The 67991-nt window shown below is 37.6% G+C and overlaps 4 protein-coding genes, 2 long non-coding RNA genes and 1 pseudogene across 9 annotated transcripts; 3 read left to right on the plus strand and 4 right to left on the minus strand.

Moving 5' to 3' along the window:
* Window positions 1–6194: 6194 nt before the first annotated feature.
* LOC131025290 (uncharacterized) lies at window positions 6195–9505 on the minus strand. The gene is made up of 3 exons (XR_009102125.1): window positions 8943–9505; window positions 7023–7089; window positions 6195–6420 (listed from the first exon to the last, which is right to left on the minus strand). It is a non-coding gene; the product is annotated as an uncharacterized LOC131025290 (long non-coding RNA).
* Window positions 9506–15958: 6453 nt separating this feature from the next.
* Window positions 15959–19266, minus strand: LOC131025296 (uncharacterized). Its single transcript, XR_009102126.1, has 3 exons — window positions 18707–19266; window positions 16787–16853; window positions 15959–16184 (listed from the first exon to the last, which is right to left on the minus strand). It is a non-coding gene; the product is annotated as an uncharacterized LOC131025296 (long non-coding RNA).
* A 12099-nt stretch (window positions 19267–31365) lies between these two features.
* LOC131025301 (flavin-containing monooxygenase FMO GS-OX-like 4) lies at window positions 31366–33785 on the plus strand. Of its 3 annotated transcripts, none has more exons than XM_057955016.1 (6): window positions 31366–31977; window positions 32124–32194; window positions 32702–32845; window positions 32909–32991; window positions 33062–33377; window positions 33443–33785. In XM_057955016.1, exons 1-6 carry the CDS (start codon window positions 31371–31373, stop codon window positions 33632–33634), a joined length of 1413 nt encoding a protein of 470 aa, XP_057810999.1. In that variant the 5' UTR covers window positions 31366–31370; the 3' UTR covers window positions 33635–33785. The 3 variants fall into 3 exon arrangements, with proteins under 3 accessions (XP_057810999.1, XP_057811020.1, XP_057811010.1); XM_057955037.1 differs by having other exon boundaries at window positions 31368–32011; window positions 32122–32194; XM_057955027.1 differs by having other exon boundaries at window positions 31368–31977; window positions 33423–33645.
* An 11139-nt stretch (window positions 33786–44924) lies between these two features.
* On the plus strand, window positions 44925–45551 carry LOC131008241 (E3 ubiquitin-protein ligase ATL59-like; annotated as a pseudogene).
* Window positions 45552–46713: 1162 nt separating this feature from the next.
* Window positions 46714–50740, plus strand: LOC131025327 (flavin-containing monooxygenase FMO GS-OX-like 4). The gene is made up of 7 exons (XM_057955055.1): window positions 46714–47343; window positions 48147–48217; window positions 49529–49681; window positions 49760–49842; window positions 49999–50134; window positions 50222–50392; window positions 50470–50740. Exons 1-7 carry the CDS (start codon window positions 46758–46760, stop codon window positions 50680–50682), a joined length of 1413 nt encoding a protein of 470 aa, XP_057811038.1. The 5' UTR covers window positions 46714–46757; the 3' UTR covers window positions 50683–50740.
* Window positions 50741–50926: 186 nt separating this feature from the next.
* Window positions 50927–56114, minus strand: LOC131025315 (pentatricopeptide repeat-containing protein At4g39952, mitochondrial). Of its 2 annotated transcripts, XM_057955048.1 has the most exons (5): window positions 55856–56114; window positions 55490–55631; window positions 52534–55328; window positions 51340–51497; window positions 50927–51243 (listed from the first exon to the last, which is right to left on the minus strand). In XM_057955048.1, the coding sequence occupies exon 3, from the start codon at window positions 54987–54989 to the stop codon at window positions 52659–52661; it is 2331 nt and encodes a 776-aa protein (XP_057811031.1). In that variant the 5' UTR covers window positions 54990–55328; window positions 55490–55631; window positions 55856–56114; the 3' UTR covers window positions 50927–51243; window positions 51340–51497; window positions 52534–52658. The 2 variants fall into 2 exon arrangements, with proteins under 2 accessions (XP_057811031.1, XP_057811032.1); XM_057955049.1 differs by lacking the exon at window positions 55490–55631.
* A 2574-nt stretch (window positions 56115–58688) lies between these two features.
* On the minus strand, window positions 58689–60527 carry LOC131025334 (probable xyloglucan galactosyltransferase GT19). Its single transcript, XM_057955065.1, has one exon. The coding sequence runs from the start codon at window positions 60171–60173 to the stop codon at window positions 58839–58841; it is 1335 nt and encodes a 444-aa protein (XP_057811048.1). The 5' UTR covers window positions 60174–60527; the 3' UTR covers window positions 58689–58838.
* Between the last annotated feature and the right edge of the window lie 7464 nt (window positions 60528–67991).

A 67991-nucleotide genomic window follows, 5' to 3' on the forward strand; every position in this document is an offset into this window, starting at 1 on the left:
ATGTTTCAAGAATTGCAAAGCCACCATATTTTTGGGTCGCGGTGGATGGAGCATGCAAATTTGATGAGAAATGGCCACCGCCTAAGCCTCCACCTCGTTTGTGAGTACGAGACAAGTAACAATTTTCTCCTTCATCCAAACTTATTTCTCCTTTGTGTGAAATAAGTTTGGGGGGAGGGTGAAGATGGGTTACTTATCTCGTTTATCCGTTGTTTATTTATTTAGTTAGTTTAGTTTTCGAATAATGAGATTTTGTCTCTGTTTTTGAGCTTTTCCTTGTCTTTTGTTTTTGAGCTTGATTGTTGAAAAACATGAGTTGGATGAAATGTGTGTTGGGCTTATGATATGAATGTTGCTTTTGAAAAGAAATTGTGTGTATCACTTGTGGATTATGCATGAAAAGTTTGAACTTGTGACAAGTGAGTTAAATGTTTTGCCTCCAAGAACTTGATAATGAGCTTGTAAGATTTGAGCCATTGATTGTCATATTATCACAATCTCATTTTGTTCTTGAGTGTAAATCGATTGAGCATGTATGTTGGTCTCTAGAACTTGCCATGAGTCCTCTCTTGAAAACAAAAGTAGATGTGTTGTTAATATTGAAGTGATTTAAGGCCATCTTTGTTAGCCACTTGACCCCAATTGTGCCAAATTCTCATATGATCCTAGTTTACCCCTTTTGTGCCTTGTAGCCTTTCTTTGAATGAACCAATGATAAAGGGGTAGAACTTAGAGTGTTAGTGGTTGCTTTGATGAAGAAAAAAGTTTGGGAAATGATTGAAATTGCTTATCAAGCTTTGATTGTGTGAAAATCACTAATCCCCTATGAGCTCAAAAAGAAAAAGAAATGAAAATGAATGTGAATAAAAGAGCATAAAGGGGAGTGATTTGCCTTTTGAATCATAGCCATGATAGATATCACTAAGGATGAAAATATGAAATGTAGGGATTTTGGTTTTTGATTGATAAGATAAATGGTGAAGTTGATTTGTTCATTGTGATTGATAGATTGTGGGATGAGTCACTTTGCCTAAAAAACTACTCACCTTACCAAAGAGCCCTCATTACAACCCAAGAAAAGCCCTTGTTGATCATTATTTATAACACATTGAAGTATAGAGAGTTAGGATAAATGGCAAGCTTATGGTAGATTGCATACATTGTTTCAATTTGAGTGCAAACACGTCCAATCTAAACACTTGAGAGTTGAGTGCATCATTGAAACATCCACCTTTGTGAGGATTCAAGCTTGGAAGGCTATAATGTTGAACTCATTATCACTTGCGAGTTCTTGAAATGCATTTCTACTTGTGATACTCATTTGAAAAAAAAAATTGAAGCCCTTGAAATGACACCAATTCATGCTTACATGTTTGTTTACTTTTATTTCTCTTCTCTTCGTCGTTTGGGGACAAACAACACTTTAAGTTTGGGGGGGTTGACAAACATGGTTTTCGTACCTCAATTCCACATGTTTTGTTGTCATTTCCCTTCATGTTTTGCTTGTGAATGCTTGTTTGTGCCCGAATATTTAGTTTTATGAAGATTTGATATCTTTGTGTAGTTTTGGAGTAATTTCAGGAAAAATCAAGGATTAATTGGAGGATTTTGAAGATATGAGATTGAAGTACGTCTCGAGAGGAATCCGTGAGCGCAAACGGCGATCAAATCCGAGTCCGGACGAGAGAGAACGGAGCAAAACGAGCGGCCTGCGCAATACGCCCAGTAGCCCGCGGTCACCACCCGCGGCCGCGGGGTGGGACCGCGGGTCAGCTGCCCCCAACTCAGGAGACACCCGCGGTCACCACCCGCGGCCGCGGGGTGGGACCGCGGGTCCCCTGACTCTCCCCCACGTTTGAAGGCCGCGGACGCGGGCCGTGACCGCGGGAAAAGAGCGGAGCATCCCCAAGTGGGCCCCAGTCGCGTTTTTCAGCCCTTAACCCCCATTTTTCCCCTTTTCCTCACATTATTCATCATCCCCAACATCACACACCCACTCCATCTTCCCCAATTCTCTCCAATTCCAAACCCTAGCCTCCATTCTCTACCATTTTTTCTCTCTTCCACACACAAAAACAACACCAAAATCAAATAAAGAATGGGAAGACTTGGAAAGGAGCTCATCAAGACTACATGATTGAAGATCAAGATTATAGGATTTGTCTATGAATCTCTATCTCTCTATATCTTTATTTATGTTTTCTTATGACTTGAGATTTGCTTTTATTATGAATATGCTTGGCTAAAATCTCTTATCTTAGGGATTAGATTAGATGGATTTGTAATGGATTGATTTCTTTGTTCAATATATATCTTGATTGTGCTTATTGTTATCTTTTCAAGTCCTAGATTTATCTCTTGTATGATTGGTTGGCCACCTTTTGTGCATTTCTAATTTGTGATTTGAATCGGGAGAGGATAATTACAATAGATTAGGAGTTTGATACATATCATCTCAATAAACCGGGAGGTTGAGAGGTGGGTGAGGGCTTGTTGATCTTTTGTGCTCTTGGGAGTTATAGGTTAGAAATTGACCGGGGACGGCAATTATGACCCGTAATCTACTGTTTTAGTCGTCCGGGAGGGGGCTAAAACTAGTGGGGAGATCGCCCTAGATAAGTAGGCCATATCAAGATTAATATTGCTTTAGATTGAAGTTCATTACGATCCATCGAAATCTAGTCCCTAGGATAACTTTCCTTCGAGTCATTCCCCAATTTATTAACTAAGTTTATCTTGTTGTTATTTTATTTATTTGCTTATTTAGCTTTGTTTTAGTTCTCAATATCTCTTCATCTTTGGTTGTCTAAATAGATTGAAAACAACTTATTAATAGTATTTAGAAGTTTAAATTCACCAATCCTTGTGGAATACGACCTTGCTTCCCTTATATTGCAACTACACCGTATACTTGCGGCGTGGTGAAAATAATAGCGAACAGGGAGACGCGGCGAAGTAAGGGCCTTGTCGTCGCTCTGAGCTGCGTTTGGGGTAGTTAGGTAGAAATAGGGGCGACAGTCTTTGTTGTCATTCACCGGAGGTTAGAGAGAGGAGCAGATGGGGGGTGTGGTGAAGGAGGGTGTGGTGAGAGAGGGAAGGTGACACAGCGGACAGAGGCAGCGGCGGCTCCTCCTAGGCCGTCCGCCGCCAGAGACGCGAGAGAAGGATGAGAGAAGGCGGCGGCGGTGGCGCTCCTTCATTGGCCATCTGCAGTCGGTTACGCGAGAGAGAGATGACGTTGGAGCTGGTTCTCGGTGATGATTTCGCCGAAAAAAGGGGTGGCGTGGCTGGCTTGCTGTGAGAGAGGGAGAGATGGGCGGTGAGAAAACCGATGAGAGAAGAGAGAGAGAGTGAGGAGAGATGCTTTCATTTAAGGTTTTCATTTATGAGAGAAGAGAGAGAGAGTAAAGAGAGAGAACCGAGTAAATTAAAATCAAGAATCTGAAATGAGAGATTTACGGGAACAACATTGATTCGTTGAATGCAGAATTTACATATTTAACCTTTTCGATTAAATAATTATAAATCGCTAATATCTAATTACATAAAAAAAACTAATTCATATACGATCTAGTTCGTTGATTGGAGTGAGATGAATGACCTTGATTTGGTCTTTATTCTTTATCTAAGAGAGTGGTTGTCATAGAATGCAACCTATATATATATATATATATATATAGGGGGAGGATCCATAGAGAATTATATTTTCCGAGAGAATGAAGAATAATGAATAAATCCATAAATTTTATGAACAAATCAGCAAAATTAATGAACAGATGTATTCAGTAAATATAGTGAAAATCTCGCCCCTCTCAGGATTCGAACCCAGGCCAAAATCTTATTCACACGCTACATTGATTTATTCATCGAAATTATAGACTTATTCGTTATTTTTTCACACATTCTCTATTTCTCAAAATATTTAGTATTGTCTATGGATCTTCTCCCTATATATATATACATATATATAGGGGCGGGTTAGAATAAAAATATATTTTTTTGTATAAACTATAAACGTATTATAATGTATGAATTCTATGTAGAACGTATGAATTGGTTGTGTAACTGTATGAATTGCGAAAAATAAATTTTTCGCTACCTTTGGGATTCGAACTCAGGACCTGAATTCATCCAACAAGATGATGAATCAACCGTAGATCTTGATGATCTAAGGGCTGAAAATTATTCCTATTTTATACAAAAAAAGAGTTTTTATTCTAGTCCTCCCCTATATATATATATATATATATATAGGGTGCGGTTATAGTGAGAACCACAATTATCGTGAGAACATAAGAACCAATAAAATTACTGCATCTGCTATACAAATTAATGCATCCGCTATTAAATTTAATGAATCCAAAAAAAATAATTTTTTTGCTCCCTTCAGGATTCGAACCCAGCACCTGCATCCATCCACCAAGATGATGCATCCACCGTAGATCTTGATGATCGAATGGCTTAAAATAGTTCTCCGTTCTTATTTTATTAGTGGTTCTTATTTGAACCTCTCCCTATATATATATATAGGGTCGCATTCAATGGAGACCACTCCCTTAGATAAAGAATAAAGACCAAATCAAGGCCATTCATCTCACTCCAATCAACGGTTCATATAATTTCCTGATTTGATTTTACATGTAATTAAATATTGGTTAATTACATTTATTTAATCCAAAAAGGGCAAATAAGTCCACTCAAATCTACTGAAATATGGGATCCCGTTGAACAAATCCCGAAAATTCCTCTTTTCCCATTCTGGGACCTGATCCGTCAATGAACATAATGGATGAACATTAGTATGTTCATTGTTTTCCTACGAACATTTCAACGAACATCAGTATGTTCATTGGTTTTGCTACGAACATATCGACGAATATTAGTATGTTCATTGGTTTTTCTACGAACATCAGTATGTTCATTGGTTTTCTACGAACATATTAACGAACATCAGTATGTTCATTGATATTTTCTACGAACACTTCATTGACGATATGCAGATCTGCAAATCCGGCGCGGCGCGGCGGTCGCCACCACGAGCGTTCTACCATCGTCGTCTTCATCTACTTCACCCTGACGACGCCGGGGCAGCACAACCTCGAGAATCCCTCCGCCTGCGACGCCGGCGGAGCAGCAGGAGGAGGAAGAGGAGATGGAGGCGATAGGGGAGGGAGGCGGTGGAAGGGAGAATGGAGGGGATGGCGGTGGAGCAGAAGCGGCGACGGCGATGTCAGTTCTGGAAAAGGGAGGCGGCGGCTGTGTGGGAGAAAAAGAGAGCGTGAGTTTGGGAGAGAGAGAGAGAGAGAGAGAGAGAGAGAGAGAGAGAGAGAGAGAAAGAACGTGAGTAATGGGAAAGAGAGAGATATACCGTGACTTGGAAGAGAGAGAGAGAAAGAAAATACAAATGACAAACCTAACCTTTATTATATAAAATAAATAAAATAAAATCATAATTAAGGGTTAAATTATCACCCTTAGATTAAGCAAGATCAACCCACATGATTTGGTCTTTATTCTTTATCTAAGGGAGTGGTCTCCATTGAACTCTCCCCTATAGGGTGCGGTTATAGTGAGAACCATAATTATCGTGAGAATATAAGAACAATTAAAATTAATGCATCTGCTATATAAATTAATGCATTCATTGTTAAATTTAATGCATCCGAAAAAAATAAATTTTTTGCTCCCTTCAGGATTCGAACCCAGGATCTGCATTCATCCACCAAGATGATGCATTCACCGTAGATCTTGATGATCGAATGGCTTAAAATGGTTCTCCGTTCTAATTTTAATTAGTGGTTCTTATTTGAACCTCTCCCCTCTCCTATATATATATATATATATATATATATATATAGTGTGTGTGTGTGTGTGTGTGATAGAGCATTAATGAGAACTGCGTTTTCGTGAAAATTTGGGAACAATACATATTTGTTAAAATTAATGTACTAAATTTTTTTTGCTCCCTCCAAAATTTGAACATAGATATAGAGGTTCAAATAAGAATTATTGTATAAAATGAGAACATGTCACAGCCCGCCCTAACTATGGATAGTTAGGCCGAGTGATCCACGACTAGGGATGGGGTTAAAGAAGAAGGGGAAGAAAAGGGGCGTCATTTATAGCCGTAAAACTTACTCATCTTAATAAAACTCGTCATTTTTATTCATTAATACTCAATTGAAAACAGTCTATGAAAGACAGCATAAAACTTAATTAATATCATTAATCAAGTTATACATCGTATGAAACCATTCTCTTAAGACTCAAAGTATGACATAACATACTATAACATCAACAACATCTTGCAGCGGAAAGTAGCTAGACATATGTATGAAGACATATTCTAGACAGGTTAACTATTTATTAACAACCCTGGAGACTCCGCTCATTGCAGCACCATCATCACATCAGCTCAACCTGCACATTTAGAAAACATATGCAGGGCTGAGTACAAAAGCACTCAGTGGGCACGTATGCCTAGGTATAAAAATACATGCTTCAAAACTATAAATTGTCATGCCATCATAATCAGTACAGCAAGGGAGTTTTTCGCTAAAAAGGCCCAAGCTTACTAAGTTCATTTGTGATTCTTAAAGTTCGTCTGATCAGACTAAGTTCTTTTGTAATCTATCATATCTGAAACTGTGTGCCGGAGAGGTGGCCACCTCTCACGGTCACTTGACCGGCCAACCCGCTAGATGACTCACGGTCATTGGTGTACACTAGCCCTGGCAGGATAGCTATCAACTGCTCAGGACCCGAATTCGATTGCATCATTGGCAAAGCCAAAGCAGATAGATATCATACTAAAATTGAAACATTTTATGGCAAGACAATAGTTGAAATAACTTTAACTCAAAGATTTTGTCATGAAATAACTTGCTTGAACGTAACATTTAAACTCATTTGATATATATGAAACTGAAATTAACAGTTAGATCATCTCATGCATTCATTCGTATAAGAGGCCTACGACACGCAGGGGATCTCTATATACGTATAGTAAAAGTAATGCCCACCTCGTTGTGTCTCTGTATCAATGAGTAACGTCACTCTCTCCCTCAAGTCGTTACTTCCCAAAAGGACCTTCATCGTTATGAAGAATTGGTGAGAAGTTATAAAAGAAACCTCGATTAATAATCTAATTTCTTTTATGAAACATTAGTATCTCTAATGTTCATCTCTCTTGATTGTTAATCAATATAACAATTATTATCTCTCGTCATTACTCATTAATTATAACATCCTTATGTTATAATTAGCAGCGCTTCAATTAAAAGAAATATTTAACACATCGAAAAGTCCACTTTCTTAGCAGATCTATTCGCTCTCATCTCGTCTAATTAACCAATTAGAAAGTTAAACTTTCCATTAGGTATGTATTTGAGTCACAGGTCAACAAGAATTGACTATGCTCAAATTCTAATTTCACTAAAAATTTCGGCATGACCTATTCATATATAATGTCAGCCACGAGATTTCAACGCGTGAATCTCACTACGTGAACTCGTCTCTCGACTCAAAACTTAACATCTTGACATCTTTTCAACGCAAACCAAATAATTCAAAATCATCAAAACTCTTTATCAGTAAACTATCATTTATACTCGACACCAATTGTTCGAGTGTCAGATACCAACATTTATGTGCGTTAATCATAACTCTCACAACTCACACCATTTAGTCATATCGTATCATCCATCAAAACAAATATAATCAAGTTATTTTCTAGAAAGTTTTGCTGTTTTTGTGTCATCTTTAAAACTTCATAACAACCAACTCAATCATCATAAACTCTCATACCAATTGATCTCAAAAACTTCATGAAGTGTAGTTCACTCTAAAAATGGTAGTTAACCAAAAAGGTTAAAGGTTTTTGGAGATATTGCTCTTTTAGTGCAGGCTGTCAAAGATTGACAGTTTCTGCCAATTTTGTTTAGGCCATTAGAAACCAAGGCAAACCTTAATAAAATTCCATCAAATTTAATCATCCAAAACTAAAGGTATCCTTGAAGATTTGGTTAAAATTTCACAAGAGAAAACGTTCATATGATCTGCCAAATAAACAATGAAACTCATACACTTTTACTGTTGGACAAATATGACAGCAGAACAGGGCATTTTTGAAATAATAAACTGCTCTGTTTCAGAGGTCATAAAAATCGAAATCTTATGTTTTTAGAAAAGTATTGAAGTCTAGTTTCGTTTAAAAAAAACGGTGATGCAAAATCCTTCATGGATTAATAGATATAAACGTTTTTGTGAAGTCTACCAATAGTTGACAGATTCTGTCAAGGATTTTTCAAAATATCTTTAAAATAGCAAACATCATTCAAAAGACATGAAATTTTGCAGCAACGAAATACACATATCATAGATAAACATACTAAAATTTCAGAGCCATCAAGCAATGAAAACTCATCGAAACATAAGCTTGAAACTGCTGTAAAATTTTGACAGAATTCCAGTTTTAATTTCGTTCAACAATTATCATCCATAAATTGTAAATCAATTAGCATGCTCATGTGATATCGTAGAACACATATACGCAATAATATTCATTATGCAACGTCTCAAACTTCACGAATTTAAATAATCATACTCTAAAAATTTATACAATTTTCGTGCTTGGAAAAATACGAATTTAATATATATCGATTCTAGCATACCCCTAAGCACAAATATCAAGTCAAAACGATCAAACAAAAATCGAAAGACAAGCTAATATGTGAAAAACGGGGCTGCCCTCATGGGTTTCATAGCTACGGTTCGTTCCGTTCTTACTCCCTTCATTAAACATGCTCAACATCTACCCAAGAACAACATACTAAAATTTCACGACGATCCGACGTCGTTTCAAAATAAAGTCGAGAATCGACGTTTTTCGACGTCGACGAAAATCGAAAATAAAACCATCAAAACGTAGGTAGAGATCTTACCTACTTAGATACATGATCGAAAAGATGATCGGCGCTCGTCTCGGTGCTCAAATCGGAGGTCAAAAGCTCCGTCCAAGCTTAAATGGAAAATGGCGTGTGTAGTGTGTGTTTTAGGTGTTGTGTGTGTGAATATGTGAGTTGTGTGTGTGGTGTGGGCTGATATAGCGTGAGTTAGGTGAGATAGAGGGATAGTGGGCAGTTGGGGGGGTGGTTAGGGGTAGGGTAGGTTAGATATTTAGGATATTAACCCGTTAGTCGTTAAATATCTCGTTTCGTCTCGTTTTAACGATTAACTACCCATACTCTTCGTTACTCGCCCTCTCAACCTCTACTCACTTTCATTGCACTCGTAATTCTATATAAATATAGAAAACACAAGCTCGTTCTCGAAATTCTGATAAACGAGCTCGGTTCGTTTATCGAGAAAATCTAGTTCACTATTCACTCGTCGTCCAAAAATAAAAACTTTCATTATTGGACTCGTATCGAAAAACTAAGAATATTTTTCGACGACGTGCACGTAAGATTTTGAAAGTCGACAAAAAGACGAAATAGCAGTATTTTACTATTCATCGTCAAAAAGTCAAAATTTTCAAAAAACGTCTTAACGGACTCAGATCTCACTTCCGAGTTCACCGTTCTCATTCAAATAATTATCTCGAATTATTCGAATACTCAAACTCAATTTCGGATATAAAATCTCACATCATCCAAACATCATCAAAAGAACATCTCAACATCTTAAAAATAACAAGGGAACTTCATATAACTCCTCATCTCTTTACAAAGTAAATCAAACAAGGGATCTATACCCTAATTACTCAAACTTAAGCAATTAAACACGTCATCAAAAGCCCGGGTGTTACATACCCTCCCCCTTAAAATAAATTTCGTCCCGAAATTTGTACCTCCTGTAAATGTTTCGGATACTTCTCTCACATCTTATCCTCAAGCTCTCTTTCCACTTCTTTCTAACTATCATATCTCCATTGAACCTTATCCAATGCAATCGACTTATTACTCAATTGCCAAATTTTATGATTTAGCATCATCTGAGGTCTCTCTTCATAACTCAAGTCTGGTTCTAAGATCATTTCTTCTTAGTAAACCACATGGTTTGGGTCGAAAATATATATCCTCTCAATTGTGACACGTGAAACACGTTATGCACATTTCCAAAGCTAGGTGGCAAAGCCAACCTGTACGCTATTGGACCTATCTTTTGCAATATCTCGTAAGGACTTATAACTCTGGGTCTAAGCTGTCCTTTAACTCCAAATCTATTCATCCCCTTTTGAGGGTGAAACCTTCAAGAAAACTTTGTCTCCAATCTCGAAACTTTGTCTCACATCTTATAGGCAAACTCAATTAGTGGCAACACATTCTCCTGATGTACTCCTCTATCAAGGATAGTAGTTCTTATCATATCTTCCATCGTCTGCTATGCTAAAATTCATCCTTGTACCCAACTCTTTCTGTAACTCATCCAAAAACGTGATGTAAATTTTTTTTTTATTGATCTCTTTCTGAGGTGATCTTACATCGGTACTCAAAGCAATCTTATAATCTCACGAACGTACAATTGTGCTAACTTATCTGGTCCATACGCGATTAGGATCGGTATGAAATGTGCAGATTTTGTTAGTCGATCTACAATCACCCAAATTGCTGTATTTTCTCTTTGACTTTTGGGTAAAGCTGTCACAAAATCCATCGTTATGTGATCCCATTTCTACTCGGGAATCTCCAACGGTTTTAACTTCCCATAGGGTCGTTGGTGTAATGCTTTCACTTGCTGACAAGCTAAGCATCGCTCTACAAACAAAGCTATGTCTCGTTTCATTCCGTCCCACAAAAATTTTTTTTTTTTTTTTCACAACCTGATACATCTGTGTGCCTCCTGGGTGGGCGGTGTAAGGCGTGTCATGAGTCTCACTCATGATCGTATTCTTAAGTTCATCATCGCGGGGAATGCATCTTCTCCCCTCAAATAAGATAGCATTGTCTGATTTTTTTTTTTTTTTTTTTTTGTAGCTCTTGAGATCTCCTGCTCTTATCCTTTCTCGTAACTTGTTCATTGTCTCATCTTTCCTTGTGCTTCAATCACCATTTTCCTCAAACTAGGCATCGTCTCAACAATACTTGCTATCGTCCCTGGTGGTTTTATCATCTCTATCCTCATCTTGTCAAAGTCCTTTATAAGCTCATCCTCTCTCGTGAGAATACATCCTAACTTTGACGAGACCTTTCGGCTCAATGCATCGGCTACTACATTGGCCTTGCCAGGGTGATAGTTAATGTCGCAGTTAACATCCTTTACTAATTCGAGCCATCTCATTTGCCTCATGTTAATATCCTTATGCTTGAAAAAGTATTTCAAAGTTTTGTGGTCCGTGAAAATCTCACATCTAACTCCGTAGAGATGATGTCTCCAAATTTTTTTTTTTTGGGCATGCACAACGGCTGCAAGCTCTAAATCATGCATTGGATAATTTATCTCGTGGGATCTAAGTTGTCGTGATGCAAAGACTATAACTCTTCCTTCTTGCATCAAAACACATCCTAGCCCATTCTTTGACGCATCTGTGTAGATGGTATACTCTTTATCCATTTCCGGGACTAGCAGCACTGGTGTTGTAGTCAATTTCCTTTAAGCTCTTAAAAACTCTCTTTACACTCCTCTTTCCAATTGTACTTAGCTTCTTTTCTCGGTCTTGCTATCGTGGAAAATCCTTCAATAAACCTCTTCTAGTATCCTGCTAAGCCTAAAAAGCTGCAAATCTCGTTAGGCGTAGTTGGTGATCTCCACTCATGTACAACTTGTACCTTGACGGGGTCAACTTTAATTCCTTTGGATGATACAATATGTCCTAGAAAAGTTACTTCGTTCAACCAAAACTCGCACTTGGTGAATTTGGCAAAAAGCTTCTCAACTCTTAGCGTTTCCAACATCGTTCTCAAATGTTTTGGCGCTCCTGCTCATTCTTCGAATAGATGAGAATATCATCTATGAAAACTAGGATAAATTTATCCAGTTATTGATGGAACACTCGATTCATGTGATCCATGAAAACTACTGGTGCCTTCGTCAAACCGAATGGCATAACTATGAACTCATAGTGCTCATACCTCATTTGAAAAGCTGTCTTAGGTGTATCCTCCTGTCAAAATTTGAACTAGTGGTATTATGATCTCAAGTCAACTTTCAAGAAAAACTCGCTCCTCGTAATTGATCAAACAAGTCATCTATCCTCGGCAAAGGATATTTGTTCTTGAGTGTCAATTTATTCAGCTCTCGATAATCTATGCACATTCTCAACGTGTCATCCTTCTTTTGACAAAAAGACTGGTGCTCCCCACGGGGATACACTACGTCTAATAAAACCTAACTCGAGCAATTCTTGTAGCTGAATCTTCAGCTCTTGTAGCTCCTTAGGCGCCATTCTATAGGGTGCCTTCGACACTAGTGCTGATCCAGGTTCTAGGTCGATAGTGAACTCCAACTATCTTGTTGGTGGCAATCCTGGTAAGACCTCGGGAAATACATCTCTATATTCCCTTACCACTACTACATCCTCAAAGTTTTTACTTGATTCTCCTTCATCATTCAAGTAAACTAGGTAAGCTTGTGCTCCTTTCTTCTTTACCAATTTCGACGCCTGAAGTGCCGAAATGATTGGAACTCTCTTCTTTCTATCAATGCCGTGAAAACATGTCTGTTCCTTCCCAGGTGGTTGGAAAGTTATCTGTCTCTTCTTACAATCAATCGGGGCAAAGTTTTCTGCTAACCAGTCCATCCTTAGAATAATGTCTACGTTCCACATAGGCATTAAGTGCAAGGTTCTTGCTTTCATCTTTAGTGGTCCTAACTCAAGCTCTAAGTTAGAAATCATGTGAGAAACTGTAGTAGCTCTTCCTACAGGAGTGATTACTCTCAACTTGGGACTAGCTCGTTTTGGTTCGAGTTTGAAGGTAACATGCTTCAAACACTTAAAGAATGCGAGGCTCCTGTATTAAACAGGATTCTAACTGGTGCATCCAATAACTTGCCCATACTACCTTAAAGTTCTGCCTTAAACTGGCACATAAAACTCATACATCTCATCATCAGTATCCATCTTCTGATGAGCATATCGTGATAGCTCACAGAATTCTCGATTATACTCTACAACCGATTTCTTTCCTTGCATCAAACTTCGATAATCAGCCTCTCGCTGCTTACTGTACTCCTCGGTACATACTTCTCAAGAGTAGTCTTCAATTGTTCTCAGGTGTAGTTTACCAGTTGCTCGGGTGTTAAAGTCCTCTGACGTGCCTCTCACTGGTCTTATACATCAAAAGAATCTACTAGGATAACTCAAAAGTTGTAAGGGTTCAACCCTAGAATGACATCAAAACAAATTGTTCAAGAGACTCAAATGAATGACCAGAGGGTGGAATGAAGTAACTACCAGGTCGAACAAAAATGACCTAGAGTAAGAACCCATCTGGCTTTTCAACCGAAAGTTGAAACACATGGGTTTATAAACCCAAAACACGTCTACTGAGATTTGGATCATGCGGACTGGCCAGGTCCAACATAATCACTCCCCAGTCACACGGGATATACTATCCCGAACTTGGAAATTCTGTGTCTTCTAAACCCTCAACATACTATACATAACAAAATTTAAGTTCACACCAGCAAGCTAAAAGCTTAAACTCAGGGTCCTATGTTCTAGACTCTTGTTTCGAAAGTTCAATATTTTTCGACTCTCCTCTCATGTTGCGGTGGTGGTGGCGGAGTATTATCCCGCCTATCCTTCACATCACACTCTTGATGACATCTTTGAGGCATTTTTGAAATCACAAAAGGAAAACTCAACTCGACCAACGCTCTAAGCATCCTCAAAACTCAAGTTCAATTTACTAACTCAACTTTAAGGAAACCCTCACGGTCACCTTAACATTCATCTGTAAGGCAATAAGCACTCACGAAATGCTAACAAAAAGACCACTCTGGTCAACCTAATATATCCATCAGTAGAATGCCTCTTTTTAAAGGGCTTACATAAAGGGGTTATTTAAACCCTACAAAAACCATAGTATCTATCGTAATGTCCCTTCTAAACCGACACCATTAATAGTACTATGTCTCGGTCTGGACCTCCTACGGTAATTGCTACTAGTTAACTCATCTAGTTACTACTTTAGCACACTAGGAACATCCATCTATTTAACATCAGTAGGGTACTATATTTGCATGCTTATCTATCATCATGTCAAAATCTCAAGTACCAGTATCTCCTAAGTAAGTTATATACATCGCAATGTAATTGCAACTAATCAAAAACGAGGGTGTACTGCGCATACTCTCAAGGTCATCCTTAGCTCTAGCCTATATCGACTTCTCTTCTCATCCTCATCAACTCTAGCCCTCCTCGGCTACTTCTCATCCTCATTATCGTTTATCATTTTATCATCTTTGGTAACTGATACTCAAGGATCGACTCGATATCTACTACACTCTTCTAGAGTCCCTGGTAGAAAACAGGCATCCGGTCAGTAGATCCGCATAGAAAATCTGGGTATCTGTAACAAATCCCATCTCCTGTGGGTCAAATGCTCAAGACGACATGTCCCATCATATTGAGTGGCTTTCTTCCTTGCTCAATCCTACCACTCGATTGGTAGCACGGGGACTAGGTGCACGATGCCATCCAGTCTAGTAACAACCATAAGGCTTTCATCCTTTCATAGTCTATGAACATGTGTTTGAAAATCTACTAGGGTATCTCTGTACCACATACTGTACGCCTCGTCCTCGTATCCGATCTTCCCTGAGTTCGATCTCACAACAGTCCACTTTCGTGCAGTGCCAACAGTCCTGGCCAATCTATAAGGAGAACTTAAAGGTGACTCTAGGAACTAACTCTACTTGGCTCCAACAACAGAAATAAACAAAACATAACTTAGCAAAACTCCTATTAAGTAGTACTGTTATCTTAAAACTCAAGCTCAAAACATCTAAATTCTCATCTCGTCCCGTCTTTACTTAGTAGGGAATCTCTCTAAACAATGATATTAGATCCCTTAATCTAAATCATCGTGACTCAGCAAGACAACTCAACAATTCTCTCTCAAAGCCATCTCCAAAGACTATGGCTCATGATACCTCCTCAAGTACCATTAAGGTTGCGTGAGCAAAACTCGCGTCACAAAACAACTCAACATATCGTACAATATGTCATTGCAGCATGCTAATAACTCATCATTAATCATGCTATTATACTCAAGCTCATAACTCAAACTCATAACTCAAACCAACAAGTACTTAAAGCAATTGCTAATTCTCTCAAGCTTTAGCTCTAAGTTCTCATTTCATCCTTCTACTTAGTAAAAAAAAAAATCTCTCTTAACAATGACATTAGATTCCTTCATCTAAATCATCGTGACTTATCACAACTGCTCAAACAATTCTCATCACAAAACATCTCAAATACATCACATCATAACTCATAATTATGCATCCTCAATCATATAACATCATATGATATAAACGCTCTCATGATTCATCATGTAACATCAACATATGCTCTTACAACATAATAACTCATTATTAATCATGTTGTCATCCTCAAACTCAAACTATGCACCTTTAAAGTGTAACATCATAACTCATCATATAACCTCAACATCATGCTCTTCAAAATTTAACGTCAAATAAACTTTGAAATTTTACATACCTCGTTGAGCCTGGTGTGATGGTGCGCTGAGCTCACGGTTGTTAATAACTATTAGTCTAGTGACTCATTCTAGACTAAACTCAAGACTTCTAATTCAGAGCTTTCCTTCGCTCTGATACCACTCTGTCACAGCCCGCCCTAACTATGGATAGTTAGGCCGAGTGATCCACGACTAGGGATGGGGTTAAAGAAGAAGGGGAAGAAAAGGGGCGTCATTTATAGCCGTAAAACTTACTCATCTTAATAAAACTCGTCATTTTTATTCATTAATACTCAATTGAAAACAGTCTATGAAAGACAGCATAAAACTTAATTAATATCATTAATCAAGTTATACATCGTATGAAACCATTCTCTTAAGACTCAAAGTATGACATAACATACTATAACATCAACAACATCTTGCAGCGGAAAGTAGCTAGACATATGTATGAAGACATATTCTAGACAGGTTAACTATTTATTAACAACCCTGGAGACTCCGCTCATTGCAGCACCATCATCACATCAGCTCAACCTGCACATTTAGAAAACATATGCAGGGCTGAGTACAAAAGCACTCAGTGGGCACGTATGCCTAGGTATAAAAATACATGCTTCAAAACTATAAATTGTCATGCCATCATAATCAGTACAGCAAGGGAGTTTTTCGCTAAAAAGGCCCAAGCTTACTAAGTTCATTTGTGATTCTTAAAGTTCGTCTGATCAGACTAAGTTCTTTTGTAATCTATCATATCTGAAACTGTGTGCCGGAGAGGTGGCCACCTCTCACGGTCACTTGACCGGCCAACCCGCTAGATGACTCACGGTCATTGGTGTACACTAGCCCTGGCAGGATAGCTATCAACTGCTCAGGACCCGAATTCGATTGCATCATTGGCAAAGCCAAAGCAGATAGATATCATACTAAAATTGAAACATTTTATGGCAAGACAATAGTTGAAATAACTTTAACTCAAAGATTTTGTCATGAAATAACTTGCTTGAACGTAACATTTAAACTCATTTGATATATATGAAACTGAAATTAACAGTTAGATCATCTCATGCATTCATTCGTATAAGAGGCCTACGACACGCAGGGGATCTCTATATACGTATAGTAAAAGTAATGCCCACCTCGTTGTGTCTCTGTATCAATGAGTAACGTCACTCTCTCCCTCAAGTCGTTACTTCCCAAAAGGACCTTCATCGTTATGAAGAATTGGTGAGAAGTTATAAAAGAAACCTCGATTAATAATCTAATTTCTTTTATGAAACATTAGTATCTCTAATGTTCATCTCTCTTGATTGTTAATCAATATAACAATTATTATCTCTCGTCATTACTCATTAATTATAACATCCTTATGTTATAATTAGCAGCGCTTCAATTAAAAGAAATATTTAACACATCGAAAAGTCCACTTTCTTAGCAGATCTATTCGCTCTCATCTCGTCTAATTAACCAATTAGAAAGTTAAACTTTCCATTAGGTATGTATTTGAGTCACAGGTCAACAAGAATTGACTATGCTCAAATTCTAATTTCACTAAAAATTTCGGCATGACCTATTCATATATAATGTCAGCCACGAGATTTCAACGCGTGAATCTCACTACGTGAACTCGTCTCTCGACTCAAAACTTAACATCTTGACATCTTTTCAACGCAAACCAAATAATTCAAAATCATCAAAACTCTTTATCAGTAAACTATCATTTATACTCGACACCAATTGTTCGAGTGTCAGATACCAACATTTATGTGCGTTAATCATAACTCTCACAACTCACACCATTTAGTCATATCGTATCATCCATCAAAACAAATATAATCAAGTTATTTTCTAGAAAGTTTTGCTGTTTTTGTGTCATCTTTAAAACTTCATAACAACCAACTCAATCATCATAAACTCTCATACCAATTGATCTCAAAAACTTCATGAAGTGTAGTTCACTCTAAAAATGGTAGTTAACCAAAAAGGTTAAAGGTTTTTGGAGATATTGCTCTTTTAGTGCAGGCTGTCAAAGATTGACAGTTTCTGCCAATTTTGTTTAGGCCATTAGAAACCAAGGCAAACCTTAATAAAATTCCATCAAATTTAATCATCCAAAACTAAAGGTATCCTTGAAGATTTGGTTAAAATTTCACAAGAGAAAACGTTCATATGATCTGCCAAATAAACAATGAAACTCATACACTTTTACTGTTGGACAAATATGACAGCAGAACAGGGCATTTTTGAAATAATAAACTGCTCTGTTTCAGAGGTCATAAAAATCGAAATCTTATGTTTTTAGAAAAGTATTGAAGTCTAGTTTCGTTTAAAAAAAACGGTGATGCAAAATCCTTCATGGATTAATAGATATAAACGTTTTTGTGAAGTCTACCAATAGTTGACAGATTCTGTCAAGGATTTTTCAAAATATCTTTAAAATAGCAAACATCATTCAAAAGACATGAAATTTTGCAGCAACGAAATACACATATCATAGATAAACATACTAAAATTTCAGAGCCATCAAGCAATGAAAACTCATCGAAACATAAGCTTGAAACTGCTGTAAAATTTTGACAGAATTCCAGTTTTAATTTCGTTCAACAATTATCATCCATAAATTGTAAATCAATTAGCATGCTCATGTGATATCGTAGAACACATATACGCAATAATATTCATTATGCAACGTCTCAAACTTCACGAATTTAAATAATCATACTCTAAAAATTTATACAATTTTCGTGCTTGGAAAAATACGAATTTAATATATATCGATTCTAGCATACCCCTAAGCACAAATATCAAGTCAAAACGATCAAACAAAAATCGAAAGACAAGCTAATATGTGAAAAACGGGGCTGCCCTCATGGGTTTCATAGCTACGGTTCGTTCCGTTCTTACTCCCTTCATTAAACATGCTCAACATCTACCCAAGAACAACATACTAAAATTTCACGACGATCCGACGTCGTTTCAAAATAAAGTCGAGAATCGACGTTTTTCGACGTCGACGAAAATCGAAAATAAAACCATCAAAACGTAGGTAGAGATCTTACCTACTTAGATACATGATCGAAAAGATGATCGGCGCTCGTCTCGGTGCTCAAATCGGAGGTCAAAAGCTCCGTCCAAGCTTAAATGGAAAATGGCGTGTGTAGTGTGTGTTTTAGGTGTTGTGTGTGTGAATATGTGAGTTGTGTGTGTGGTGTGGGCTGATATAGCGTGAGTTAGGTGAGATAGAGGGATAGTGGGCAGTTGGGGGGGTGGTTAGGGGTAGGGTAGGTTAGATATTTAGGATATTAACCCGTTAGTCGTTAAATATCTCGTTTCGTCTCGTTTTAACGATTAACTACCCATACTCTTCGTTACTCGCCCTCTCAACCTCTACTCACTTTCATTGCACTCGTAATTCTATATAAATATAGAAAACACAAGCTCGTTCTCGAAATTCTGATAAACGAGCTCGGTTCGTTTATCGAGAAAATCTAGTTCACTATTCACTCGTCGTCCAAAAATAAAAACTTTCATTATTGGACTCGTATCGAAAAACTAAGAATATTTTTCGACGACGTGCACGTAAGATTTTGAAAGTCGACAAAAAGACGAAATAGCAGTATTTTACTATTCATCGTCAAAAAGTCAAAATTTTCAAAAAACGTCTTAACGGACTCAGATCTCACTTCCGAGTTCACCGTTCTCATTCAAATAATTATCTCGAATTATTCGAATACTCAAACTCAATTTCGGATATAAAATCTCACATCATCCAAACATCATCAAAAGAACATCTCAACATCTTAAAAATAACAAGGGAACTTCATATAACTCCTCATCTCTTTACAAAGTAAATCAAACAAGGGATCTATACCCTAATTACTCAAACTTAAGCAATTAAACACGTCATCAAAAGCCCGGGTGTTACAGAACATATACAGAATCATTTTCAACCATTCAATTATCAAGATCTACGACGGTCAGGGCTGGGAATTTCGGGATCGGGTAATCGGGTACCCGATACCCGACCCGAAAAAATCGGGTATCGGGTACCCTATACCCGAAAAATTAGGGGTCGGGGTCGGGTTCGGGTAGTTAGGGTGTAAAAAAATCGGGTATCGGGTATACCCGATCGGGTATCGGGTATACCCGAAATACCCGATTAATTTATTAAATATATATTAAATTATTTAATACCCTAGCCATTTTGTTCCCATTTTGTTCCCTGAGTGACTGAGTCTCCTGCCGCCTCCCTCTGTTCCAATTTCCAAACTCCCTCTCTTCCCTCTTCGACCCAGTCACCCAACGGCGCAACTCCCATCGTCCCACCCGCCACCCGCCACGACCCAGCGGCGCCGGAGTCCCGCCCGCCTCCCAGCCTCGTCCGCCCGCGGCGCCCACTCGATCCAGAAATCCGGCGACCCAGCGGCGCCCCTCGCCCGCCTGTCGTCGCCGTTCTCCTCGCCTCGCCCGCCCGCCCGCCATCGCCGTTCTCCTCGCCTCGTCCGCCCGCAGTCGCCCAGTTCTTCTTCTTCTTCTTCTTCTTCTTCTTCTTCTTCTTCTTTAATACAAATTTCTTATGTCAATGTTGAATAATTGAATTTGCTGCTTTGAATAATTGAATTTGGTCCTTGAATTTCACTGTTAATGTTGAATTTCGGCTGAATTTGCCGATTTGAATTTGCTGCCCTGGTTTGAATTTGCCGATTTGAATCTTTGAATTTGCCGATTTGAATCTACCAACGGAGCTATGTTTTCGGGTAATTTAGGGTACCCGAATACCCGATTCGGGTACCCGAGTCGGGTATTAGGGTACCCGATTAAGAAATCGGGTTCGGGGTCGGGTATCAGTTTCCGGCCTTATTCGGGATCAGGTACCCGATTTTTTCGGGTAGGGTACCCGAACCCGACCCGATTCCCAGCCCTAACGACGGTGAATGCATTACTTAAATTTTAATCCGAAATGGAGTATTTTTTTTAGTGCATTAATTTTAGAGTCAATATATCAAACTAGTCTATTTCTTATAGTAAGTTAAAAATTTACCCACTCGAATAAAAAAATTTAAATAATGGCTAATTTTTATGTTAAATGACTAAATTGTCCATAAGATTAAAATTAAAAAATTACTCACAGATACACTACACATTTTCAAAAAAAAATATATTACAACAGATCTCCTCTCTCTCTCTCTCTCATGGAATGATCTTAGTGGAGTTGATGTAAATAAGATTCACTTTATTTATGGACTTTGCTTACTTGTAAATTCATAGAAATCATTTCATTTGTTTGTTTGAAAGTAGTCATCTAATTGCGAGTGTTGTCTTGCTTTCGTAAAACTCACAAAATGATTTTGTGCAATGATGCGTGATGCTCATTTCCTTTCGAATTCAAAAGGTATTGATATTGGCATTTGATGTGGCGAATACCATAATTAAAGGTATTAATTTAATGAATTCACTTTCGAAAGAGAATATTAGACGTTTGAGAAATCAGCTCTCTCTCTCTCTCCTTTTGGGTGACTTCTTGTGGCTGAGAAATTGAAAATTGATTAATGTTCATGAATTCACAATCAGATTTATGAATTCACAACTTAATATTTTTGTATCACAACTAGATCTATGAATTCCAAACTAAAACTAGAATTCACAACCAGCTCGATGAATTCACAACTGAATCATTAGTGTTGGTTGTGAATTCGAGTTTTAATTCACAACTAGTGGTTTTGGTTATGATTTCGAGTTTTAAAATTAGAATTCACAACCAATTTGATGAATTCACAAATGAATTGCTAGTGTTAGTTGTGAATTCGAGATTTAAAACTCGAATTCATAACAAATTCTATTGTTAGTTATTAATTCAAGTAGTCGTGAATTTAAGTTTTAAAGCTTGAATTCACGACTAACAATATTAATAGTTGTGAATTCACGTTTTAAAACTTGAATTCACGACTAACAATATTTATAGTTGTGAATTAACGCTTTAAAATTTGAATTCACGACTAACACTATTTTTAGTTGTAAATTCAAACTTTAAAATTCAAATTCACGACTACTTGAATGCACAACTAAAATGAATGCTGGTTGTAAATTCGACTGGGTATGAATGCGCAGATAATTTTTAAATTTTTATATGCAAGGGTAAAATGATAAGTGTGGCTATTTTTAATTTTTTTTTATCTTAGTGTGCAATTTTTAAATTTACTATTCCAAAGTAATTATTTTCAAAATCCACTCTTAATTTTAATAAAGATATATTGTCTCATAAAAAAAATATAATTTGCATTATAACTACACTAACTATATATATATATATATATATATATATATATATAGGGTGCGGTTATAGTGAGAACCACACTTATCGTGAGAACATAAGAACCATTAAAATCAATGCATCTACTATATAAATTAATGCATTCACTATTAAATTTAATGCATCCGAAAATAATAAATTTTTTTGCTCCCTTCAGGATTCGAACGCAGGATCTGCATTCATCCATCAAGATGATGCATCCACCGTAGATCTTGATGATCGAATGGTTTAAAATGGTTCTATGTTCTAATTTTATTTAGTGGTTCTTATTTGAACCTCTCCCTATATATATATATATATATAGGGGTAGGTTCCAGTGAGATTGATATTTTTCGTGAGATTGTGACACTAATGAATAAGGTACTAACATCTAGTGTTGAATAACGATATTCAAAAAATTAATAAATTTTTTGCTCCTTCTAGGATTCGAACTAGGTAAAAAAATTTCTCTGCAAATAAATATTAGTCATATAATACATTATATCAACACTTATAAATAAATCTAAAATCTGATTGTATATGGAGGATCTCATTCAAACGCTCCTTTTATATATATGGACATATGGAAATCTGCATTTATAACTACTAGATCTAGCAAATATTTTATGGACCACATATCATTGTCTCAAATTTAGCAATCACTGAATCGTGTATGCTAGATACGTATTCATTTTAATTAAACAGCTGGCAAACCTAAGGTCATATATATATATAGGGTGCGGTTATAGTGAGAACCACAATTATCGTGAGAACATAAGAACCAATAAAATTACTGCATCTGCTATACAAATTAATGCATCTGCTATTAAATTTAATGCATCCGAAAAAAATAATTTTTTTGCTCCCTTCAGGATTCGAACCCAGCACCTGCATCCATCCACCAAGATGATGCATCCACCGTAGATCTTGATGATCGAATGGCTTAAAATGGTTCTCCGTTCTTATTTTATTAGTGGTTCTTATTTGAACCTCTCCCTATATATATATATATATATATATATATATATATATATATATATATATATACAGGGACGGAGCCAGGAATTAAATTCGGGGGGGTTGAACTTGAACGGGGGTTCGCCCCCGAGATTTTTTTTTTGGGCATTCTGTATATTTAAGGTATTTTTTTTATTAAAATACGAGCATAATACTAATAATAACGAACAATATTTTCATAGATTATATAGTTTCAATATATCACAAAACTTTTTTTGGACGTTCCGTATATTTAAGACATTTTTTATTAAAAGGCAAGCATAATAATAATAATAACAAACAACATGTTCATAGATTATATATTTTCTATATATTACAAATTAATTTCAATACATTAATTTTTTTTAGCATTTCATACATATTAGGCATTTTTTATTAAAAGATAAGTATAATAGTAATAATAACAAACAATATTTCATAGATTATATAGTTTTAAATAACAAAATTATCCTTAAATTAAGTATACATGAGAGAATATAATAACCAAATACTCTTTTATAAAACTAAATTATTTTATAATAGGTATAAACATATATCTATATATATATATATTAAAAAAAAAACTCAAAATTTGGGAGGGGGCTCTAGCCCCCCGGCTCCGTCCCTGTATATATATATATATATATAGAAAATGATCATATACTACTAAGTATCTCATGATCACCATTCTTAAGCATCATATTTTGATTTAATTTATGTTATAATTGTTTTTTCTTGTATATATTTATTTATTTATAATTTTTCCAGAATTGTCATTGACGTTATTAATTTTATAAACATAAAAATTTAAATTAAACTTATTAACATGGATTAAATGAGAATGTTTCTTATATACAAATAGTGCTTACAAAATAACATGCTACTATATGTAATGTAGTATATCCCCTATGTACGATATATACTTCATTTGTGGAGAAAAATTAATTATAAAATATGTCCTTTTCTTCTCGATCGTATTTCTTTATTTACTTTTTACTTTTAATGTTTGGTTCTATTTTGTTTCAGTTTCCATCTTACTCGTCTCCAATTCCCTTTTCCATTTAATTTTTTCTTCAGATCTTGTTCAACAAATATGCAGGTGGGCCAATGTTTGGTAGTGGTTGAATATTTCAGAATCTCGATAGAAATGATGAATCAAAGGTCATGTATAGATGAGTCAGGTTTAGTAATTAAATTGAATTGTTTTTTGTGAGCTACTATTAGATTAAGATGTTGATGAGTTGAAGGTGAAGAACTGAATAAGCGACGTTAAGCCTCATCACAAAAACACTTCAATTTGTTCAACACGACTTGTCACTGTGCTCATATAAATGAAGAGGTCAACCTGACACGATTCACGTTCAATATAGAAAAATAATTATATGTAAATTAACTTTATTCAAATTAGTAAACTTTTACTAAATTATTTTGAAATATAAAAAATATAATAAAAATTAAAAGTAACATGAAACATATAATACGACACGTACTGAAAATAGGATAGAACAATCTCATATAAAGAAAAATCTTTAGCATTAGTGCATGTGTCTTAATCAAATGGAAAGGAATGAGCTATATATATCTTTACGAGATTCAATAAATTTGTTTAGTAGTAACATTAAGAGTTGTGTTACAAATTTGTTACGTCTTTAAGTATAACAAAGTTTAGCTACATCATATGTATCTATATATTTTAATTATACATAAAAATATAAGTAAATTTTGTTATATTTTAAAATGTAACAAATTTTATGACATTTATCTATGTAATAAATTTTGTGATATGTTCAAAACTATCACAAAATATATTTTTGTTACATATAGATGTTATAGTATATTTTTGTTCTTTGTGTGTAGGTGTGAATGTATCACACACACTCATAAATATTATTATATATACACACAAATATTATTATATTTCTTCAAACTATTAATAAAAATATTTCTTCTCAATAACTAGTTTGATTACTACTAAATTATATTGTCATAAAAAATAGCTACACTTTCACATGTCACAAAAATAATTACACATTCAAATGTCACTAAATTTAGTTACATGTCTTTATTTTTGTGACACGCATAATGTCACAATTTTAAATAGTTACATTTATAAGTATCACTATTTATCGAAAATCATGTTGAAACATTTGTTGTAGTGGGTGTGTTATGGGTGGAGAAATGAACTTACTTTTATTATATATAATTTTAAAAATATAAAATAGGAGATTTATGGTGAGTCGTGTGTGATAAAGTTGTGAATAAATTAAAAAGGTAAAATCAAAAACTAAGAAGTTTCTCATGACAGTGTTAAAAAAAATATTTTTTTTCAATGGATATACCAAAATATGTAAAATATGCACTGTTGAAAAACAAGACATTTTTAGCACAATATAATACATTGATTCAACTCATCGTTCAAACAATCAACAGTCGTACAATAACAACTAATCATGCACTTCATAATCTCACTAGAAACCGCTGCAAAATTTGGCGGTGCATGTGTCACCAGATGAGCACATCTGTACACATGGGAAAACCAAACACGATTCTTCCTAGTCAACTCGAACATACATTCAGAGCTCACTTGTTTTGGTAGATTAAATAAACATTATTCTTGTGATATCTAATTTAATTGGCTGAAAATAATTAATACTCAATCTTAAGATATTGTCAATGAAGATTAATATATCTTGGCTGCTTCCCTTCTATAATAAAATTGATTTTTCATAATCTTGGTTTAACTTAATCTTAATGGATAATTTTAATTCAATTTAATCTCATATAATCAAATATCTCTGCTTATTATCTACAACTCCTCCATCACCTTGTATAATATTCCCTCTCTCTTAAACATCTCTCTTTCTTTTCACTTTGGTCCATTCCAAAAATATTTTTCTAATTTATTTTTTAGAAATAATCGTCTTTTCTATCTTCACTTTTATGAGATTCCTTCTTCATTCATTAAATAAACAATTAATTTTTATTAAGATTCGTATCAGCCTTTTTAAAAAAGATGTTTGAGGGATCTAGAGAAAAAAGATTTGAACGGGAAGGTGCATAACTTTTGAACATTAAGTTACCCAGGTATATATAAGTAGGGATGTCAAAAAAGCCTGAAATCGACGGGTCGATCCGAATAGACCGATGAAAAAGAAGGGTTAGGGCCGAATTTTTTTAGCCCGAATGGCCCAAACCGAAAATAGCCCGAGCCTGATAGGGTTGGCCTGAAAATCGAGTGGGTTGGCCCAATTAACCGAACACTTTCTTAATAATTGTTTTTTAAACTTTAATTAATACTTTACCTTTTAATTCGATAATAACATTTTGATGCTTGTAGAATATGTTTTGATTTTTTTCAATGGTTATACAATTGTCAAAGAAAGATAGTCATTTATGTTAAATCTATATAAAAAATTTATCGTAAACGAAGTTAAAGTTAGATATTATGTAAATTTACGTTAAAATAACACTAATTTTTATTACAAGAATATGATTATTTACAAAAAAAATTAAACATATAAAAAAATCGTAAATTTGCGGGCCTGAATGGGCTAGCCCGAAACCAAGTGGGTTAGGATTAGGGTAAAAAAAATTTAGCCCGAAAAATAAAAAAATCGACTAGCCCGAACCAAAAATAACCTGAAACCGAGTGGGCTGACCGGATTAACATCCCTATATATAAGTTTAATCTAATAGGGAAATTATCGAATGACTACTTTACATAAAGATGTAAATTAATTCATTTTTTTTTTCAATATTAATTATATATGTACGACCTAATCTGATTAGTGATTGGATTTCATTCTTAGTTATTATATAAAAGTGATTTCTTATTAAATCTCATCCCTAATCTAATAGTAATATCATGATTTTATGATAATTTTATAATAAATTTTGATTTCTATCCAATTTAAGAAAATGGAACGATTTTTGGCATTAGAAAATTCAATTGCCAACCAGAAATATCATGTGTCAATACATTAATCTGTGAGTAAATTGATCTCGATCGTAAAATTAAAATCAATAAAAGTATAATATATATATATATATATATATATATATATATATATATTATAATGGCAAAATTAAAATTTGATCAAAATTTGTTATTTAATTACTACCTATACATTATGCTTTTATGAATTTAAGAAACTAATTAATAACGATATAATAAACTCTTTGAGGAAAAACAATTTAATAAACTCTAACTAACATACTAGTATATAGAAACCAGATCAACATAAGGTGGATGATAAACTAATTAGCTATATAGATAAGGGTAAAAAAAAGAACTATACGTAGACATGATATATATTAGGCCAAAATTGAAAATCATGTAATTTCAGTATCTTTCAAATCAAGGCCTCGATCATTTCCCTCTTTATTATGTACAATTAATCTCTACCTAATTAAATATGAGCTTTTGTATAAGTGGAATGAATTTGAGGGGTTAGGCACCCTAACTTTAATTCACAAAAAGCATAATTAGTTTGAATTTGCAGAACCCGATCCTATCCGATCCTATCCTATCCAGATTGCTCCTTTCACTCTTGCCAAATCCTGCTGGATTTGATGAAAAGCAAAACAGGATCTCAGTTTTAGACCGTAACCGGTCACATCTCTTTCATACCTATAGATTCCAAATATTTGAACAAGCTTGTTTCTCATCATGCAAAAATATTATCTTTACGAGACACCAATTTTTAAACATCATATCCTTTATGGCTTAGCTTCGATATTTTACGTCTTTCCAAAAATACACAACAAGGTTCTGCACAATATTATGGAGTATATTTCATACCACGTACCTTATATTCACAGTAACTTAGTCTGTCGTGTATATATGTAACTATAATTAGGTTAAATTGTTTTTTGTAACTACGATACTAGCTCCGTTTTTGTATTTTTCGTGCAATTAAAATAATTGTTTCTACCTATCCTAAAAAGGTAATTGTTTCTAACATCTCATTTGGATATACAATATGGCATAAGGTGTGATATGTTCGACTAGAATATCTTTTATTATATGTCATATTATCATGTTTGGTAGAATGCAAAAAATATTTGTAAAATATAATATGTTGTTTGGCATGATGTATTGAGATTATATAAAGTTAATAATAGTTATAATTAAGATTTGTACGTATACCACCTCCGTAGGTGGTATACAGAATTCCCTCAAATCAGTATAACATTTTCGGACTTTTAATTTAGAAAGGGTCGTGTGTTTCGTATTCCTTATTAACAAATAAGATATTAGGCTATCATAGATATATTATACACCCTAATCACTCGTACCAAACGAGTAATACAAATAAGTCAATTTTATTTTTATTTCTATCTAAAGTCAAGTTCATTTGTTGTCATTTTATTTCTAACAATTAGTGTAGGAACTAGAGTATCATGTTTTATGTGCATGATTTGATTTATTATTAATAAAAATACCATATATTATTAACAAAAATTATCATTTACGTATAGTAATTGGATGAAGCAGGATGGGGCGAGGTAGGCGCGAGTTGACCCAGTTCGTATGGCACATTCTTCGTAATAGGAGACCAGTTCTAAACTTTATTGTGCAATATCTTGATTAGAATTAGGGATATGTCAATTGGGTAGGCCCACTCGTTTTCGGGTCAACCCAATCAATTTTGGATTATTTTCGCTTCAAGCTAATTAATTTTTTTTTAAAACTTTTGTGGTTAAAATATTTCAACCATAATCCTAATTCACTCAACCATAATCCTAATTCACTCGGTTTCGGGCTGAACCAAAAGCTTACAATTTTTTTACATGCATTAATTTTTGTTCTCAGTCATATTCTTATAAGAAAAATAGGCCGTATTTTTTTAAACAATACACTTCACCTTATTTTAATACAAAAATTAATGTAATTTCAACATAAATTACATAATAAATAAAAAGTATTATTTATAAGAATTGAATATACATTAACATAAATAATTATTTTTCTTTGATTTTTATGTTATAGTAATTTTTTTTAATTGTTTCAGAAAACCAAAACACATTCCACAAGTATCAAAATATTATTATCGAATTAAAAATTAAATTAATAAAATTTAAAAATCAAGTAACAAAAAAAATTCAATTAATCAGATGAACCTACTCGATTTTTAGGTCAGTTATATCAGACTCGAGTTATATGGGCTAATTTATTTTTTTTGCCCTAATCCTCCTTTTTGTCAATTTATTTAAAAGGCGATTTGAAGCTTTATTGACATTCGTGATTAAAATTGAGAAACACCATGATAGCACACAATTCGTTGTCTGAAATTCTGAATATCCGATTCAAGTTCCTATGAGGCCTAATATAAATGCATGGGCCAAGAGGTTTAAGAAAGTAGTTAATGGGCTTGTTAAAGAAGTTTGGGTCCAAGAAGGCCCCTTGCAGATGAAGGAATTTCCAGTTAACCAAAGATGACTCAATCATTCAGAGGAAGGATAACTTGATTACACCACACGAGATTAACCAGTGGACCCACTCACTATGTTAATTCAAACAAGATGATTTTATTTATAATTCTCGTTTTATTCTTTATAGTTTCTTTCTAAAATAATGATAAAAAATTTATTATTTTATTTTATATTTCATAGTCCCTAAAGTAAATTAAATTTGTAACATATTAATAATTTCTTTTAATTAAATCTAAAATAATAAACACAGATAACTCTCAATCACAATATGAAAATATTTATAGCCCCATAAACCCTGCAAAGAACTATACAAAATTTCGCTTTAGCCAATTCCGCAATCAGAGGAATAATTGGAACAAGGGTATCGAGCTTCTTAATAGCATTATTGATTAGAAATGAATTTTCTAGAATTTGACTCCGTACCACGGAAGGGTTTATTTGCACGTTTGAAAGATAGCCCAAAATTTCAAGGGAATGCTTGGAAAATTGGTTTAGCCAAATCCTTCTTGGATGAAACCACACCGAAAAATGCCATTGCCAAAAAGTGACAAGGTAAAATTTCCATTTATTCAGGAAAAGGGATGTCCCTTTTGTGTAGACTCTAATTCAAAATTATGAAAACTACATATAAAGAAGTACCAATTGATTAATTAATTTAAGAGTTTTCATTATTATCTCTTGAAACTTGAATGTACATTATGTCGAGCATCTCGTCAACAAGCCTCTTCAAGCTTTCATCAAAACGAGGCAACTCACTTATTCTTCACTCTCAAAATCAATTGCTATAATATTTTTTTACCAATTAACAGAGTAATTAAGAGATGATAATTGGAATTCTGAAATTAATTAATTGGTAGTTATTTTTATGTGGTTCTCAAAATTTTGAGTAGGGGGTTATACAGTTCTTTGCAGTGTATATATTTACATAAACATGTTTTATTTATTATATTATGACAAAGGACTATAAATATTTTTAGATTATGATTGAGATTTATACATATTTATTCTTTAAGTTACTTAAATGAAATTATTAATTTATTATAAATTTTTAATTTAATTTGAGACTATATAAAATATAAGGTTAAATGGTAAATTTTTAATTATTTTTAATAAGGGGCTATAAAGAGTAAAATGAAGGCTATGGTTATAATCAATTACTGCTCAATAATTATGGGTCCATAAATAATTAAAACTTTGCCTCTCTACATATTTTGGTTTTGGCACAAATGGATTAAAACCGTAATAAAATATGACATGAAAAGATTTAGGGCCAGTAAAATATATAGTTTATAATTCGAATTTCGAAGTTTAACAAAAAAGTTGATTTTGGTCCGTAATTGGGGATCTTATTTTGGCACTAGCGGCCAATGCTATTGTCATAATTTTATATGAGTAAATTTTAATTTAAAATTTTCAAATTATTAATTCTTCGGTACATCGGATATGGGTTCTTATTTCTTTCTTTCTTTGTTTTTTTTTTTTTTTTTTCAAAAGTTAAATTTAAAAAATAGGATTTGTACGCAAGCTAAGTCTCTCATTAATTTTTACCGGTGGTTTGAATTTTGAAATGCACAGTTGTTATAGTCTTCAAGGAAAAAAAAGAAAAAGAAAAAACAGTCCTTCACAGATTCAAACACTATTTATCATTTTAACTCCAGCCATCCATGGCGATTGGCGACTGTTAAGAGTGAAAAAGCAGAAGAGAAATGAAGAATGAATTAAGAATCAAATTGCATGCGTAATATGTGAATCTCCAAAAGTTACACAGCTGCTCCAAGCAGCTAAGGTATTCTGACTCAACAAAACTAATTAAAAGCTACAAACCATATTAACGCTTTTATATATTAGAAAAGAAAACAACAAATGAAAAGATGGGGCTATTGTGTGTCTCATTCCCTCACGTGTTTGCATGCATGTTCACTTTCAACACGTACCGACAACCAATTAAATCTTCACATGCCTAATACGTCAAATTTTATACTCCACAAATATGAGTTATGCACATGCACTCAACAACAATCCAAATGCCTATTCCCAACCCGACGCCGACACTCCACTTCCCCCTCCCGGCGGTGCCGTCAGCCATCTCCAGAGCCGTCGCCGTCATCGGAGCCGGGGCCGCCGGACTTTGCGCCGCCCTTGAACTCCGACGAGAAGGTCACAGCGTCGTTGTGTACGAGCGGCAAGACAAGCTAGGCGGCACATGGGCCTACACCCCCCAAACAGAGGCTGACCCGTTAGGCCTCGACCCGACCCGGAACGTGGTCCACTCCAGCGTCTACGCTTCACTCCGGACCAACCTACCCCGCGAGGTGATGGGCTTCCGGGTCTACCCGTTTGTGGCAAGCGGGAAGCCCGGGCGGGACCCGAGGAGGTTCCCGGGTCACGAGGAGGTGTTGGAGTATTTGAGGGATTTCGCGGAGGAGTTTGAGCTGGCGGAGATGGTCAGGTTTGGGAGGGAGGTGTGCCACGTCGGGAAGGCCGCAGATGACCGGCGCTGGGTGGTGAAGTCGAAGAGGAAGGGCGGCGGAGATGGGGATGACCAGGTGTATGATGCGGTGGTCATCTGTAATGGCCACTATTCGGAGCCCCGGATTGTGGATTTACCCGGTAACATCCGGATTATGATTATTTGTTTGGGATTCCTTTCACTTCTGAAGCTTTTGAAAAGAGAACTTTCAGTCCAATTACTTTCTTCTAGTAAGTTAATTAACAGAATTCTTTGATGAATTGATTTGTCGAAATGATTTTCCAAGGCATTGAGGAGTGGCCAGGGAAACAGATCCATAGTCACAACTATCGCGTTCCTGATCCCTTTCATGATCAAGTATGTGTCTGCTGCATTATTTTCCCCTCATGCATGCTTGTTTACATATCAACTTTTAAAACTACATTTTAGTTTTGGCCTGTTTACTGCAATTTCCTGCATTGAATTGACAGGGAACAATATATTAAAACTAGATCATACTCTTATTTTTGGTCCCGTTTTCTCTTAATTTTTTTGCATAGAGATGATTTTTAAATTTGCATGTTCTAGACCAAGATTAATGTTTTATTTTGTACAAATCAATTTTTATTTTTATTTTTTTATTTGGTACAATCAATTTGGGATTCACATTTCAGTTTCTTGATACTAGTACTATAATTCTAGACCTTATTACCACACATGAAAATATTTCATGCTCGAGCATCATAATTAACTTGAGTTCCAAGTTAGAGGTTTACACCACATTATATTCATATTTTCTTGAAGTGCATCCACTAGTTGGTAATGCATATTCTGTGTGTGTATGCATTTACCTGAATTCCAACTCTTTTTTGGTGAGTTTTGCAGGTTGTGGTGCTAATCGGGAGTGCTGCAAGTGCTGATGATATCTCCCGAGATATTGCCAAATTCGCAAAAGAAGTCCATGTTGCATCTAGATCAGCACAAATTGGAAAAATTCCGGGGCATAATAACATTTGGCAACATTCAATGGTTAGTTTGGATTTAAGTCGTTGAAGTTTATGTTTGAGAATGGTGACATAAGAACATGTGCAGATCAAAAGTGTCGACAGAGAGGGTAGGGTGAATTTCCATGATGGAGATAAAACCATTGCTGATGTCATCCTTCACTGCACCGGGTGGGTTATCAAATTAAAACAAGTCAGTCCTGCAATCTTATCTGAACACTGCTTATGCATCATCTTGCAGCTATAAATTTAGTTTTCCTTTTCTTGAGACGAACAATGCCGTGAGTGTGGACGATAATAGAGTGGGCCCACTTTATAAGCATGTTTTTCCTCCGACATTGGCCCCTTGGCTTTCCTTTGTTGGCGTGCCATGGAAGGTTCTGCCCTTTCCCTTATTTGAACTCCAGACCAAGTGGATAGCGGGAGTTTTGTCGGGACGGATTGCGCTCGAGTCCACTCACCAAATGACATCGGATATTCAAGCCTTCTACTTGTCGTTGGAAGCAGCTGGGATTCCTAAGCGATATACTCATAAAATTGGAGAATCTTATTCTCAGGTAAATATTTAATTACCTTTCTTAATTAAACAGAATGATCATAAGCTTGTCTTCTTGTGGTGCAGTTTGAGTATGATGATTGGTTGGCTGCGAAGAGCGGCTCTCCTCCCATCGAAGAATGGAGAAAGCAAATGTATTGGGCGAGCGGGAGGAGGAAGAGGAGCGCGCCCGAGACGTACCGTGATGAGTGGGATGATCAAGATTTGATGGCATTGGCTTATCAAGAATTAAACCTATTCAAGGTATCTGTATCATAACATACTTTCAAATTCTCCAATTATTACCGCACTATTTGGTGTAACTGCACACTCTATCAAAATTAATTCTTGGTTTCATATTTGTTGGGATCTGAGATAGAGCTTAATAGATTCTGGTAGATATACAGTTATATTTTCATTCCAGTGTGAAGTTCATTTGTTTTGCGACTCATAATGAATATCATTATCAAGGGTAGAATAAATTTCCAGCTAGCCATCTTGGGGTCCGGAAATTTATGCCAAATCGGACCGTCAATTTTAAATTACAAATTCCAAATTCACAAATTCAAATGTATTAGTAATTTATTTAAATAATACTTTCTCTGTTCGTGAAAAAATATCTTAAGGGAGGGTGACACACTTAAAACTTGTGTTGTTTATTTAGTGAGCGGAAAAAGGGGCTCACAAATTAAAAAAAGTGAAAAAAAATAATCAAGTTAGTGAGTGAAAAAAGAGGCCCACAAGTTAGTAAATGGAGAAAATGATCTATACTAAAAATAAATTACGATATTTTTTTGTGGACAGATGGAGTAGTTCTTTATTTCCTCTTTGTAGTAATTTTTGTTGGATCTTTGGCTCAGAATAACCCAAGAAACCACAGCTAACACCAGAATTTGAAGAATACCAAATTTCTCTCAAGAACCCTAAACTCACGCAATGAAAACGAATGAACAAGACACCAAAATTACGTGGTTCGGCAAAACTTGCCAACATTCACGGAGGGTCAACATATTCTACTTTATTCAGAGATTGAAAACAAGAACTACAAAAATTTTTCCTGATGAGACAAACATGAGCAGAAAGAAAGCAAAACTAAGCTCTCAACTCTTCTTCTCTCACACTTATTTTCTCTCTCGCTAATCTCTCTACACTGATACATCAATCTACTAACCAACTCCAAACATAAGCCTATATAGCAATCTTTAGAACTAATCACGGCCCTCAGAAAACTAGCTCATCCAACCGCTGCTAAACCAAGAAGCTCAATAGAACAGAAATAACAAAATGAATTCTGTTATGTTACTTTTGCTACTTGATCCTTCTCTGATTTGCATAATAGTCCTTTGAAAGTATAGACTTTGCAGTCACAACCTCACAATTTTCAAACTCCCAACTAACACTAGTTAGTAGGCATGTCGAACGATTCGACTTCGGGTATCCGAATCGAAATTTCCGATTACCCAAACCCAAAAATCACCAAATTTCAATACCCATTACCGAAGCGAAATGATTGTTCGATTACTCAATAACCGACTCGGTTATTTGGATAACCGAATACCTGAAAAAAATTAAATTCTTTGAAATTTACTCTTCCAAAACCATAATGAACAAAACAGTATTGGGGACTAAACTAGCAGAGAATGAAATTTACTCTTCCAAAACCATTTGCAATTCAGCAAGCATCTCAACCCCCGCATTTGCGTTTCCCACATTTATCGGGAAGGCAATCAAGTGGCGGATTACCTTGCCTCACACGTCCAGCTAGAAGCTTGGTGGGATCATGTCATCCCGGAGATCGCCGCCTTAGTTTAGGGCGGATGTCGCACACCATTTCTTCATTCAGATGGTCAGCTAAGACCGGGCAGTTCGTGCCGCTCTTGGCCTCGGCAGCTTGCTTGATACTGTGGGTGGCTTGCTGTTGGGAAATTAGACGCAACTAATTCCGCCCGGGATCAAGTGTGACTCAATATTGTGGATATCGACCGATATGAAACGAGAAGAAAAATGACACCGATATTTTTAACGTGGTTCGGCCAAACTGCCTACGTCCACGGACCCACACCAATATATTAGAGAATCTCAAAAGGAGGAGTACAACAAAAATACCACACTGTATTTTGTATATGCCTACGCAGAGGCTATCTCTCAACTCACTTTTATCACTCGTGTATAACTTCCACACTGAAGTTTTCTCTCACAAGAATTTTCTCTCTCTCTCTCTCTTTCTCTATCTCTCTCTAGCTGAAAGTTAGATTGTTGTTTTGGTGTTGTTGTGTTTTGCAAGTGCTGCGGAGGGGATTATTTATAGTGAAGGAATTGGATGTGGTAGGTGAGATGTGGTTGGTGAGAGGTGGTTGGTGGCAGCCATAAAAGAAAGCTGCCACTTTTGACTAACAATCTCCCACTTGAAGACTGATTTCAATCTGTCTTCACACCTCGATCAACGCAGCAGCCTTTCTGTCTTTGTCATTCTAGCAAACCAATTGAAGCTGAGCACAACTTCAATTTATCAATGGTTACTGCCTTTGTAAGCATGTCGGCTGGATTTTGAGCTCCTTGGATCTTTTCAAGTATTAACACCTCATCCTCCAACAGAGATCTGATGAAATGATAACGAAGTCCAATATGTTTCGTTCTAGAATGAAATGCTGAATTCTTTGCCAGATGTATCGCACTCTGACTATCGCTGTGCAAGACATTCTTCGTCTGATCAAAACCCAATTCTGCCAACAACCCTTGTAACCAGATCATTTCTTTGCTAGCCTCGGTGATTGCCACGTACTCTGCTTCTGTAGTGGATAAAGCAACAATCTTTTGTATCTGCGAGATCCAACTAACAGCAGTCGTGCCAACAGTAAAGACATAACCGGTAGTGCTTCTCCTGCGATCTACCTCACCGGCAAAATCTGCATCTACAAAACCTTGTAGTGCTCCATCACCTCGTCGAAAGCATAAGCATCTATCAGTAGATCCACGTAGATATCTCAATATCCACTTTACTGCTTCCCAATGCTGCTTTCCTGGATTTGCCATAAATCTGCTCACAACTCCCACTGCATGAGCGATATCTGGTCTAGTACAGACCATGACATACATCAGACTTCCAATAGCTGAGGCGTAAGGAATTTTAGCCATGAAGTCTATTTCCTCCTTAGTCTTTGGAGAGTGCTCTTTGGATAGGCGGAAATGGTTAGCTAATGCTGAGCTAACCGGCTTAGCACTGCTCATGTTGAATCTTTGCAAGATTCGATTGACGTAGTTGGCCTGAGACAACTGCAAAATACCTTTTTGCTTGTCTCTGTAAATTCTCATCCCGAGAATTTGCTTTGCTTCTCCTAAGTCCTTCATCTCGAACTCCGCTGAAAGCTGTCTTTTCAACTTCTTGATTTCGTTCAAGTCTGAGCCGGCTACTAACATGTCATCAACATAAAGTAGCAAGATGATATAGCTGGACTCGAACCTCTTGAAGTAACAACAATGGTCAGCATTGCACTTCATGTAGCCATTTTTCTGCATGAATCCATCAAACTTCTTGTACCATTGCTTTGGAGCTTGCTTCAAGCCATACAGGCTCTTTTTCAACTTGCACACCAGCTTCTCCTTTCCTTTGACAGAGAATCCATCTGGTTGTTGCATGTATATTTCCTCCTCTAAGTCACCATTGAGGAAAGCAGTTTTCACATCTAACTGCTCTAGATGCAAGTCCTCCGTTGCGACAATACTCAGGACCGACCGGATTGTTGTCAACTTTACAACCGGAGCAAAGATATCTGTGTAGTCAATTCCTTCTTCCTGTTGGAAACCTTTGACTACCAATCTTGCCTTAAATCGCTTTGAACCATCATGCTCTTCTTTGATTCTGTACACCCATTTGTTGTGTAGAGCTTTCTTTCCTTTGGGCAACTCAACTAGTTCCCACGTCATATTAGAGATAAGAGATTTTATCTCTTCTTTCATTGCAAGCTCCCACTTGACAGAATCTCCGACTTGACATGCTTCTTCATAAAATTCAGGTTCACCAGCATCGGTCAGTAACATCTGATTCATGTACTTCCTGTTTGGAACATGAGGTCGAGATGACCTCCTGGGTATAGGAGTTGGAGCTGGAACTGGAGACTGTGGTGGATCAGCCTCAGAGTTGGGCTCCTCCGTCTGCAAACCTTCATCTGTTTGCTTTGATGTACTGCACTCTGTAGTATCATCTGGATCAACATATGTTGGATCATCACTTGTTGTGTCGGTGGACTGCACTGCATTCCTGTCCTTGTACATCACATTTTCATTGAATATGACATTCCTGCTTCGAATGACCTTCCTGTTTTTGTCATCCCAAAAACGGTACCCGAACTCATCTCCACCATATCCAATGAAAGTACATTTTAGTGATTTGGAGTCGAGCTTACTCCTGGCATTATCACTAATGTGTACATACGCGACACAACCAAATACTTTCAAGTGAGAAAGTTTAATTTCTTTGCCGCTCCAAACTTCCTCAGGTATTCTGTATTCCAATGGTACAGATGGCCCATGGTTAACGAGATATGCCGCTGTGTTGACAGCTTCTGCCCAAAATTGTGTTGGCAGTCCTGCATGTATCCTCATGCTCCTAGCTCTTTCTGTCAACGTCCGGTTCATGCGTTCTGCAACTCCATTTTGTTGTGGTGTCCCTGGCAACGTCCTTTCTAACTTGATGCCGTCCTGGTAACAAAATTTCTTGAACGCCATATCTTCGTATTCTCCACCATTATCAGATCTCAACTTCTTTATCCGTAAACCAGTTTCATTTTCCACCATGGCCTTCCACTTCTTGAACGCCTCGAACACCTCTGACTTGTGTCTCAAGAAGTAAACCCACACCTTTCTCGAGTGGTCATCGATGAAAGTCACAAAGTAAGACTTTCCGCCATTGGATGAAACTGCTGCTGGGCCCCAAACATCTGTGTGGACTAACTCAAGCTTTACTTGCTTCGGAGTTCTACCACTGGTATTGAAACTCACCCTCTTCTGCTTCCCGTAGATACAACTTTCGCAAAAGTCTATATCAACAGACTGAAGCTCTGGTAGTTTCCCTTTCGAATGCATATACTTGAGCCCTTTCTGGCTCATGTGCCCAAGTCTTTGGTGCCACAAATTTGCATTCTTCTTGCTATCAGCAACTGCAATTGTCACACACGCATTCATCGTTGTGTATAGGCTGCCAGTATCCTTGCCACGTGCAAGAATCATTGCGCCCCTAGTGATTTTCCAACAATCACCTGAGAAGTGTGTATCACATCCTTCTCTTGACAATTGCTTGACGGAGATCAAGTTCTTCCTCAACTCTGGAATGTGTCTCACGTCCTTCAATTTCCATACAGATCCATTGAGTTTGATCTGTACTTCTCCTATGCCCACCACGCTGCATGAATGATCATCTCCGAGATATACTTCTCCGAAATTTCCCGACATGTAATTTATGAAGGAATTTCGATTCGAGGTGGCATGGAAAGATGCTCCAGAGTCTATGACCCAATACTCGGCCCTTTTCTCCATGGAACATATCAAGGCATCGCCTTCTTCTTCAGCCACAACATTGGCTTCGGTCTTTGTCTCGTTTCCCTTTGAAGGTACTTTACACTGCGTTCTGTAGTGTCCGACCTGACCACAGTTCCAACATTCAACAGACTTTGATTTGTTGGAATTCTTGTGGATCCTGGAGCTCTGCCTGCCATTCCTTGACTTGCTCCGTCCACGCCCTTGACTTCTGTTTGAGTTTCTGCCTCTGCTTTCTGCATTTAAAGCGGCACCTGAAGTGAAGACTACATCTGACTGCCTCCGGATCTCCTCGGTTAAGATCATGCTCACGACATCATCGAACTTCATTTTGGACTTACCGGCAGAGCTGCTAATGGCCGTAACTGTGCCATTCCAGCTCTCAGGTAACTGCCCAAGAATTAACAAAACCCGGACCTCATCATCGAATTTGATGTCCACCGTGGTAAGTTGGTCCGTCACTTCGTTGAACTCGTTCAAATGTTCTCCAAATCTTCCGCTCTCCGTCATTTTCATATTGAACAATTTCTTGATCAAATGAACTTTATTTGCTGCAGACGGCTGCTCGTACATGCTGGATAAAGCTTTCATGAGAGACGCTGTTGTCTTCTCATGCTTTATGTTGAAGGCGACTGACTTTGATAAGGTCAGTCTGATTGCGCCGAGTGCTTTTCGATCAAGCACCTCCCACTCGTCGTCCTTCATATCCACTGGCTTTTCCTTCAAGGGCTTATACAGGTCCTTCTGGTACAAGTAATCCTCCATTTGCATTTTCCAAAATCCAAAATTCACACCATTGAATTTCTCCATTTTGGAAATTTTATCGTCTGTCGACATTGCTCCCACTCGATCAGAAAACACGATAATTTTCTCAAAAAATTCGTTTCTGATGTGGAGGTTCAGTTTACACTGCAACCACAGAGCATACTAAGAATTTTAAAAGAATAATTACCGTTGCGCACGAAACACTGTTCGCAAATTTACTATTCACGAATTCACTATTCACGTGAATAGTACCAGCGCAAGAAAAAAAAATTTCGCCACCAACGTGGCTCTGATACCAGTTGTTGGGAAATTAGACGCAACTAATTCCGCCCGGGATCAAGTGTGACTCAATATTGTGGATATCGACCGATATGAAACGAGAAGAAAAATGACACCGATATTTTTAACGTGGTTCGGCCAAACTGCCTACGTCCACGGACCCACACCAATATATTAGAGAATCTCAAAAGGAGGAGTACAACAAAAATACCACACTGTATTTTGTATATGCCTACGCAGAGGCTATCTCTCAACTCACTTTTATCACTCGTGTATAACTTCCACACTGAAGTTTTCTCTCACAAGAATTTTCTCTCTCTCTCTCTCTCTTTCTCTATCTCTCTCTAGCTGAAAGTTAGATTGTTGTTTTGGTGTTGTTGTGTTTTGCAAGTGCTGCGGAGGGGATTATTTATAGTGAAGGAATTGGAGGTGGTAGGTGAGATGTGGTTGGTGAGAGGTGGTTGGTGAGAGGTGGTTGGTGGCAGCCATAAAAGAAAGCTGCCACTTTTGACTAACACTTGCGGCCTCCTTTGGTTATCTCTTTTTGGTTGTTCATCTTGCTGCTCGTGTTATATTGTATACATTTGTAATAGACGAGTGCTCTTTTCCCTCTATGGGGTTTTTCCCTTCGAGATTTTCCCGGGAGAGTTTTTAACGAGGCTCGGCTCATTAGCCTACGACATGTGCGTGCAATGAGTTCTTCTAGGTGTTTCTCAATAAAATTCTATTTCAGCAAGTTTTGAATCAATTAAAGTATATCTGTTATTCATTTGATTTGGGGCTTAAGCAGTTAAGTTCTTTAAAATTTACTCTTTCAAAACAATTTGTATTCAAACTGAGATTGAAACATATAGACATGCCTAAAAATTGATTATTACTTGAAATAATTAGTGGGTGAGGGATATTGATGTTTGGGGCGGACTGTTAGAGACAAGAAGGGAAAGGGCAGACAACAGTTGTAGGACCGCGGTGGGGATGTGAGTGGAAATAGGTGCTGGGAGGCCGGCGACGATGGGCGACGTGGTAGCGGTGTAGCTAGAGGGCACCAACTTTAACCTTGAGTTGTTGCTGCTGCCTACGATGCAACGGACGACAACAACGCACTATTGGTTACTAGAGGGCGGCAGCACAGCGGACGGTGCAACAACAGAAACCGAGTTCAAGAGAGAGATGAGTGTGTGAGTTGCGTTGTTCGTGAATCGTGATTCTTCATAATTAGATTTAGGGGTTATCTTAGGACTTGCCTTGCAGCTATAATTAGAAATTAGAAATATAGAATTATAGGAGTAAAATAGAAATTATAATTAAATAAATATATACTATATCATATATTTATTTAAATTAGGTTATTCGGTTAACCCGATAATCATATCGGGTTAATCGATACCCAAAATTATTATGAAATTTTACTAACCAAAAATCGATCTGATAAACGAAAAATCAGTTATTAGATAACCAAATTTGAATCGATTCGGTTCGGTTATTGGGTTAACTAATACCCGATATCCATTCAAACATCCATACTAATTAGAAAGGAAGTGTCTTACCCATTATGTTACAGTTTGTTGTCATGTTTTACATTAACTTAATTAACTTCTGTCCTTCGAATAAATAGGGTAGATCTCCCTTTTGAAATAAGTCGAGCATTTGAGTTTTATATAATTTATAAAATCAATAACACCAATAATAATTTTGAGGTATTAAAATCAAAATAAATATAGAAAAAGAATAATGTTAACATGGGTTAAGTCACAAATATGTCACAAACTATTGATAATATCAATCGAAGTCATAAACTGTAGGTTAAGTCACAAACTATTGATAATATCAATCAAAGACCTGAACTATCAAGTCTGTATCAAATATTACCCAAGTTGTGTTAATAGTCACATACAGATGACATGTATTTAAATTACATATACTTTCTTTGTCCTTGAAAAATAGTACTCCCTCAGTTCCATAAGAAGATATCATACTTTTCATTTTCACCTCTCCCATAAGAAATTATCATTTTTATTTTGGGACATGACCATATTTTCTCTTTTTAACCACAATCACTCATTCGTACATAACTCCACAATCAATTCAACTACAATCACTCCTCAATCGTCCAATCCGTGCCCTCGCTTGTTCTAGACCCGCTCCTCATTCTTTCACGACCTTCACAATCAGAGCTATTATATCAAGAATATTTAGTTTTTCTTCCAAACTTTTCCTTGAGACGTTCAAATTTCTTGAGTATTTTTTTCAAGCTGCAGCACTTTCCATCATTTTCTTCATCAACATGATCCCGTAGCTTCAATCTAGAAAACAAATTTCTTAAAAATATCGAAAATATATGAAGCTGGTGAATTGTTGCTTATACATAAAGATGGAGGGTTCAGGTTTGAATCATTAAAGAGCTGGGCGTAGCCATGCGAGGTTTGCTGATCGGTTCACGTCATCCAAAAACAGTTTCACTGAGTGATTTAAAGAGATTCACAGTTATGGTATAGGATAAAATTGTAAATTTATAATTATTTTATATTATTATTTTAAATAAGGGGCTATAGAGAGTTAAATGGGGGTTATGAATAGAATCACCCATAGATTAAATATGACATTCTACAATTTAGTGTAAACTATAGTTTATATTTCGAATTTCGGAGTTTAACAAAAACTTTGATTTTGGTCCGTAATTGAGAATCTTATGTTGGCATTGGTAGCCAATGCTATTGTCATAATTTTATTATTTAATCAAAACTTTTCAAATTATTAATTCTTTGGTATATCTGATATGGGTTCTATTTATTTATTTCTCTCTTTCTTTTTTTTTTTTTTTGAAATGGTAAATTAAAAAAAGAGAAAAAGTAGTAATTACCCCCTCCCCAACCTTCACCGCCTATCGCAATTATAACCTTCAATAAAGGTTGTACTCATTTACTACCCTAACGAACAATAAGGTGTGCAATTGCTCCCTCGCGTCAAACGGAGAGTTGACATCGTTCAAAATTGTAATATATATATATAGAGTAAAATTTTGAAGTAGCCAAAATGAAGCATAAAACACAATTTATGGCCACACATTGAAAAAACACAAATTTTGGCCATTTTTATAGCTTTGGGACGCTTTTGCCCTTAATTGGGCGGACTGGGTAGGGTCAGACACGCGGGTCGCGTGCCGGGTCGGGTTAGGCACTTATGGCACTATTAGTGCCATAAGTGCCAAGATGGCACTTATGGCACTAATAGTGCCATAAGTGCCATCGAAAATTCAAAATAAAACCAAGTAAAATAGTCATTTTGGCACTTATGGCACTATTAGTGCCATAAGTGCCAACGAAATTCAAAATAAAACTAAGTAAAATGGTCATCAGCACAAATACAGAAACAACAACATCATTTAAACCCTAAATGGAACATCTAAACCCTAAATGGATAATCTAAACCCTAAATGGAACATCTAAACCCCAAATGAATAATCTAAACCCTAAATGGAATATCTAAACCCTAGGGGGAAGTGTGCACTTATGGCACTTATGGCACTATTAGTGCCATAAGTGCCATCTTGGCACTTATGGCACTAATAGTGCCATAAGTGCCTAACCCGACCCGGCACGCGACCCGCGTGTCTGATCCTACCCAGTCCGCCTCATTAAGGGCAAAAGCGTCCAAATCAATAAAAATGGCCAAAATTTGTGTTTTTTCAAATGGTGGACAAAATTTGATTTTTATTCTTCATTATGGCCATTTGGGTGGATTGTTTCTATATATATATATATATATTTTAATTTCGTGTGGGACTCGCTATTTAATTCCCCCTCCCCCCACCTCAACCCCAACCTTCACCCCACTATTTTTTTTGGAAAAAGGTGCAGATTGGCCCCCGAAGTAGTAGCCCCTATAGCGTATAACCCCTCTTACTCACTGTGTGTGCAACTAAACCCTCAAACTCAAAAAAACCGTGCAATTAGGCCCCTCTGACCAAACGGCGTTAACTACCGTTAGTCAACCTTTTTTTAATTATTTTTTAATTAAAATGTGGGGCCCACCATTAGTTTTGCTCAACTCTCATCTCTCTCGCTCAGCTCTCTCTTTCTCGACCACTCCACCACCGCCGCCACCATCCACCACCATCACCACCAGTCGCTCATCCACGACGCAACCACAACAGCTGAACGACAGCAACAACAGCAGCCGAGCAGAAGCAGCAACAGCCGCCGAGCACAGAAGGTGAGACGGTGCTGTTGATTCAATTCGATTGACACAACCACCGCCCACCGCTCTAGCCTATGAATTCTCTCACTCATCTTAAAAAACACAACCACCGCCCACTGCTCTTAACTTCCTAAACTATTTTGTCTCCTTCTTCATCATTCTCTCGCCGTCCGACCACACCGGTACCGTCGCGACCAATAATTTCAACGGACCAACGCCGTCCCTCCTTCCTCATCTCGGTCGATCGACCAACCAGCAGCCTAAATGGCCGCCGCCTCATTTGATTTCGACGGCGCATCCTTAGTTCTGCACCAAATCCAACAACACCACAACCCTTACTTCAGCTTTAATTTTTTTTTTCTCTCAATCGAATCGATCTACACAAGTGATATTATTGATTAAGGTGATATTATCAGAAGGAGAGATAGATAAGGGGTGATAGGCGAAGGGTGAGAGCAAAGAAAGGGAGACGGTGGCGATGACCGCAACAGCGCCGTTCGCCGAGAATGGATGGAGGCAGCAGCACCGCTGTGCGGTCCGTTTGTGTGTGCGTGAAAGAGAGAGAGCAGAAAGATGGATGAGGTTACAGTGGGTCCCACATTTTAATTAAAAAATAATAAAAAAAGGTTGACTAACGGTACTTAACAGTTAACACCGTTTGGTCAGAGGGGCCTAATTGCATGGTTTTTTAAGTTCGAGGATTTAGTTGCACACACAGTGAGTAAGAGGGGTTATACGCTATAAGGGCTACTACTTCGGGGGCCAATCTGCACATTTTCCTTTTTTTTAATCAAGCATGAAAATCATCCCACCATTACTCCTTATCTTCTTCTCCATTCAAACCAACGCCCAAAATCCCTTCGACAACACCGACCTTAACTCACCCAACTCCATCAGCAATTTCCAGCCGAGCCTCGCTATCATGATTGGCATGCTCGCCATCATGTTCTCCATCACCTTCGTCCTTCTCCTCTACGCCAAGTTCTGCCATGGTGCACGCCTTCCACATCGACTGCATCGATTAGTGGCTCGAGAAGCATTCCACTTGACCCCTCTACCGCCACAAGGTCAGCGCTGACGACCTCTCACAGCTGCAGTTTTCCGCTAGTTTGAGATTCTTATGTAATTCACTCCCGCCCGAGTTAGGGTGCCAGGATACCAATCTAGAGCTCTACGATGAGAGAGAGGAGAGCCGCCACGGATCCTTGAGATTCTGAAGAACCAGCGGAGCAACGTGATCTCTTCTGACATCATGTTCCTCAATTTGGAGACGATGAACAACGGCGCGGCGGCAAGCACAAGGTTCTCGTCGTCGATGGAGGGGAAATTGGCGAAGGCGATCACGAGCATCAAGGAGAAGATTGAGAGGAAGAGAGAGTTGGAGAGCAAGGTCAGAGAAATCAACCAAGCGGATTCTAATTGACGAAAACTAGGGTTTGAATCCAATGACAAGATATCCATGTTCGAAATCGTAGCTCATCCGAGATCCACATAGTGGAGCAGTAAAGATGCGTCGTCTTAAGACATATAATGTGAAGGAGGAAAGAAGCAGAAATTAATGAAAGAAACGCTTTATCTCCCGTTATAATATTTCGGGTGGGTCCCACACAAAATTAAAAAAAAATTGTTGTCAACTCTCCGTCTGTTGTTCCCTAAAAAAAAAAAAAAACTCTCCGTCTAATGCGAGGGTACAATTGCACAACTTATCGCTCGTTAGGATTGTATATGGATACTGCTGAAATATAAATTTTATTAAAAAAGAACGAAAACAGAAAGCCTAAACCCATAAGAGCACAAGCGCAACTGAGGGCCGGACCTCATTAAAACCTCTTTAAGGAAAAGGAACCCTTAAAGAGAAAAAAGAGTGTCTGTCTAAAAGAAAGACGAAAACGGAAAAGAGAAAGAAAAGGAACTGGCGGTGAGCGGGAAATGAGCCACCTCAGAGGCTCCGGCCGAACCATCGCCCCTAGGAGGCCTGGCTCACACAAACCAGAAACAACGAAAACGCGAAAAAGAAACCCAGAGAGGGAAAGCCCTCCAACAGCCCAATGGGAGAAACACGGGCGGAGCAGGGACCAGCGCACAGCGAGGACCGCGTGAAGGACAGGCCAGCGCAACATCACGAACCAGGATCCAGCAGCCACCTGCAACAACAAATCACCGAAGAGCAAGCCGGAAGAAAAACACAGAAAAACACAAACAAGCACAACCACACACCAAAAGACACCTGAAAGTGAGGAAAATAACCCCCACAAGCATAACCAAAAGTTAGTTCTCAAGCAGCAGCAAAGTCACATAAGTCAAGGCGGGACGCAGGTGAAACTACTCTCCAACCACACCATCTTCCCATCGAGGTCTCACAAGATATGTTCCGGCCGTGGGATTGTAGATGGATACAAGTGAACGTCGATAGGAGACTCATTTTTACCGGTGGTTTGAATTTTGAAATGCACAGTTCTTATGGTCTTCAAGCCAAAAAAAAAAAAAAGTCCTATACACTCTCAAACACTATTTATCATTTTATCTCCATCCATGGCCCACAACCAAATTTTTACATGCGTCAAACGTCAAATTTTATTATCAATTATTTATTCCACAAATATGAATGATGCACTGAACAATAATCCAAATGCCTATTCCCAACCCGACTCCGACATTCCACTTCCCTCTTCCCGCGATGCCGTCAGCCATCTCCAGAGCCGTCGCCGTCATCGGAGCCGGGGCCGCCGGGCTTTGCGCCGCCCTTGAACTCCGACGAGAAGGCCACAACGTCGTTGTGTACGAGCGGGAAGACAATTTAGGCGGCACATGGGCCTACACCCCCCAAACAGAGGCCGACCCGTTAGGCCTCGATCCGACCCGGAACGTGGTCCAATCCAGCGTCTACGCTTCGCTCCGGACCAACCTGCCCCGCGAGGTGATGGGCTTCCGGGTCTACCCGTTTGTGGCGAGCGGGAAGCCAGGGCAAGACCCGAGGAGGTTCCCGGGTCACGAGGAGGTGTTGGAATATTTGAGGGATTTCGCGGAGGAGTTTGGGCTGGCGGAGATGGTCAGGTTTGGGAGGGAGGTGTGCCATGTCGGGAAGGCCGCGGATAATCGGCGCTGGGTGGTGAAGTCGATGAGAAAGGGCGGCGGAGATGGGGATGACCAGGTGTATGATGCGGTGGTCATCTGTAATGGACACTATTCGGAGCCCCGGATTGCGGATTTACCCGGTAATATTCGGATTCTCATTATTTATTCTCGTCTTGTTTGAGATTATACGATAAAAAATTGATCTTTACGTGTTTGAGTGATCAAGAAATCTGTTTTTGAGTGGCCTTACTTGTTTAGTACTAAACTAATACTGAGTTGTGCACTTGTGCTTTCTGCACCATTTGAAAGTTGTAATGATTGTTAAATTAATCTTGTTATGTGATCTTACAACTATGTTTTGATTGCTACCATTTGAATATTGTAATGAACTTTATATGATCCTTGGTCTTGGGGACCATTTGAAAGTTGTAATGATTGTTAAATTAATCTTGTTATGTGATCTTACAACTATGTTTTGATTGCTACCATTTGAATATTGTAATGAACTTTATATGATCCTTGGTCTTGGGGAGTAAAGTTAGTGATCAACTCCTCCAACACTAAAGATATGATCCCAGAATCTATAGGCACTAAACTTTGCTCCCCCAAATACATCTGTTTATACTTCATTTTTGGGTATCATATAGGCACCAAAGTTCTAGCCACCAACTCCTCCAAAGTCGGTCCCAAACTTGCTGACCTGAAAATGAAGGATCCAAACATATGGTTTCCAAGATGTATTTGGGGGAGTAAAATTTAGTACTAGAACTACTACCACGTGTGTACCTTTTCACTTCAGAAGCTTTTGAAAAGGGGAATTTTCAGTCCAATTACTTTCTTGTTAACAAAATGCTTTCATTTTTTATGTCTGCTAGGAAGTTACAAAGTTAATTAACAGAATGTTCTTTGATGAATTGATTTGTCGAAATGATTTACAATTTAGGGATTGAAGAGTGGCCAGGGAAACAGATCCATAGTCACAACTATCGCGTTCCTGATCCCTTTCGTGATCAAGTATGTGTCTGCTGCATTATTTTCCCCTCATGCTTGTTTACAGATCAACTTTTAAAACTACATTTTAGTTTTGGCCTGTTACCTGCAATTTTCTGCACTGAATTGATAGCGAACAATATATTAAAATCAAGGCTGCAATAAATCCAAATGAAAGTAATATTCAGAAGGCCAAATGAATCTATGATAGTCCCTTTTTAAATGTTTCAATGATTGTCTGAACATGTAAAAACAGCAAAAATACTTCTTTCTGATACTTTTATTGCGTAAAACTAAAAACATTTCTTATCTGAGAGAGGTGCTACTCTAAACGATTGGCAGCCCTTACGTATATTGATCTATCTGTGGAATCTAACAAGCCTGTGAAAGTGAAATTTATGTAAGTTGGAATTATCATACTCTTATTTTGGTTCCATTTTTGCAATTTGCATAATATTTTTGCAAAGAGATGATTTTAAAATTTGCATGTTCTAGACCAAGTTTAATGCTTTATTTGGTACAATCATTTGTGTGTGTGTGTGTGTGTGTTCATGTGAACCTGCAGCCGCTACCTTTGGTACACATTACTACACTTGGAAAACCAGATGTGATATAGAGGCTTTGATGGGATTCACATTTCAGTTTCTTGATACTAAGGGTGCAGTCACTTTGATGGATGGGAAAAGGAGGGATAACAAAAATTTATGCCTTTGAATGTCTCCTTTCTTTTCCCACATTTTACACAAAAGAGAAGTTCACCATTTTTCCTTCCTTATTTTGGGATAATATTATCCCTCGAAGTGAAAATAAAGAAGAAAAAATAGTAAACTTCTCTTTTGTGTAAAATGTGGGAAAAGAAATGAGACATTTAAAGGCATAAATTTTTGTTATCCCTCCGTTTCCCATCCATCAAAGTGAACGCACCCTAATACTCCCTCTGTCCACCAAAGATATGCCACAATTTCCTTTTTCGTCCGTCCACAAAAAATATGCCACATCCATTTTTAGTAGTAGGGTCCACACCATTCCACTCACATTTAAAGTGGGACCCTTACTCCACTAACAACTTCACTCACATTTTATCAAAACCCGTGCCGAAAGTAAAGTGGCATATATTTGGTGGATGGAGGGAGTACTATAATTCTAGACCTTATTACTACACATGAAAATACTTCATGCCTGAGCATCATAATTAACTTGAATTCCAAGTTAGAGAGGTTAACACCGCATTCAAATTTTCTTGAATTGCTTGAAGTGCCATCCACTAGTTGGTAATGCATATTCTCTACATGTATGTGTGTGTCCTTTTTTGCTTAAAAGCATTGAGTTTTGCAGGTTGTGGTGCTAATCGGGAGTGCTGCAAGTGCTGATGATATCTCCCGAGATATTGCCAAATTCGCAAAAGAAGTCCATGTTGCATCTAGATCAGCACAAACTGACAAATTTGGAAAAATTCCGGGGCATGATAACATTTGGCTACATTCAATGGTTAGGTTGGATTTAAGTTCTTGGAGTTTATGTTTGGATGAACCTCCAAACACTATGCTGACATAAGAATATCCGCAGATCAAAAGTGTTGACAGAGAAGGTACGGTGGCTTTCCATGATGGAGATAAAACCATTGCTGATGTTATCCTTCACTGCACGGGGTGGGTCATGAAAACAAGTTATATGCAGTTGTTGTGTGAATTCCTGTGGTGAAGGAAATAAGATATTGTCTAGTCCTACCATCACTCGGAATGTTCATCCAAGACAAAGATACATATTTATATTCGTTACATGTCTGAACATTGCTCATCTTGCAGGTATAAATTTTATTTTCCTTTTCTTGAGACGAACAATGCTGTGACTGTGGAAGATAATAGAGTCGGCCCACTTTATCAGCATGTTTTTCCTCCGACATTGGCCCCTTGGCTTTCATTTGTTGGCTTGCCATGGAAGGTTTGCTGATTATTTTCCGATTAATTTGGCATATGTATTTCGACAATTTATTGAATTGAAGAAAACCTTCAACCCGATTACATCCAGGTTGTGCCCTTTCCCCTATTTGAACTCCAGAGCAAGTGGATCGCTGGAGTTTTGTCGGGACGGATTACACTGGAGTCGACTGAAGAAATGAGAGCGGATGTTGAAGCCTTTTACTCGTCGCTGGAAGCAGCTTGCATTCCTAAGCGATATACTCATCAAATGGGAGAATCTCAGGAATTTGCTCACTTACCTTTGTAAATTTGTTAAGTTAAAATCAGAATCACAAGCTTACTTGACTTCTTGTGGTGCAGTTTGAGTATGATGATTGGTTGGCTGCGAAGAGCGGCTCTCCTCCCATCGAAGAATGGAGAAAGCAAATGTATTTGGTGACCGGAAGGAGGAAGCGGAGCGTGCCTGAGACGTACCGTGATCAGTGGGAGGATGAAGATTTAATGGCATTGGCTTATCAAGAATTCAAGTTACTCAAGTTATCTGTATCATCATCATCAACAGATTTGTGAAATATATATATTTTTCATTTGTTTTGCGACTGATGATGAATGAATAAGTTTCCAGCCATCTTGCGGTCCCCGTTTGATGAATTTTAAATTACGAATTGTGAATTCTCAAACTCCCAACTACTAGTAAGAGAGGAAGTATGATGCAGTTTACTTCTCTCATTCGAATAAATAGGGATCTCCCTTTCGAAATAAATCGGGCATTTGATTTTTATACAATTTATAAAATTAATAACACTAATAATAATTTATGAGATATTAAAATCAAAATAAATATAGAAAAAATAATAATGTTAACATGGACTAATTGTTAGTGGTGCTCACAGAATTAGTTTTTCACAAAGGCAGTTGCTCCAAATACTGCGTAATATGTCGACACAAATAAATAAATAATGACTTGGATTTCAGTTGAGATCTATGAAAAATTGAATCGCCAGAGTATATAAGCTCAATCTTTGCTTCCAACAAGAATTCTTGATAAGCCAATGCCATTAAATCTTCATCCTCCCACTGATCACAGCCTCCTTCCTGTCACCAAATACATTTGCTTTCTTCATTCTCAAACTGCACCAACAATCAACCACCAGCAAACACTAGAGGAAGTAAGCCTGTGATTCTGATTTTAACTTCATAAATCAAGAAAGGTAAGTGAGCAAATACCTGAGATATTTCGCCTAGGAATGCCACTGCTTCCACCGATGAGTAAATGCTTCAATATCCACTCTCATTTCCTCAGCCGACTCCAGTGTTATCCGTCGTCCCAATAAAACTCCAGCTATCCACTTGCTCTAGAGTTCAAATTGGGGAAAGAGCACAACCTGGATGTAATCGAGTTGAAGGTTTTCTTTAATTCAATGAAATCATAGGAGAAATCATAGTACACCACCGATTCTTTTATGTAAACGAGAGTTGGAATTTAGGTCATGCGCGCACACACAATTACACATACCCAAAAAACGAGTATGATGCACCAACTTACATAAATTTCACAATCACAGACCTGTTAGATTCCACAGATAGATGAATACACGTGCAAGCTGCCTATAGTTTATAGTAGCACCTCCCTCACATAAGAGCTGGTTTTTGTTTTATGAGATAGAAGGTTCATAAAGAGATATTTTTGCTGTTTTTATATATGTGGTGACAGTCATTGAAACAATCAAAACGGACTATCATAGATTCATTTGTCCTTAGTATTTTCATTTTGCATAATTTTATGTTCATATTATGCAGGTTTAATTTTAATATATTGTTCCTATCAATTTAGTACAGAAAATTGCAGGTAACAGGCCAAAACTAAAATGTACGTTTTTTCCACAAACTAGGGCCGCTTAAAAGTTTATCTGTATACAAGCATCAGAGGGAAAAATTGCAGCAGACAGATACTTGATCACGAAAGGGATCAGGAACACGACAGTTGTGACTACGGAGTATTCTACATCACAAGCCTAACAACCAATCAACATAGCTTACCACCATCAAAACTCCAAGTAGAATTTCTTATGATGCATAACTTGTCTAGTATTAAAACTAAGTACATGTAAGAAACATTGCTAAGTAGTATGCATTATGCAAATGTAACTATATAAGTCGATATCAAACTGAACAAAAAAATTAAGAACATTTCTTGAAGATAAAGCAACCAAGACTTATCACTAGTAATGCTCTAAAACAATCAAGGTACAAAAACAGCCCAAACATGATAACATAATGACACTCAATCAAGAGCTTAAAGGTATGTGTTCTAAAGTTAAATCTGCAACATCAAAGAGGTAACTAGAAATTATCCAAATGGATATTTTACATCAAGCCAAGACACATTATCTAAAACAAAGAAAAAGCACAAAATAATACCTGAACATCTTCCTAGTCCAACCGAAGCACAGCTGGCTGCCATTTACAAAGAAAATGTACGAGAAGTTTAAGGTCCAAACTTCCGTAAGGATTACTTGACCACATTTTGTGGTCATTCCGCCACTTTATCCAGCACTCCAACCCACAGTTTTTCTTACCCCTCTATCCTTCATAGTTTTCCTCACTTGTCCAACATCTTCCCACATGCCCATAGAGCTATAAAAGTCTGAGACCAATATGTAATACCCGTCGTTTTCTGGGTCAGCTTCAATAGCATGCTTTGCTATCTTCATACCCATTGCAGGATTATTATGCAGTTTACAGGAAGTTAACAAAGAACCCCATATGCCTCCATCAGGAGTACACGGCATTGATAAAACAAGAGCTTCAGCCTCATCCAGATACCCAGATCGTCCATAAAGATCTACCATACAGGCATAGTGCTTTAGTGTGGGTGCCAGAGAATATTCCTTCATTTTTTGGAATAATGACTTGCCCTCATCAACCAATCCAGAATGAGCACATGCTGAGAGTACTGCAAGAAATGTTTGGTCATTTGGTCTAACATCAGATTCTTTCATTCGCTGGAAAATCTCAATTGCAGATTTTCCATATCCATGCATGCCATAACAGGAAATCATCACATTCCAAGATATAATATCCTTCTCACTTATTGAGTCAAAAATTTCTTTTGCCAGATCAATCTGTCCACATTTGGCATACATATCAACCAACGATGTTGCAACAGAAACATCATAAGTAAGCCCCTCTTCTAGGATATAATCATGAATTTTTTTCCCTTTTTCAAGAGCTGCAATCTGAGCACAAGCAGACAGCAAAACAGCAAGTGTTGCTGTGTTAGGCTTCAAGCATCTCGAAATCATTACATCAAAAAGACTTATAGCCTTGAGACAATTACCATTGTCAGAGTAAGATGAGATAAGAGAGTTCCATGTAATAATGTCCTGTGATGCGTGATGAAATAACCTTTCTGCTTCAGTCAACTTACCACATTTCCCATACATGTTTATAAGTGAATTAACAATTGTGACCTTCTCAAGCATCATTGTTTTTATCATACAGCAATGTATAGATTGACCAAAACCGATGGCTCCCAATCTCGAGCAGGAAGAAATTACAGATAATAAGCTGGATAAATCAGGTTTAATCCCTTGATGTTGCATTTGTCTGAAGAACATTATACATTTCTTCTCTAATCCTGCTTTTTCGTAGCCAGTAACCATTAAATTCCAAGCATCTTTTACCTGATCGGGCCACTGAATAAAGATCTTCTTTGCAAGATCCACAAGGCCAAACTTACAGTACATTGACAATAACGATATATATACCTTCTCATCAATAATGTAATTTCTCCTTACGATAAAATTATGGAGCGCCTTCCCTTCAGAGATTCTCAAGGAATTAGCAAAACCAGAGACCAAACAACTAATTGCCATTCCATCAGGATATAACCCAGTAGCTTGCATCCCCAAAAATATATCAAAGCATGCATAAATGCACCCCAATCTTGAGAAGACACCCATGACTGATGTCCATGATAATAGATCCTTATTTACAACTTCAGAAAAAGACATCCGTGCATCCTCAACACTTCCACACTTCGAATACATTGATAAAATGGCAGACTGAACCACATTTGAGGATACGATTCCTGATTTTAGAGCCAGTGCATGCAAGCACCTACCTTCAACCAAAGCACACAAGTTCCCACAAGCCTGAAACCCCCCTTCTAATGTTCGAAAATTCAGCTTCTCACTATTGCCTCCAGTTCGATGCATCTCACAAAGACACTGAAAACCTTTCTCACTTTTGCCATTTTGCACATACCCTATCACAAGTGCAGTCCAAACAACCACATCTTTCACAATAATCTCATCAAACTTAAGAGATGCATAGTCCATGGCTCCACATTTCGAATACATATATACAAATGAAGCACCAACAGCTGAGTTTCCATGGAAAAGATTCAATTTTGAGACTAGTCCATGAATTTTCATGCCAATAGAAAGTGATTGGAGTTCGGCACAGGCAGAAACAACCATTGGAATGGTAAACTGTGTAGGCAAATTCCCAGCAAACCTCATCTTGGAGAAGAAGCCAATGGCTTGCACATGGTCTCCATTAGAAAAATGGGCTTTGATGATGGAGTTCCAAAGAAAATGGTCTTTAAAAGTGAGGGAATCAAAAACTTTGGTTGAAATATGGGACTGGTTGAGGGAGGCATAATATGCTATCAGCTTTGATGCAATGAATTTATTGTGTGCATGACCGGTTGTTATGATAGATGCATGGGCAGAGAGAAGGGTCTTGTGGTCCAAGGAATTGGTAGTGAGGAAAGAGTCAATGTGTTTTGTAAGGTAACTCGATACCGAATCCACAATCAAACAAGAAGAATGGAGATGTCTGTGGAGCTTTGGAAGTGTGACTACAAACATGGATTGCCAGTGTTGAAGGTGGGAAGAGCTCCAAATAGGGAGGAAATGTCTAGTTAGGTAACAGTGAATTAAGTCAGAAATTACAAAATTTAGTTGCCGGAATCTTGAAGGCGGATGGAACTCCAGTCTCCATTACTTGCTGCTTCAGCATATCATCATTCGCCAAAGAATCATTTAGCACTATATACAAAAGGATCTACAACCACATTCCCACGAAAATGTTAATTGGTTCGAACCAATCGCAATTATGCCAAACGAGAAAACAACGTGATACTAAAGGCGATGCTCGGAGGGATGGCGGGGCGGTAGCTGGTAAGGTTTGTTTTGCTGGACCTGTTTCTGAATAAGAAGAATAGAAGAGAGAGAAATAAATACCAGGGAAGAAAATCGCTGATTTCATACTTATATAAAAGAGAAACCTATTTCTTTATGCGGAGGATTTTGCTTAGTTTAACATTCATTTGAATATCCGTGAGAAAAGGAAAAACACACATTCATACCCTATAAACAAGAAGCTTCCGATCTCACATATGGCGGCAAGAGGAAACTCCAGACATTTGATGGGGAAAAACCAACCTTCGGCCAAAAACCTTCTTTTTCCACTTCAGAGGAAAAACCAAGTATGCTAATCCAAGAATTTAACTTGGAAAAAAAAATATTTTTTTGTCAAGTTGGGGGAAAAAAGTATCAGCAAACGCTAGTGATCAATAACAGCATAAACCCAATTCTATTCATATAGAAACCAGAAAATTGCAGAAATTCAAGAATCCGAATCCTCTCTCCTTCACTAAAGAAACGAAATTTTCAAGCAATATCCAGATACAAAACAACTAAACTACGAAGAACGGAAAACCTAAATGACTTACCAGCTGGCAGGTGTCGAGGCGGACTGCCGTCTGCCGCACTGATGCAGCTGGAGAGGCGGACTGCTGCAGGCTTGCAGCGCTGCTGCCGACGTGCCGTGCTGCAGCTGTAACCGGAGGAGGCAGGGCGGGGCGGCCCGGGCGCCGGCGGCGAGAGATATGCGAGGCAACGAGCGAGTCAGAGAGATACGCTGATTTAACTTTTACATTTTCAGTTAATTTACTTTATTTTAGGGTTGATTTATCTTTCATATTTTTAACTTTTGCATTTTATTGTTGGGATTGATTTTTTACATAATTATTTTTTTATTGAAGAGATATCATCAATTTCAATATCTCTAAGCTAACTAAGGAAATTCGTCCTCCAACACATGGATTATATGAAACTAAATTAAACAATGAGCAGTACGAAACACAAACATATTTTCTCTAACGTTCTAAAGTATATCTCTCATGTTCTTCCTCCGAATTAGCCATCATCCACTAGGTACAGTTTATGCTCGATGCAGTACACAATCGCCATAATTTCAACCATCATCCTCTTCGAAACAACCAACTTCATCTTGTCCTCGCCATTCCTATAACAATACCCACTCCAATATCATGGTTGGTTGGGCAGAATAAAGCCACTTTAACATTCTTTCATTGGCCAAGCTTCATGCCCAACAAGTTCAGAGGCAAGAAGGTAGGACGTGCACCCTGATACTTGCCCTCTATGAGTGTCTTCTTCATATTCTTCCCTTAAAAACCCAAACTTGTTATGCCACATAGCTCATATTCATCGCCATCAAATTCTTTCTTGATAACGGGGGGGGGGGGGGGGGGGGGGGGGGGGGGGGGGGGGCAATATCAATCAAGTTCAGGCTCTTAGTTTTCTCAATCTCTCTCCAAAATCTCGAGTTCTTCCAACACTTTCCGATCATGAGACAAAAGATAAGGCAATGTTCGATTGAATCCCATTGCTTCTTTCAATGGCGGCAGATCCCATCAGTTGGAACATGGTGTGCCCTCAGATTCGTAGTTGTTACTTGTTAGTATAATATTTGAGAAGGCTTTCCACATGAACACTTTAGCTTTAGGCACAATGGAAGGATTCCAAACCATGTGGCTCCAAAATTTTCAATTAGTGTACTCCAACTCAGATCAGCTTCAAAGTATCCGATATCGAGCAAATACACATTTTTCACATAGAAAAATCCACGGGGTTGCCTCCAAATGCGGTTGTCCTATTTGCCATGTTCGCTAAGAGCATCTCCAACGCGGTGTTGAAGAGCCGCGTCGATCCGGGTCTTGCGAGGGGCAGCTGCGTTGGAGAACTGGGCGGTGTCGAAGCCGGGACGAAGTGAAGACGCGAGTCGAATAAGAGAAAATGATGATCGCGTGCGGGAGACGCGCGGAAATTATAAAAACAAAACAAAAAGTTACAGAAGAGAGGAGAGATGGGGGAAGAAGAAATAAAAAACAAAAAATTACAGAAGAGATGGGGAAGAAGAAGAAATAGAAAGGTAGGGTGGGGCGGTGGGTAGGATTGATTTGACTTTTTTTAAGTACTGTTTTTGTTTTATTTATTGTTTTTGATATTTTAAAATTTAGCATTTTTTAATTCTTTTTAATTTTTAGCCCAATTTTTAATTATTGTTATTTAATTTATGGTTAATTTGCTGTAAATTCATCAACTTTCGTCGATTTTAAATTCACCACCATCTAAGACCTCCTCTAAAACTCAATGCATTGGAAATGGCAAATAGGTGTCCGACGGACCACGTCTACCTCATGCGGCCACAACAACTGGTTCAATTTACTCTCATATGAACTTCCATCTAAACCGATGAACTTATCAACTTTATATGAGGATCACCACTTGCATTTCTTCTTCAAAATGGCTTATTGAGACCTGCATCTACGACCCAAGAATCATTAAAAATCTCAATGTTCTTAGAGCAACCGTAATGAGCTTACTTAATAGTGGGGGACCACATTAAGTAAGTAGTGCTACATTGGGGTTACTTGATAGCCTACTTGATTTTTTTAGTTTTGATTTTTATGCTTTTCATTTAAATTTAATTGCTCAAATTTAAATAACACAATTTATTTCAAATTTAAATTGCATTAAATTAAAAATCCTAAAAATAACAAAAAAATTACAAACGGTAAAAAAAAAACCGAAAATCGAGACAGTCAAACTTAAAAGCAAATTTCAATTTTTTTTTTTTTTAATACGGCGCGTGTTGTACACGCGCCAATTTTAAATGAGCATCGGGTATACACGATGCATCGTGTAACCCACGAGTAAAAGGGACCTACAACGCCTTACATGATCTCCCTGAAATCGTGTAAGCCGTTATTGATGCTCTTACCATTCCGAACTTTCCATTGCAGCCCACTTTCCACCAGATTTTTGCTCCACATAAAATATACGACGCATTCATCTTAACAATCGCATTTTATGATATCTCCATCAGGGTAGTATTTGGCCCTAAAACTATAGTTGGGGCTTCTTTTTAGAAAAAGTTTGGGCTTTTGTTTTTTATTGATATTAATTTTTGTACTTATTTTAATTTTCAATTTTTTTAATTACTATAAATTTCAGTTTTTAAAACTATTGTAATTTTTTTATTTTTCAGTTTTCAATTACTCTAGCTTGGGCTCTATTATTAATTTAAATTCAAGTAATTGTGTTATTTAAATTAAATGAAAAAAATTAAAAATTAAAACTATTTCTATGAAGTCAAGCGACATTACTAAACCAATGTAAAATGTTGTAAATAACGGTTGTCCCCAAATAGTTGAGATGGCCATTAAGCCAAATAAAGAGATGCAAAATCACAACTAGAGATTTCCTGAAAGAAACTCGTTAATTCGATGGTGTAATCACATAAATTATACCCAATCAATGCGAAACCAAAATTTATAGGTGTAACTAATTAATTACATATCAGGAGTCAGGACCCCCCCAAAAAAAAAATCCGAAGAAAAACAAAAGAGATCATCCCTGTTCCTGAGCTGAAATCTCCTCAAGTCTGGACTTAATCCTGCGCAGGGCTCCTTCAACAGCAATGTCGAAGGCATCTCTCTTACTCCTCAACCCCAAGGAGCTCCCATGCTTCCTGTACATCACCCTCTCCATCACCTGCACCACTTTCTCTCTCATCCGCCTCACCTCAGCCCTCGGAATCCCCATCAACACATCGAATATCCTCACCCCTTTCCCCACTACCTCCTCCTTGGGTATGAACACCGAGAACTCCCTATACTCCTCCTCCGCCAGGTGCCACGTGTACTGCCTTCTCGCCGACAGCTCCTCGAAGAACACCGGTATGCAACCCGCCACCACCGCGTCGAACGTCGACCGCCGCGTCGGCGTGTCCCCCGGCGGCTGCAGGCAGAAGCTCGCCCGCAGCATCGGCTTCATAAATCTAATCGGATCGTGCTCGCAGATCCCGTTCGAGCAGTCCACGAAATCGCAGAATTTATCGTATCCGGTCCCGTTCGTAATTAGGGCTGTGACGTTGTCGCATTCGAGGCGGATGCTGCGGCGGATGTTCGGATTCGCCGAGATCCCGCCGCCGCCGGCGAATAGCATCAGCGAGGAGCGGCGCGTGCGGCGCACGCGCTGCGTCCAGGACTCGAGGAAACCTAGATTTTGGGGGTGGAACGACGTCGGGTAAGGGACGGCCTGCTCCTGCCAGGGGTAGGCGCGTGCCTCGAGCGTGAGCGCGGTGACGTTGAAGAACTCCGGGGTTTCGAGGAAGGAGGTGCCGAAGATGGGCGGATCGTTGGAGAGCGGCTGGCTGAAGTCCCAGGCGGGGCGGGCCATGACGAGGAAGTGGTCGTGGCCGCCGCGGCGGTGCCAGATCGAGGGGCGGTCGAGGCGCGTGAGGAAGTGGAAGAGGTCGAGGCCGTGGAGGAAGCTGGAGTTCTGGTCGGGGCCGTAGAGGTAGCGGAGGGCGTCGAGGGCTGCGTAGTAGGGGAGGTAGACGGCGGCGGCGAGGGCGGGGTCGGCGGTGAGGCAGGGGTACTCGAGCATGCGGCGGTGGAAGATGAGCTCGAGCATGAGGGGGTCGGTGCGGTACCAGCTGCGGGAGGAGTTGTGGGTTTTCTGCCCGAGGCCGTGGTTGCCGGCGTAGGGGCAGAAGTCGTCAAACACCGGGTATTCCGAGCAGTTCGAGAGGAGATCCAGATTGAATTGTGGCGGGAGTTGCCGGATGTGGATCCATCGGTCCGTGCAGTCGGGATCGAGATCGGAGTCCTGCGCCGCGGCGGAGGCGGCGGCGGCGGCGACGAGGAGGAGGAGGAGAGTGGGGGTGAGTGGTGGAGGCATGGTGAGTGGTGGAGGATGAATAATGGTAACTGAATTTCCTGATCTGATTGATTATTGCATCTCTCTCTCTTTCAAATTGAAGAATTCTTTGAGATCTGGAGTTGTGACGGTTATTTTTTCTACTACATTTTATTACATTGGTGATTAAAATTAGTTTCTAGGTTGATGTTTTTTTGTTACATTTATTGTTCTTTTTGATGTAATGATGTGTTGAATTTGAGTTGCTTTAAGCTTTGTTTATGATAAGCCCATAAATTTGGAGAAAGTGATTCAATTATTAGGAGAGAATATTATTATATGGAACACAGTAGCATTGAATAACTAACTGTATCATAGTGGAATTACAGCTTTCACTAAAATTACTCCCTCCCACAGTCCCACTCTCTTAGTCTGTTTTACGAAAAAAACCACGCAATTAAATTCAATTATTTATTGCAGCTAGTTTAGTTGGACATGCTACTATCTATATAGTCCAAGGTTAATTTAAGTTGGACATGCTACTATCTATATAGTCCAAGGTTATGTTAAATTTAAAATGCAACTTTATTCTCTCATTTTATTAGTACTTTGCAATCACAAAAATTTGGGTATAATCCAGTTTTCGTACCTAAAATAGTATTATATGAGTTGAGTCAGAATATGAATTCAAATTAGGGTGCGGGTCAAAATTTAATTAAAAGTATAACTCGGTTGTACGGTACACCCGGTGTACCCAAGTCCACCTCTTTTGCAATTGCCCAATTAAACATGCCATTAGCCAATTAGTATACACAAATTCTCCTATGCACCCGGGTGCATGGTGAATCCGGGTGTACAGTGTCATTTCGATAATATAATGGGTTAATTGCCCCTAAATACACCACATTTTCTTGAATTCTACAATTGCACATCACCTTTAAAATTCGCCCCTAAATACACCACATTTCCTTGAGTTCTACAATTTCACATCACCTTTAAATCCGCCCCAAAATATATCACCTTTATATTTTTTCTGTTTTTGCACATGATTAAAAATCCTCAAGAAATAAATTAAAGTGTTAATTTATAAATTTAAATATCTTTTTAGTCATGTGCAAAAACAGAAAAAATATAAAGGTAGTGTATTTTGGGGCGGATTTAAAGGTGATGTGCAATTCTAGAATTCAAGGAAAGGTGGTGTATTTAGGGGCGGATTTTAAAGGTGATGTGCAATTGTAGAATTCAAGTAAAGGTGGTGTGTTTAGGGGCAATTAACCCTAATATGATAGTGTCATTTAATGTTAGTGTCATTTTCTGATAGTGTTATTTATATAACATGATAGTATCATTTGTAAAACAAAATAGTGTTAGTGTCATTTTGCGACAGTGTTATTTATATAACATGATTGTGTCATTTGTAAAATAAAACAGTGTTAATATCATTTAAAGATAGTGTTAGTGTTAGTGTCATTTAATGTAAGTGTTAGTGTCATTTGCACCCGGATATTAGTGTTAGTGTTATTTGGTGTAAGTGTTAGTGTCATTTGCACCCGGGTGCACACAAGACTGCCTCATTAGTATAACGCAGTTGGTGCACCCGAGTGCACACAAGATTGCCTTATTAGTATAACGCAATTGCTTTAAAACACTAGTGCAACGTTATCCGTATATGACATTAAAACAGTCATTTCATATCGAAAATTGCTTATTAGTAGAGTGAAAATGTACTGTGATTAAATATCTCAAGTTCAAATTTTAATATCGTCTTATAAATTAAATTTTGACGTATCGAATTTTTTCTATATAGATCTTTCTTGTCTGGTATTTGTAGACTATTGTACAATAATAGGTTTTACTCAGTGTATGTATCAAATTGCAGATTTTAGTTACCTAACCATCAAAAGTAAAAAAGATTTATTAGAGCATTCACAGCAGATCTCTCAAAATTTTACTCCTAATAATACTCATAAAGTCTTCCCTAAATTATTTTTAACCCTTATTTTATAATTGCACACAGCAACTCTCCTATTTTTCATTATCTATTTTATAAATTTAGGATTAGATTTAAGAGGGTGTAAATTTAGGATTAAATTTGAGGGGGTGTAATTTTTTTTTGTGGGCCCAATTTAATATAGGTGATCTGTTGGATGATCATTTTATCTCACTTTTTATTATTTTAGTTTAAATTTAAAGTTATGATTACTTTTGAGAGATCTGTTGTGAATGCTCTTAAGGACATAGAGTGCAATTGAAAATATGGGTGTTGTTGCTTAATATTATTAAATATTTATAATTAAAAAGATTTATTAAGGACATATAATGCAATTGAAAATATGGGCATTGTTGCTTATTTTCCAAATAAGGTTAATATTTATTAATAATATAGAACTTTAGAATATAAGGATAATTTGAGTATTTTAAATAACTTCCTCAAAATACAATACTACTATTAATATTAATGGCAAATTGCATGAAAATACCTCACTTCATACCAAATTCCAGTTTTTTGACAAACTTTTTAATTGTAGCAAGAAATTAAACGACCTTTCAATTTATTGCAATTGGCATCCCCGGTGTTTTTCCGGCCAAACGTGGCAGCCGGAATGCCAACGTGGCATCAAAAATACCAAATCACACCCACCCTCCCCTCCCACGTCAACCTCTCTCTCTCTCTCTCTCTCTCTCTTCCTCCATCCCCCTTCCCCCTCTCCCTATCGGCTCTCTCTCTTTTTCCCCGGAAAACGTCGATACTCTTCCCCCTGCGCAGACCCCTCCCTCTCCTCCACCCCGACGCCGCCGCATCTTCTCCAGCCGGCGAACCCTCCCCCTCATCCACCCCTCCGAAGCCGCTGGTGTTGGCTCAAATCGGCTGCCACTCTCTCTCTCATCTCTCACTCCGTTGCGGCCTCCCTTTCCTTCGCCAGATCGTCCCAGATTCTCGGGTCTCCCCACATCACCATCTCCAACTCCCCGTTTTCCACCACCCAAATTATCGGGTCCGACGGCTTGAGGGCCGATGTTTTCTCATGCCGAAGAGCGGCGAGCAAGCGAATTAGAGCTTACCCCCTTTTCTGAGGCGGCTGCTCTAGTTTCCATTTGGGCGCCACTACCTATTTCATTCTTGGAAGAACGACGACCGGTGATTTGAGAAAAGGAGGGAGCGGGAGAGACGATGGGAGAATTGTTGTCGCTGAAATTTGATATTTGAAATTTGAAGACTGCTGGTGGGGGAGGGAATTGGGAGGGCGGCGAAAATATGGAGGGTTTACAGGGGCACGAGGTGGTGGAAATCGTGGGGGAAGAGGGAGCGGCGGCGGAGGTTAGTGAAGGAGAATGATGAGGATTTGCAGGGGCGCGAAAATCATGGGAAAAGAGGCAGAGGTTGATGACGGAGGAGGAAAGTTTGAAGGGGCGCGAGGCGGCGGAAATCGTGGAAAAAGGGATGGCGACGGAGGTCGATGAAGGAGAGTGAGGGTTTGCGAGGTCGATGAAGGAGGGTGAGGGTTTGCTGCCCCGTGAAGGAGAAACAAGGTGGAGAGAGAGAGAGGGTGACGTGGGAGGGGAGGGTGGGTGTGATTCGGCATTTCTGATGCCACGTCTGCCACGTTTGGCCGGAAAAACACCGGGGATGCCAATTGCAATAAATTGAAAGGTCGTTCAATTTCTTGCTACAATTAAAAAGTTTGTCAAAAAACCGGAATTTGGTATAAAGTGAGGTATTTTCATGCAATTTGTTTTGAAAGCGTAGAACAGATAAAGGACACACTAGTAACCTTTTTTTTGTTTTTTTGAATGGCACACACACTAGTAACCTAGTTTACTATACTTGCTGCCTGTCGGTGAGGGAAAGGTCCGAAATAGATGTAGTTGAAGTGGTCCTACTAAAACCCAAATCCTTATCCGGTATCGGCTCATGCTCTCATCTGTATCTTAGGAACGGGCGTTTATTTTGGACAATTAGTCTTGATAGATAAAAATAATAAAATTAATTTTATTTCGATAGATTAAAATCTTAAAAGTATTTCAAAGTTCTTAATTATTTTTATCATTTAAACTAGTTTTGCTTAATTTTATTCTAAAAAAAATCATACAAAGTAGATGCCCCTTAGAATATATATTAATTAATACTTCCTTAAATTAGCATGATACATATTATAACATTGTGTTTATGATAACTTTGAAATATAAGGAAAATGTATTGTGTAACTCCATTTGTTAGTCAGTATGAGAGCGGTAGCAACTAACAAGTTTTAATTAGGGTAGGAAACGAGCCGAATAGAATACTAACAAGTTCAAGCTCAACTCGTTTGAATATTTGGGTATTCAAGCTCGGCTTGAGCTCAATTAGAGTTTTTATCTTGTTGATCGAGCTCGACTCGTCACCCATTTACCGAGTTCAAGTTCGGTGCGAGCTCGACCAATGTGATATTTGATAATGTCAAATTTTGAGCTTTAGCTCGAGCTCGACTCATTAGATGTTCGTATACATGATGTTCGAGCTCGAATTTGTTAAAAGTACTTTAGGAAAATCTTCTTAATTAATATGTTTCTCGAGCCCGATCTTAACTCGTTTAGGCTCATGCACTAATTTGATTGAAGATTAGATTGAAGGTTCGTGAACAGGCTTGCTTGCATCGGCGGATCTTCATGGTTACTGCACTAGGCTCCAGCTCAGTGCAAGCCCAAAATTTTTTCTTATATATACTAAATATATTTAGCCTAATATCTATATAGTTCAGTCTTAGCCCAATACAACTTTTAAAAAAAGATAAAAAAAAAAAAAACCTTTCAACATAATAATAAAAATAAGTTTATTCTTGTAGAAGCTAGATTAATCTTTTTAAAAACATATAGAAGTAGTTTTTTATATGCTTTCAATGTATATGTTATTGAATTAATAGAAAGAGGACATTATTTATTATAGTAGGTAATCGAACTTTAATCCTAAATCTATTAAAAATTTTACTTGAACATAAAAATAAATTGTATGGACTGCCTGAAAATTTTGGCTTGGGGGATACCGCCACCTTAACCCTCACTTAATACTTTTAAGTTCAACTCCCTATCGGCAATTTCTGGATCCGTCTCTATTTGCTTGTATACATGTTCGCAAGCTTAACAAGTCAAGTACTATCAAATCCAGGCTCAACTCGATAAAATTATCGAACATGAAATCAGGTTTAAGCTCAATTTATTTACTATCAAATCGAATTCATTTTTTTTTTCGAATTGAGTCTCAAATAATTTACAAATAACTCCATTTATTTAGTGCCTTAAATTTTTTAATAGCCTAGATTTTAGTTGTTGACTTCAATGCAATAGAATTAAATACGATTAGGGCTGTAAATTCAGGTACCCGCGAGTACCCTACCCGTAAAATGCGGGTACCCGCGGGACAAAATCCGCCTAAAACCCCACCCTCACCCGACCCTCTTGCATGTTGCGGGTACCCGAATACCTGCAGCGGATACCCGTTGCGGGTATGAGGGTACCCTCACAGTCCCGCATTTTTTTTTATTATTGTAATTTTGCGGGTTTTTGGTCCCGCTGGAGGGTATTTTGTCCCTCATTTCACAAAAAAAATTGAAAATATCCTTTATATTTCATCGATTATCCATAAAATCTGTGACGAATAAATAATAAATAAACAGCTGACAAACAAGCACAACGATCAAAATTCAAGTTCAAACGCTAAATCAGTCCAACAACGGCGATGGTGGGCGGCAACGGGCCGGCGCGGGGCAGCGACGCCGGCGGCGGAGTCGAGAGGGGAGATTGGAGAGAGTCGAGAGGCCGCAGGAGGCAGAGAGATAAGATGAGAGAGAGAGACGAAACTAGGGCTTGGAGTTTTAGGGGGTTAATTCCTAAAATTCCTAAATAAAATTATTTAATTTTAATTTTTACATATTATATTGCGGGTATGCGGGTATCCGCAGGTATACCCCGAGGGTACCCTCTACCCGCGATTTTTGAGGATTTGATACCCGCATCCGATCCTCCTCTTCAATTTTGTGGGTATCAGGTACCCGATACCCGCACGGGTATCGGGACAGGTGAGGATATACCCAATACCCGCAACCCAAATTTACAGCCCTAGATACGATGCCATAATAATGTGGACACATGTGCGCCTCTCTCTTTTTCTTCTCTTTTTTTTTTTGAGACCGCATAAATTAAATAGTTAACTGAGCCTTTCGTTTTGTCCATTTCTATTGCAACTTTTCTTCGAGTCTCATTCCATTTTACTTTTAAATCGTGGTTTCGAAAACTCATCGCATTCTAAAATTCTATAATCTCCGTTTGTTACATTTTAAATTGCTAATATTATCCCTTTTTAAAGTAAAAAAAAAAATGAATAATAAATAATATTTAATTTTTTTAATAAAAAAATTAGAAAAAAAAAGAAAAGTATTTAAAGACATAAATTTTTTGGTATCCCTCATTTTCCTATAATAAATTTATCCATGCATCCTTAATAATAATAAAATAGCTAATTGTTTGTTCAAAAATAAAATGATTAATTGTCTATAAATTACACGAACTATACTCAAATTTTGATTGTTAGCAGTTCAATGGAAAATCTGAAGGTACCGTTGGAAAGCTCTTAACATTGTCTTTCTAATATATTTATATTGTTGGGTTTTGATAATCGAAAATGGTTGAAAAATGACATAAAAATTGATGTCATAAAACTTTATATTTTGTCTTTTTTTTTCGCCCACTTTATGTGACCAAAACCCAACAATATAGGTACTATTAGAGAGCTATTATCAAGAGGTTTTCAACGATACCTTTGAATTGCCCATCGATCTCCAACAATCAAGTCATTAGCCAACAGAATTTTGAACTCAGGCCAAATTTCAAAAAATTAAAAGTTCATGTATTTTTCCACCACCCTCATCTCCTTCGTCGTCATAAGCCCTTCCTCCCACTCTCTCTTACATTTTCGTCGATGTGTTGTCAGCTTCTCGCTGTTGATGCTGACCTTTGTTTTTTGTGGTTGATGCTGGCCTTTGTTTTTCGTGCTATCGGAGAGTAAATGATTGGAGGTATGCAGCAAAATAGTTCATGAAGGCATGCAACAAAGCACAACTGATTTTGTTACTAGGTAATTAAGTACTTCTTCCGTCGGGTCAAAAGTATATCATTTTTGTCATTTTTAACGTCCATAAAAAATACTCCATCCGTCTTACAAAAACATGAATATTTTGTCATTTTGGGGCGTCTCACAAAAATATGAACATTTCTATTTTGGTACACTACCCACCACAATCCCTTTACTTTTCATCTCTACTTTTCATAAAGTGGGATCCCTATTCCACTCACAATACACTTTTCTCTAACATTCTTAAAACTCGGTTCACTTACAAATGTTCATGTTTTGTGAGACGGAGGGTGTATGTATTTTCTTTTTTCAGGATATGGCCCCATAATATTTCTTTATTATTTATCCTTATAAATACCTCTTATTTTGCCCTTTATTCAATTTCAATCACTCATAATTAATACAATGGTAAGACTCTTTCTCACTACTAAAAAAATCATAGCCGTAACGGTTCCTTTTAAAAACTGTTATGTATGAGCGCAAATTTAGTAATACATAACAGTACTTTTACAAAGCTCTACTGTTATCCAAATATATTTATAACAGTATCAAATTAAGCGTTACGTATTAGCTACTTAGACACATTACTTGGTTGGTTAAATAATGGATGGTTAAGTTATTTGGATATATTTGACATTTTGATTATGGATGAATTGAAGTTATTTGGATGATTAAATATTTTATAATATATGATTTGGTTGTAGTGCATGTATGTTTTTGGAGAATATTGTATATTGCATAATTGTATTTAGGAA

Source organism: Salvia miltiorrhiza, chromosome 1, assembly GCF_028751815.1.
Source record: "Salvia miltiorrhiza cultivar Shanhuang (shh) chromosome 1, IMPLAD_Smil_shh, whole genome shotgun sequence".
NCBI classification, from domain to species: Eukaryota; Viridiplantae; Streptophyta; class Magnoliopsida; order Lamiales; family Lamiaceae; genus Salvia; species Salvia miltiorrhiza.

Bases quoted from the DNA above. Each gene is read 5' to 3' on its own strand.
- LOC131025301 (XM_057955037.1), top strand. From the start codon at position 31,371: ATGCACTCAACAACAATCCAAATGCCTATTCCCAACCCGACGCCGACA. The intron at 32,195-32,701 runs GTATGTGTCTGC...TGAGTTTTGCAG, and splicing joins CTGATCCCTTTCATGATCAA to GTTGTGGTGCTAATCGGGAG. The intron at 33,378-33,442 runs GTAAATATTTAA...CTTGTGGTGCAG, and splicing joins TTGGAGAATCTTATTCTCAG to TTTGAGTATGATGATTGGTT.
- LOC131025327 (XM_057955055.1), top strand. From the start codon at position 46,758: ATGCCTATTCCCAACCCGACTCCGACATTCCACTTCCCTCTTCCCGCG. The intron at 47,344-48,146 runs GTAATATTCGGA...TTTACAATTTAG, and splicing joins CCGGATTGCGGATTTACCCG to GGATTGAAGAGTGGCCAGGG. The intron at 50,135-50,221 runs GTTTGCTGATTA...GATTACATCCAG, and splicing joins TTGTTGGCTTGCCATGGAAG to GTTGTGCCCTTTCCCCTATT.
- LOC131025315 (XM_057955049.1), bottom strand. From the start codon at position 54,989: ATGTTTGTAGTCACACTTCCAAAGCTCCACAGACATCTCCATTCTTCT.
- LOC131025334 (XM_057955065.1), bottom strand. From the start codon at position 60,173: ATGCCTCCACCACTCACCCCCACTCTCCTCCTCCTCCTCGTCGCCGCC.